Here is a 70297-nt window from a genome sequence, read left to right as displayed (position 1 = left end):
CAGGGTGGAAGAGTGGGTATGATACCATCTAGACCTGGGATGCCACAGTGAGGAAGCTTCGGGTGGAAATATGCAATTCTAATTTCTCTCTAGGCTCTTTTCTGTCCTGATTTCTTCAGAAAGGACAGTGGAAGAGAGACAAACCCAGGGGCCTACAGGCCTGGGTTCTAAACCCATCTTGGTGCCAACTGCCTGTGGAAAAGCAGGGCAAACGTGTTTTTCTCATAGCTTCGGGTCTTTACTTTAAAAAATATACTTACTGGAGTAGGTCTCTGATTTTCCAATCCATGTTCAGAGGAGACACCCTTTTCAATGAAATAGTGCTCTGAAAGCTTAGGATAAACTGGGTACTGCAGGGGTTGAGGGGGACTACGACTCTGCCTACTCCTTCTGCTGCCCCAGCTAAGATGCCTCATCTGAGATGCCTCATCTGAATCTTGGGTCTGAAAACCCGGGTCTGCCCTCTCTAAGGGTTCTTCAAGCCACAGTGGCTGCTGGTGCCTTCTGTGCTATCTTGAGCCTGTAGACAGAATGCCTATTGCCTTTCATTCTTCCCCAGAATCAGACATAAGGCCCCAGGGTTGAGGCAGCTGCAGGGCACAGAACACTGCCCTTGCCCTGGCCTGGGTCTGGCCCTTGGTGCTCATGATTGAGCCTCTGCCAGAACAGGTGCAGCCAGGTAGCTGCTGCTGGCAGTGAACTCACCCAGGTGTTTCTAGAGACTACCAGGATACCTGAGGAAGAGGTGAATTCAAAATTGAAAGAGGCTAGTGAGAAATAGGGGTCATCCACAACCCAGAATCACCAGCAGTCAGAGAAGAAAGCACACCTCTGGGCAGGAAGCCCCCCACTTGCTACCACCCCAGTTGGCCTGGTGACCCCTTTCTTTGCACAAGTCCCTCTGGCTTTGTTCCTTTGTTCTCTTTCTGTTCACCTCTCCAGGCCATGCTGCTCTTCCTCCTCTCTGCACTGGTCCTGCTCACACAGTCCCTGGGCTACCTGGAAGCAGACATGAAGACCTACTCCCAAAGAACAGCGCCCAGTGCTTGCACCCTGGTCATGTGTAGCTCAGTGGAGAGTGGCCTGCCTGGTCGTGATGGACGGGATGGGAGAGAGGGCCCTCGGGGCGAGAAGGGGGACCCAGGTAGTGTGGGGCCCTGGGCTTATCCTGCTGGGGAGGAATGGTCATTGGAATTGTAACCAGCCCAGCAACTCTGGGTACTTTCTTATGCAAGTTTGGAGATGTGTTTCTTCCTCCCAAGAAGGTGAGTTCCACACTGCTCCACCAGCTGGCAAACAAGTGGCTGTGCTGAGCCCCCATATGCCTCTTCCAGTACCCAACTGCCCTAGCTCCTCCTCTAGGATCCCCGGATCCTTCCCATCCCAAGAGCAAACAAACAGTGGTAAATTACTGATATTTGGGGCCTTCTAGAGCCCTGTACCAGCAGTTAGCAGTTGTTCATTCCAATTAAATGATGCCTGTGCAGGACATTAAATATTTTAAATATTTAATTAGACACCACTGCATGAAGGGTGGGAAAAAATGGGGCTCCATGGCTCCATTCTCAAGCCTAATCAAGAGGATTTGCTCTAATACATTACAGGGAGAGAAAAGGAACTCACATTTCTTTGTCCACCCCTGTGCCTGGGCATTCACTTGAGTAGTTCATTTAATCCTCCCAAGAGTCTTACAGGGGACATATTAATCTCCTTCGACAGGTAAGAAAATGATGATGCAGAGAGGCTAAGTAACAACCATTCTGGAGGTGGAAAGGACGAAGGCTCTGCATCAGGCCGGCCTGGGCTTTACTGCTGGCTCCATCTCTACACCTGGGCGAGCCCCTCAGTGTCACTGAGTCTGTTTTTTTATCTGGTAATGGGAATGATATCTAGCACCCAGTGATGAATAATTGAGCCAAAGGCTTTATTTTTTATTGAGTCTTTGGGATAAAGTTGCATTTCCTGCTGTATCAGATAGGTGAATTATCTTGAGCTTAGCAGAGGTACTGATAAGTAAGGGAATTGTCCCTGGAAATACTGCTCCCCGCTTGTAGGGAAGGATCTGGGTCTTACTGGCAAGAAAGGAGAATTCCATGAGCCGGCAGCATGAAGCAAGGGACCTCTGTGACACTGGGCAGGGCTTCAAAGGGATCACATACAGTCTTTAACTTTCCGGAAAGACGAAGCAACATCCCCAGGCTTTGTGGGGTAAGGGGCAAGTGAGCATCTGCCTGTCCCTTACAGACAGAAAGTGGCTTCCAATGTGAATGGGATGGGGCTTGGGGAGGGCTGCCCAGGGAGGAATCTCAGAATGGGGGTGGGTTTTGCCTTGGCAGCTCTTTCTCAGAGACTCCCAATTCAGTGTGGCTTCCAGTCGGACCCCGGATTTGAATCTCAGGGATCTTTCCCACAATGGCTCTGGGAGCTTGCCGCCTGAAGCATGGTCATGGTCTCCCTTCCCCACACATGTGCCTCAACCCATGCACATTCCAGGGCCTGGCTTTGGGTCAGTACTTGGACAGAGGACAGTGCACAGTGGGGCTGCAGGATGAGGCTCCACTCTGGTTCCTCAATTGCAGTCTCTCCAGTCACTCCGCTGTTATAGGTCTGAGGGCTGGGTTCCCTCAGAACCCTCAGGATTCCCAGAATCCACCCGGAATAAGTCTGTGTGGGGCCAAAGTCTGTGCTCGTGACCAACACCCCTGCAGAGTTGGAAGCATGTGGTCCCCAGAACCTACTACGAGGAAAATTGGGCCTTGAAAGAAGAGATCTTTGAGCAGGGGTGGAGGGTGGAGCTTGAGTCACTCTGGTAACACCCCCGGCATATCATGGAGGGTAAATATGACCCAGATCCTGCCTTCCGGGGGAGCAACTCCTTATTCCTCAGCACCTCCAGCATTCCTGCTCAGCAATATTCCATGGGGGAGTCCCTCCAGGGATGCTCATCTCCCCTGGACAAATCACACACCTTACAGCAGCCCATGAGTCCCGGCAGGACCACCCTGTACCCCTGCTGCTCCTCTGACTTTGGTGCCCCCACCCTTACTCAGCTCCAACTACTCAGCTCCTTTCTGGCCCTCGGCCATGCTCAGCCTCCTCCCTCCTTGGGGGCTTGCCATTTGCTCTTCTCATAGCTGTCCCTGCGGCTCACACTTCACCTCCTTCAGGGCTTTACTCCCCGATCACCCTCGCAGTGAGGTGCTCCCCGACCACCCTACCAAAAACAGACCCTACCCCCAACACACCCTATGCTTTACTGTTTCCCTGTGGCATTATATCTAACATGCCATATGTTGTACATTTTGAATGTTTTATTATCTGTTTCTTTGAGATAGAGTTGAAGCTCTCCAGATAAGGGCTGTTTATCCCCAGTATTTAGGACAGTGCCTGGCATGTATTAGAGGCTCCAGAGATATTTGTGGAATGAGTGAATGGAAGATGGAAGGGGAGGAGGAATTTTAGGAGTCAAAACAGCCAAAAGGCTGGGCCATAAATCTCCACTTCAGGTGGCACTCGGGTGCAGGGCTAGGTCTCTGGGGACACTAAGATACACAGTGAGTGTTTCGAAAGACACGGGAAAGCATTTGGGGAGGTGCCCCTCCTCCATCCCAGTGCTCTCATGGCCTCTATAGTTTGTGTACCAAGAACAAGTGGGCTCTAACGTTCCCTTCTGGAGAGTGGTGTTTTTCTCTTGGTCCATCTTCCTGCTGCCAGCTTGGCCAGGATGAGGCCCAAGCGAGGCTCCACCTGGGGTCAGGACATCCTGCCTTGAGCACAATGTGCTGTTGGGGGTCGGGGTTGGGGCCCATCCTATAACCCTCTGTGCTTCCATTTCATCCCTAATAAGGATTGTAACCAACGGACGGACCCAGGGGATGAAATTCCACTGGGCGTGGAATTCAGATGTTTCCAGGTGGTGATGCTGCTGGGATACGCCAGCACATACTCTTCCACCCATCCAGCAAATTCACCCACAAACATATGCTTGCTTGCCACGGAGCCCCGGCCTCCTCTGCCATGGGAGCATGGCTTCCAACTCTGAAATGTCACTTCTTCTCTGCAAATCTCCCTCAATTCTCCTTGCCCTTAAAATCCCACTTTCTCTTTGAGGAAGACAGCTCTGAGTGTGTGAGTGCTGGGGTGGGGACGCTCGGATGAGATAAGGGACACTTCATGCGTTGTCTTTCCTCTCCCTTGTCTCACAGTGTATTATGAACCCGCTGCTGAGCAGGACCTGAGGCTAAGCTCAGATTTACATCTGACTTAGTGCTAGGTATAAAGTAGGTGCTGCATAGATGGCTCTTAGTGAACAAATAAATGAGCAAATGGACCAATAACTGAATGAACAAGTTAGCACCACCTGTCTGGTGCCATTTTTGGTAGGTTTCCCTGGTGTGTATATATATATATATAAGGGGAATGCAGAAGTCCATGATCACAGGTAAGAGCTGACAGATTGCCTGCCATCAATACAATGGCCTTGGGGCAGGGGAAGGGGCACAGCATAGAAGGTCAGACAGGTCTTGGCTTTAATCCACCTCCAACTCTGGAAGGCTTCTTCCTCATCTATAAAATGGGGATGTTGATACCCATTTCCTGGATCACCACTAGACCCGGGTGTGTGACAGTGGAAGTCTCATGCTCTGCAGAATCCTGAAGGAATGCTGGGGGCTGATCCCGCAGGCAGCTGGCCCTTTCTGGGTCTAGGGCCAGGTCTTTGTCCATTTCTTCTGCTGCTACAGGTTTGCCAGGAGCTGCAGGGAAAGCAGGGACGCCTGGAGAAGCTGGCCCAGTTGGGCCCAAAGGGGACAATGGCTCCATTGGAGAACCTGGACCAAAGGGAGACACTGGGCCAAGTGGTGAGCAACTGGGTGTCGACTTCTGGTGTTTCCAGGTGGTGGTGCAGCTGCGAGGATATGCCAGTGGGCACGCACAGAGCCCATCCCAGGAAGAAGGCACTGGGTCATTTCAGGACAGATAGGACCTGCTGTTGGGAGGACAACAATGCTGCCTCCCTCACCTCTGTTATTACCCTCACCTTACTACACTCCTCCTGCCAAGAGGCTTCATTATTACTGACCAGGCTGGTGCTTTTCCTCAGGACCTCCAGGACCTCCCGGTGTGCCTGGTCCAGCTGGAAGAGAAGGTCCCCTGGGGAAGCAGGGGAACATAGGACCTCAGGGCAAGCCAGGCCCAAAAGGAGAAGCTGGGCCCAAAGGTAGGTGGCTGGTCTGTGGCCGATCTAAGACGGGAAAGGAGGAAGGACAAGGCTCCATGATGTGACCTTAGGTGTGCTCAGAGTGCCAGGGAGAGCCCAGACCTCGATGCTGCAAAGGCCTTGCTATGTACCCTCCCAATCCCCACAATTGCAATATTTTCCTCTCACCCTCCACAGAATAGCCCCAGAAAGCAAGGAGAGTCTCCCCACTTCTCTGTCTGACCCTAAAGTTGTGGGCAAAAAGCTCCATTGCTAAGAAAATCACACATGCTGAACGTACTCTTAGCTGTGTTTGTTCCTGTGTGTTCCTTCCTCAGGAGAAGTCGGTGCCCCCGGCATGCAGGGCTTGGCAGGGGCAAGAGGCCCCGCAGGCCCTAAGGGAGATCGTGGCATCCCTGGTGAGCGTGGAGCCCCTGGAAATGCAGGGGCAGCAGGTGAGCAGTGGAAAGAGCTGGGCTGAGCTGGGTCCAGTTTTCCTGTGCCTGCTTGGAGCTGTCAATGCCTACCCCCCAACCCCCAACCACCCGTAAAGGCAAAGGTGGCATTGCTGGACCACGGGGAGAATCTGTATCCAAGAAGGGTGCATGAGGGGGCTCTGGGGACGGTTCCTATCTAGGGAGATTGGGGTCCTCAGCAACGGAGAAGTGTGTTCAGGGAAGGTTAGTTGTTGGGTGGCGGGGCAGTTTTACACAGCGGGGTTGATTGCTGCGTGACAGGGACAGTCAGTGTACAGAGAGCTGCATGGCTGGGTATTGGGGACCGCCTATCTATTTCTGGGCAATAAAGATAGTTAATCCATGTATGGGAAGGTAAAAATGCTAAAAAAAAAAATGGGTACATAGCTCACCCAGTTCTTCTTTCACCCCAGGGTCTGCTGGAGTCATGGGTCCTCAGGGAAGTCCAGGTGCCAGGGGACCCCCAGGATTGAAAGGGGACAAAGGCGTTCCTGGAGACAAAGGAGCAAAGGGAGAAAGTGGGCTTCCAGGTAAGGTAGCAGCTCCTGGCTCAGGGAAGCCCCGCTGGGGCAAGGGTGGGCAGAGAGGAAACCCTCCCCATCCCAGAGGAGGGGTTCTGGGAGGTGTGCCCCATCAATGGCAGCTGGTGGGTGGAACTCAGGAAAGGTGGACAGGCTGGAAGGCAGGAGCACAGGGCTCTGGTCTTAGCCGCTTAGTACTCATGGGAAAGCAACCTGGACAGCTTCTCCATCCGACTATCAGGAAAACCACAACTGCCTTCCCAATTCATAGGACAGATTTGGGCATTAAAAATCCGGTGAATAGGAAACACATGAGTGTGTATTCCTGCCCAGCACCCACCCCCGGCCCCACCCAATGGAGATGCCATTATATTCCAAGACTTTAAAGTCACAGTGCCATCTGGTTCAGTGTTAGTGAAGTACAGGGAGCAATTTGTCCATAGCCGAACCATAAGACATCCTTGCACAGCAGGGGCCAGCTGTGTCAGCAGATGTGGGCTTGCTGTGGGTCAGTCCCACAATATGTGCCCACAACTAGACACCCTTCCCTTGGAGCCTAGACTCTGAGCTCTTCCTTCGCTCTCTGGACAAGTCTACTTGGCCATTTTCTCCCCTCCAGATGTCGCTTCTCTGAGGCAGCAGGTTGAGGCCTTACAGAAACAAGTACAGCACCTCCAGGCTGCTTTCTCTCAGTATAAGAAAGGTGAGTTCCTGGATCTGAACTTGAGCCCAACACTGGCATTGGGACCCACATTAGATCTCGACCTTGGTTTGGCCTTGGGCTGGGGCTAGACCTTTAGCTGGGCCTGAGGCAGTGCCTGCCCTGGGTCTAGGATGGGAATGAGCTGGGACCTGTGTAGGGCTGGACCTGGGACTGTGGCAGGGAGTAGGGCTCAGGCTGGGATGGGGCTAGAACAAGGCAGCCACCTGCTCCTGGAGCTGGAAGTAGACCCAAGGGGGCAGAGGAGGAGGATGTGGCCCCTATCACCAGCTCACCAGGCCGGCAGTAGCATAGTCAAGGCCATCAGGCTCCTGAACCACCCACCAACCTCAATGCCACCTGTGCCCTGAGACAAACTGTCCTGAGTCCAGTGCAATTCACTAGAGCCTCTCTCCTGCCTACCCTGTGCTGGTCCCTCTGATAGACAAGGGGCTACCCAACACGGGCTGCATTTCTTACCTCAGAGGGGCCAGGTATGGGAGTGCCCAGTGATGCTGCTGCACATCCCAAGGCAGCACAGAAACCAGATACTGTTCTGGGAGCTAGGACTGGGGTTCTGCTCTGGGGGTACAAGGCAGGTGAGGACCTGACCTTGGTATGTGGCCATCAGGTATCTCACCTTAGACATGCTCCTGGTTCAAACAGGGGGTAGGCTGCTTCTGGGCTCCAGCCACTGCTGGGCTCTGCCTGCAGCTCTGGAGGTGTTTTATAGCAGAGTGTTTGCCCTGACCCTGGAATCCTGAAGATTCAGAGGCCTCCAGGGGCACACACCTGAGGGCCTGGTGCCTTTTTGAATCTCCACATCAGTGCCCAACAGTCCTTCCTCTCCTCTGCCTTTCCTGACATCAGCTTTGAATTCAGGCGGATCTCATTGAGCCAAAAAATAAAAGATAAAAGTTTTCTGAAGTAGTAGAGCATAAAGGGCTGACTGGGTGCAACATAGGTTTGGCTTCAAAGTACCCAAGCTCTGAGATGAGAGTTTCAAGCATTTGGTATATCTCTCTTTCTACATATGCTCTAATTCACTCAGAGGCACAGTGACAGGAACACACAGAGGAACACGTCCATATGTATCCGCTGCATGTGTGTGCACTTAAACACCATCACTCACTCCACCTTCATCTACATGAGCTCATATGTTGTCTATAAAGCACATACAAATATGCACACACATCCAGATGAACCTTATATACTCCCATGTACCTTTGGATAGATGCACATGTATTCAAAGGCATGCCCACATATGTGCATGGCACATAAACCTAGTAATGGTACATGAACTCTTAGGCTGACTTTGTTCAGGGCTGCTCTGGGTGCCACCCTGAGCCCATGGAGAATCTTAAGGACAATGAGTCAGGGTGCAGCCTGCATTCTGAGCAGCCCAACAAAGCCAGGGGCATAGCCTTCCCTGGAGCTTCCAGTCCTTTGCAGAATATTTCCATGCATGGGCCCAGGAGCCACAAGGACAGACCAAAAAGAGATACTTGACATGTCACGCAGGCAATGCTTTTGTGAAGTGAGCCCTCATTTTAGAGACGAGGAAATGGAAACCCTGAAACGGAAAGTGACTTTCTCTTGCCCACACAACAGCCGTTGCCAGGGTGGATCTGAATGCCTGGTCTTCCAGTTACCACCCAGGGCTGACTCCAGCACTAACACCATTCCCCTGTGCCTCACTCACACATGCCCTTCAGATGCCCTCCTCCACTCCCTCAGCACCTCCCAGGCAGGCTGACTGGCTGGGGCATCACCCACGTGCATACTAAGAGGCCGACATGAGGCCAGACCCAGAGCAGAGGTTAGCATCTGGCAGCTCTCAGGTGTCCTCCCCTCTTCCCGTCTCTCCCCTTTCCTCACCCCGTCACACAGCAGAGACTCTCTCCGACAACCCCACATCCCCTACTGTTGTACAGGGTGACAGTGGGCTCGTCGCAGGAGTTTTCTGTACTCTCAGAAACTGGCCTGGTCTACACCGTGATCAACTTGGGAAAAGCTGTTCAATTCTACACAGTAATTGAGAAATTGATTCTGGTATATAGCATGTGCCGAAATAGAAAGAGCATGTCTGAGCTTTGGTGTCAGACTGAGTGAGGTTGAATCCCTAACTGCACGTTTGCTGCTTGTGTGACTTTGGGCCTCTTAGCTTCTCTCAACTCCAGTGCTCTCATCTGTAAGTGGCGAAGCATGGTGTCACCTCACAGGGTAGGTCATGGGGCGGGGGCTGTTCTGGAACATCTCTCTTGCATTCTCTCTGGCATCCTGATGTGGTGCCTGTTTGGGAGGTCTGAGAGGCTCAGGTTGGAGCACAGAGGTCTCAGAGCCCTTGAACTTTGGCCAGGTGATATCACAACCCCAACCTGACTCTCTTCTTCTCCTAGTTGAGCTCTTCCCAAATGGCCAAAGTGTCGGGGAGAAGATTTTCAAGACAGCAGGCTTTGTCAAACCGTTTACAGAGGCACAGCTGGTGTGCACACAGGCTGGTGGTCAGTTGGCCTCTCCACGCTCTGCCGCTGAGAATGCCGCCTTGCAACAGCTGGTCATAGCTCAGAACGAGGCTGCTTTCTTGAGCATGACTGACTCCAAGATGGAAGGCAAGTTCACCTACCCCACAGGAGAGTCCCTGGTCTATTCCAACTGGGCCCCAGGGGAGCCCAACGATGACGGTGGGTCAGAGGACTGTGTGGAGATCTTCACCAATGGCAAGTGGAATGACAGGGCTTGCGGAGAAAAGCGTCTCGTGGTCTGCGAGTTCTGATTCAACTGGGGTGGGTAGGGCAGTGCTTGGCCCAGGAGTTTGTCCAGGAAGTCAAAGCTTAGACCCTCATGCTGCCAATATCCTAATAAAAAGCTGACCATCTGTGCTGGGAAGGACTTCTCTATAGAACATGGCCAAAAGGCAGGGCTGCTGCAGGACACCGCAGAGTGAAATGCGAGGCTGCCTTCACACTAAAACTCCATTCAGGGGAAGAAGGGGCCAGCCTGCTTTCCCTATAAGTGATAAAAGTGGGTCTCCAATGACCTTCCTGTCCCCAAACCCAATGACTCCCTTTCAGCCCCTTTTCTCAAACCATCAGCTGCATTTGACCCTGCGGATCTCTCCCTCCTCTTTCAAGCACTCCCTCCTCCCAGCTTCATGGATACGCCTCTTGCCTGCTCTGACTTTTTTTTTTTTTTTTTTGAGACTGGGTCTTAGTCTGTCACCAAGATTGGAGTGCAGTAGTGTAATCTGGGTTCACTGCAAGCTCTGCCTCCCAAGTAGTTGAGATTACAGGCATGAGCCACCAAGTCCAGCTAAGTTTTTGTATTTTTGGTAGAGATGATGTTTCGCCACGTTGCTCAGGCTGGTCTTGAACTCCTGGGCTCAAGTAATCTGCCTGCCTTGGGCTCCCAAAGTGCTGGGACTACAGGCATAGGCCACCGCCCCTGGTCCCTTATTAGTCTTTTTAGCTTGTCCTTCTTTCTCTCCTTGACCACTTAATGGTGTAGTGCCGAAGTCTCAGCTCTCAGCTGTCTTCTTTTCTTACACTCACTCCAGAGATGAGATCATCCTGTCCCCTGCTTCAAATTCCTTCTACAGGCTGGTGGCTCCCCCAGGTATATCCCTATTCAGCACCTCTTCCTGAACCCCAGATTCCTCTAGCCAGCTCAGACTGGAACCCAGGGATAAAAGGAGGCTCCCAGCCTCCATGGCTGCCTCTTATTTCAAGGTCTGAGCCCAGGAAGATGCACAGCATAGCAAGGTGACCTGGCAGAGAATGTCTGCCTCCCCAGCAAGGCCACATGGCCCTGCACTCAGTAGGCCCTTCCTCACCCCTGCACTGCCCAGGATCTCTCTCCATCCCTGCCAACATGACTGCCTCTTGACTAATGGGAGGAGTACCAGCTGCATAATCCTAAAGCCGTCTGAAATCTTAGGGAACTTTGGAACAAAGAGTCTCTGGCCAAGCTTGGATTTACCTCCAATCCTCTTCTTGCCTGGTGATTCCAGGAATGTTCTTTCCCCGCTCAGCCTTAGAGATAATCTAGTTAAATCCTCCTCCTCGTTTTCCAAATATGAAAACCAAGGCACAGAGAGGGATGAAACTGCAGGGACAAAAGGGGGTGTCAGTGTTACAGCTGGGTCATTAGCAAGGTCATTTTGACCCTAAAGCCTATACATTTAGGCCATAAATATATAAGCCAAAGATCATGCATATTTAGTTGATTTGACATATTGTTGCACCTAATGATTTAAATGACACCTGTGTTCAAAAGATGGCAATGACACCTGGATGAACCATGGCCCCATAAAAGGGGCAAACAAATAACCTCTCTCCCGATAGAAAACCAGCCACTCTCTCCTTAGTTCACACAAACCAGGGGGACTTCTCTTTCTGGATGAGACCCCCGCTAGTCCCATCCCTCTTCCCAGCACTCCTACAAGTACATCTCATATATAGGACAGCATGTCTATAAAACAAAAGCCACACTTCAAGACAGCATGCAGCCCAGGTTCTCTGCTAAGATCTTTCTCCAGTTACTGAAGAAAAAAAAATCTCCAAATTTCTGGCAGCTTCTGAAATATAGGTCAATTACACAATAATGACCAAACTGCTCAGAGACGACACCTAAACACATTCATCGAGGGAGCTCATAATGGCTTTTTCATTACAAGTAAGAGAAAACACTTGGATCTAGCATAAGCCAAGAGAAGTGTTTTTTTTGAACCATATGGGCTCAAAAAGGACTAGGGGGACTCAGGTAACGGCATGCTGTCTCCCTGGCTTTTGCTTCTCTCTGTGCATCTTTGCATCTTTCCCTCTTTTGCACACCAGCTTCCTCTGCTTACTGGTCTCTTGACTACCCAAGCATTAAGAAGCATGTGTCCTAAAGACTGCTGCACAGAAATCAGAAACTCTCCAATAGGATCAATCGGAAACTCCTGTGGAAATGAGTCTTTCTGTCTCAGATGCCCACCTCTAGTCCAATCAACTAAACTTGGGGAGTGGGACCACATGGTACGATATGGCCACTGGGATAGATGCAAGATCATGATGGTCTGGGAAGACCCCCTGAAAGTTACCACTACCCACCCCAATACTTAAGCCAAACCTACTTCTTGCTAAGGGAAAAGTCAGCATAGTTGAAGTGTGTGGAGAGAAAAAAATCTCCTATGATATTGAAGGCCTGGAATGTGGATACTTCAAACCCCAAGAAGAATCTTCAGATCCATCAGTGCCATGGGCCACAGGGGTCTGGTTTGCTCTCCAGCACAGAGAACAAGTAGGGAGGGCCGCTTGAGATCTGTAGGCACAGGCTGATGAGAGTAGAGGACTGAAGCAGTTATTTCAGAAATTCAGGTCCTAACCCATTCCTGAGCACAGAGGTCTCCCCTGCACTAACACACATGGGCCAAGGTCAACACAGACCTCAGTGTCTGCCCTGCCTCAACTGTAGCAGTCAGGGTCCCTTGTTTAGTAGCCTGTGTGTCAAGTGATTTACGCTCTCAGGTGATGTTGTGACTCTCATCATGGACACCCTGAGAGCAGGCTGGGACCCATCCATGTCTGAAGCAGGAACTTTCACAGCAGTTTCATAGAGAAACCCCTGTTCAGTTGAAAAGTATATTCTCAAGTCTCATCCTGGTTTTCAACCTTCTGTCACCAACCCAGCCCACATTCGATAATGAGCAGCTGATGTGGAGTGCTTTGATGTTGGCTTTTCTAGGATCCTGTCAATGTTCTGAATGCCCTTGATACACATCACTGAAACTTGAGTTGCATAAGTTCTGGGCATTCTCAACCACTCTTTCTTTCCAGATATTCACTTAAAATTCAAGTTTAATGATGTGCTTGACCTTTTCAAGTTACCTACCTAGAGCAAAGAAACTAGTTATCTATTAGAGAAATACGGTCTTAATTTGTATGTCAAATATTTATCCAGGCATTGGATGCGACGATAGACATGGTTAGTCATGCCCTCATGATCCTGCACTTCCCTAACATAACAAGATGAGTAAGCTGCAGGATTGTTCTGGCAATGGACAATAGCAGCGCTCAGCAAGTGGATTTAGAATGAATGAATGGATGATAAGAGTTTTAACAGTGAGAATAGAGAAGATACCTCTCTTTGTGCAATTACCAAGCCACTCAGAGACCAAGGCAGTCGTCATTACTGTCCACTCTAATTGCCTGTGACTATTAGGCCTCTCTATGGCTAACAGCAGGCCTGGCATCTTATGGTAGGTTTTACCGCTTCTTGCCAATCTTTCACTGAGAAGACTTTTGAAGGCAGGCATTAACCTGTGATATGGGTCACTCCTGGGGAGAAGCAGAAAAGAGTGGGTATACGCTTCTGAAATGCCCTCTCGTCTGCTGCCATGTCTTCTGTGATTACAGACAGATTGGTAGATATAAAGTTCTTATACAAGGCCAGGTGCGGTGGCTCACATCTATAATCCCAGCACTTTGGGAGGCCGAGGTGGGCGGATCCCTTTGAGGTCCGGAGTTCAAGACCAGCCTGACCAACGTGGGCAAAACCCTGTCTCTACTGAAAATACAAAAATTAGTTGGGAGTGCTGGCATGTGCCTGTAATCCCAGCTACTTGGGAAGCTGAGACGGGAGAATCACTTGAACCCGGGAGGTGGAGATTGCAGTGGGCAGAGATTGCACCACTGCACTCCAGCCTGGGTGACACAGTGAGACCCTGTCTCAATAATAATAATAATAATAATAATAATAAAATTGTTGTACAATCAAACATTCTGGAACCTGAGCGAATGCATGGAAAGCAACTGCCCTTGGGGGTTGCCTGGATCTAGGCAATGGACTTGTACTCTGAGTGATATTTGGGGGTTGTTACTGCAGTGCCCATCCTTCCTGGATACATTTGAATATTAACACGTTTGCCCTCTATTTACTTAAAAGTCTGTAGGCAATCTCAGACTACTTGGCTGAAACACCTTTGAGCCACAGAGAGGGACTTATGAGCACCCTGCCTGAGCAGGATGGTCCTTATGTAAGTCCTGTTTGTAGGGCTGAATAAAGTGTTTTCAAGATGTCTCTAGGCCCTTTGATCTGAGGAAATTGCAGAGTGGCCTCATTGCCAGCCCTTCTACATAATTATTTTTAAATTCCCTTAATACTTCATTTGAGGGGTAAGTGCCTGGGGCCAGGCCAGGGCCGAAAGGTCAGATGACAACTTCTGTGACCAGAGGGAAGGATCAGGACAGGAAGGGGATGCTTGGCCCCCAGCTAGAGAGACAGCCCGAGAGAACAGAGAGGATGAGAGGGATGGGGATCCTGCAGAGAACCTAGACACTTAGTGCACCCCTATAAATGTTCACAGGAAAGAAAAGAGGGAGTGGGGGAGGTGTGAGGACTTCATGAAGTGATTCTGAAGCTCTCATGAAAGAATGACTCTCAAGGGTTAGGAAAATTGCTTAAAATAGGATAATTAGAATGGACTTGACCCATCATATGTTAGAGGGTTTTATAAAACTAGCATAATTGAAGTTGTATATTAATGACACAGAAGTAGACAGAATAATGAAAAAGAACAGAAAGGCTAAAAAATGGGTTCAAGTATGTATATATACACGTATGTATCCTATATGCATGATAAAGAGAGAATGCCAAAATTATAGAAATACAATGACTTACCAATGAATCATTCCATGTTAAATAGTTAAACATTTAGAGAAAGTGTAAAATCAGATTATTTTATTACATATACAAATTAAAATTAGGAGAAAATATAAGTAACGATTTATGTAGTCTTGGAAGGAAAAAGAACTAAGAATGCTATCGGACAGAGGAACCCAAAGTGATAATATTGATATATCTGACTACATGAGAAATACATAAAACTTTTCTACTGAAAAGTAAAACACAACGTAAAAGAAAAATGGTTATGTATTTGCAATGTACATAACAGATACATCAATAAGAAAATTATGAATATCCAAATAGGAAAATGGCATAAGAATGAGAAAAGGAAACCTAAGGAAGAAATACTAATGGCCAATAGTACTGATATGTGAGAAATGCATAATCTTAGTAGTAATTTTTAAACCTTAATGAAACAGTAATATGTATCCCAAAATCTATGAGATAGAGTTACAGCTATACTCAGAGGAAATAAGTAGCTTTGCTTTCATTATTAAAAATTAAAAAATAAAGAAAACGGACTGAAAATAGTTGAACTAAGTGTTCATTTTTTAAAACAAAATTTTAAAACAACAAAAAAATAAAGGAAGGACAAAACAAATAAATATAAAAGTGAAATTAATGAAATATAAAACAAACAACAATAATAGAAATAAGTTGGGCATGGTGGCTCAGACCTGTAATCCCAGCACTTTGGGAGGCTGACGGGGGAGGATCACTTGAGGTCAGGAGTTCAAGACCAGCCTGGGCAACACAGGGAGATCCCATTTCTACCAAAAAAAAAAAAAAATTAAAAATTAGCCCGGTGTGGTGGTGTGCACCTGTAGTCCCAGATACTTGTGAGGCTGAGGCAGGAGGATCACTTGAGCCCAGGAAATCGAGGCTGCAGTGAGCCATGATTGCGCCACTGCACTTCAGACTGGAAGACAGAGCAAGACCCTGTGTCAAAACAACAACAACAAAACAATAATAGATATGACAAATTATCTCAGAAACTAGACTTTTTAAGAGTTGAATTAGACAAATACATGTTGATAAATCTGTATAAGAAGAAAAAAGCCAACATATAGAGTAGTAGCGATAAGAAAGGAGTAGAGATATGAAAAAGATAAAAAGAATTTTGAGATAACGTATTCACTTCCTTTTAGGCATTGATCAGAATTGAAAGCAGCAAGAACTCAGGGAATTTGGCATCCCTCCCCATCCTTCCCTTGCTTTTGCTCTGTGGCCTGGGGTCAGATTCTACACTCCTTGCCCTGAAGCTCCAGGTGGTTTATAGCTCCTGGCTAAGGAGGAGGAAAGTGACACTGCTTTTTATCTGACGTGGAATTTAGCTCACAACCTTGGTGCATTAGGCAAGCATGACCATATAACAGTGAGTGTGATGTTAAACCATCTCTCATCACCTTCCCCTCCTTCTCAGGCATGGTTGGGAGCTTCTACCTCTGGACTCCCCAGACCCTTTTCACATAGGGAATCCAAAATGTTCATGACCTTTTCTGATTCCTGCCCTTGGGGTGCTTGGGAACCAGACCCCATCAGTGTAGGAGAGATGACCACCCAGGAACTGCTTGCAGACAGCACAGGAAAGGGTCAGCACTGCTGGGCAAGGTGAGGTCTCCAGAGGATGCTCTCACTGGGGAAAAGGGTCTCATATGCAACTCGGCATATGGCTTCTGGTAGTACTTCTGTGATTGTCACGGCCATAAATTCTCATGGGGATAGGAAGCCGGACACATCAGGAGCTCTGGGCAGGGCTGGAGGGCTGGACAATGAGTCCTTTTCCCCACACCATCTGACATCCCTTGGTAATGACTGTGGGGTTAAATGGCTTTCAGGGTCTTTTCCAGGCTGTGTAGGAGATAGTTGATTAGCTGTCTGGCACAGATAAGGGGGAGGAGAGGGTCAGTATGTGTGCTAATGTTTGTCATCCTTGGCTTAAGAGGGCACTGCCCTGCAGGTCCAGAGGGAACCCAACAAGGGGGTTGCCCTGAGCTTCATCATGCGCCCAGTGAAGGCACCTTCTGGGACTTCTGCAAGAATACTGTGCTTCCACCAGTTGGCTTCCCAGGAAGCCCGAGAACAAGAAACAAGGACAGTGTTGAAGCTGGTGGAACAACAATGTCATTTCCATTTGAGACCCCCTAGGAGATCCCCACCATCCCTCTGTGCACCGGACCCTCTGCTGGTGGCCTAATGGGTCCCAGGCAGAGTCCCTAAAGTGTCCTGAGTTACAGGTTCCCAGCCTGAACCCCTTTGTCCTTTTGAAATGATGTGGGGTCATCACAGGAAAATCACAAGCAAATACTTAGTAGTGTTCTCCAAAAGAACCTGATTCAGAGAAAAGTCCAGATTCTTTCCCTACTGATGCTGACGAAAGAAAAAAGTGACTGCATTTGAGAGAGATACCCAAAAAGTCCACAAAGGGAACCCAGAGAGGAACCCACAAATCCAGCCCAGACAGGGCTCAGGCAAGAGCAGCAGCAAAGTCCTGTCTTGAGGGGATTCTGAAATTGCTTTGGACACGGACCTGTGGAGGGGCAGGCAAGGAGAGTGTGGGGGTGGCCTGTGGGTCCTGCCCTAAAGAGATCACATTCTAGGCTTGGAAAGGAGACAGATGCATAGACAAGGAGCAGACCATCCCGCCAGTCTCTGGGGCTTGCTGTGCACTGAGGGCTGTCGGGATCCAGCATGCTGAAGACCTGCGGTCACGCAGTAGGAGCGTGCGTCTGGCCCGACCCTGCAGGGTGGGAACACAACCCAAGTGAGCAAAGCAACCAGGACAATCATGGAGAGGAGGAAAGCAGGAGCATCTGAAGTTGCAGACAAGGTGCTCATGTGATCCCACCAGTCACCTGGCTGGGCTTGAGTCTCTCTGGATTTGCTGGCCTTGTCTTGGAGGCAACCAGCAGGGGACAGCACGAGGCCACAGTACCGGCTGCACATGGCCACTGCTGCTGGGGCCAGGGATACTCAATTATCAGAGAATGGAGGCTGTGCCCATAACCATATTCCAAATGAGTTTTGCTGTTTCTCTCTTGGATCCAGCTTAGAGCTGAGTTAAGCTCCAGAGAAGGGAATTGGGTCACCCATCTTGGTGGAGGACTCAGATTCATTCATTTATTATTCATCACTTATTCACTCAACAGTTATTGATTAAGTGTGTATGTGGTTCCCAGCCCTTTTCAAGGCACTGGGACTGCAGAGGTGAGTGATACGGTCTTGTACTAATCACAACAGTAGGGACGAATGTTGGCACGGCCTTTATTGCAGGCCAGTGCTGTCTTAATCGCCTTACTTACATCAGTTCATCGATTCCTTCAACAACCCTCTGAGGTGGACACTGTCATGATCCCAATTTTACCAAGAAGGGAACTAACACACAGAGAGTGTATTATGTGACTTGCCCAGGGTCACACAGGTGCAAACTGGTAGAACCAGGATTTGAATCCAGGCAGTCTGACTCCAGAATCCTCACTCTTTTTTTTTTTTTTTTTTTTGAGACAGAGTCTCATTCCATTGCCCCAACTGGGGCACAGTGGCACGATCTCTGCTTACTGAAACCTGTGCTTCCTGGGCTCAAGTAATCCTCTTGCTTCAGCCTCCTGAGTAGGTGGGGTTACAGGCATGCGCCACCATGCCCGCCTAATTTTTTGTATTTTTAGTAGAGGTGGGGTTTGGCCATGTTGCCCAGGCTGGTCTCGAAATCCTGAGCTCAGATGATCTGCCCACCTCGGCCTCCCAAAGTGCTGGGGTTACAGGCGTGAGCCACTGACCCTGGCTAGATTCCTTATTCTTAACGACTTTGCAACACTGACATAACTTGAGCAGATGGCCAAGATGACGTCAGATAACCATAATTCTTAGAAGAAAATAAAAAGGAGTGCTGTAATGGTGACTGGGGTTGGAGCAACCTTAGCTTCAGTGGTCAGGCAGGGACTTGGGTGGCGGGGGGAATGGTGACATACAATCTAAGACCTGGCAGGGGAAGAGGATCATATTAGTGCTCAATCTCTGTGGACCCCCCCGGTGTGCTAGAACACAGCTTATGACCTCTTACGGAGGACCTTTTGTCTATGATCAAGCACCCCAACTCACCCAGAGTCTCTGGAGTCAGCCCGAGCCAATGTTCTTCAGTGGGGAGTATGCAGATATGGACCTGGAGACAGGCTCGGGGAGGTAGGGGCTGAGCCCCCCAGTGGCAGAATGCTGAGAACCTCAAGCACTGGGCCTGCTGGTTTCCATACAGGCACTCAACACACACTCACACATGCACAACAATACCCACAAACAGCCCCAAGCCCATGTGTACACAATTCCCCCCCTCAAGGTCTCATGCATCCAGTGCCTCATGTGCTCTGAAGCTCCTCAGAGCTGTCCAAACCCCAGACCCCCTCCCTAAAGTCACAGGAAGCAGTGAGACCCTGGAAATAGGAAGATTTGGGTCTGCAGTTGGTTTTCACTACTGGGGCGCTGGTCCGTTGAGGGAGATCGTTTGGGGTCTGACACTATAGAGTTAAACAGCACCCCCTTATAGGGGGTGCTATAAGGAATGGGAAATGGGAAAATGCTGGCTTCTAGGCTCCAGGGTCACCCTGTATGGTGAGAGGCAGGCAGAAAGCCACTGTGATATCTGTATTTCTTGGGGCAGTGGTTTCAAAACTGGCCAGACATCTGGAACACCTGAGAAACCCATGAAGATGACAGATTTCTAAGGTTTTCACTCACTGGGTCCAGAATGATGCCAAGAGCCTATGATTTTGTCAAGCATGCCAGTCAATTCTGCTGGTCACTACTACTTAGAAGAGATGTGCAAGGTGGCACAAGCACAAGTCAGGGTAGGGCAGGCTGGGCTGTGGGTTGGCAATGGCTAGCCTTGCCCAAGGCATTTGCTTGGTTAATGAATGGCTGCTTGCACCCCACTTCTTTGAAACATGCACTTGTGTTTCCTGGACAAACCACAGGTTCATAGTTGGGGACACTGTCTACTCCCCACACAGTGGCCACCAGGGTTGTGAGCACCCTTTCCCAGATGGCCCACTGCCCTGATCTCCTCCCCTCTTCCCAGCAGCACATCAGCCACTCAGGGTTACCAGGACAACATGGCTTTACAAAATCCACTTCCCGGCACCTCCAGCCCAGGCCCTCTGATAACATCCAATCCCTTTTCAGTTAATGGAAAAACCCTGAGCTTTGGCAGGCTCAAAAGCACAGATCAGTTACATAATGACAAGCAAACAGCCTTCTAGGTCAGAGGCTCTGCTGTGACACAGAGGGCAAGTCCAGGGACTGACTGTGACCCCTGGCACTGGTCCCTCTCTGACAGCCACAGAGAAGGGAGGCTGGCTGGCACCAGCAGGAAGAAGATTTGACAGATGTGAACACTGGGCCCTCAGCTGGTACCCCAAGCCCCTATCTTCTGGCTTGGACATGGCTAAAGTGAAGCAGCAGAGCTGTAGGACTCTGAGGAAACAGTGTCCTGCAGGCACAAGGCCCTACAATTCCAGGATTCAGACCCAGGCAGGAGCCTGGGCCTCGAGTGTCACAGGCTTTGGTAGCCTCCTTCATTCAAACACAGGAGGGAAATTGTGATTATACTTGCTGTGCCTCTACTTCTGTAGACATAATTTAAATCCGAAGTTCCCATCTTGAGGCCAAGGTATATTTGTCATTCTAATTTACCCAGACTCTTCTGTAGAATTCAGAAATAGCTGATAAATATTTATCCCACAATACTTTGGACAGAATTGCCAGGCAACAAAAACTGAAAACAGGGCCGGGCACAGTGGCTCATACCTGTAATCCTAACACTTTGGGAGGCCAAGGTGGGGGGATCTCCTGGGCTCAGGAGTTCGAGACCAGCCTGGACAACATGGTGAAACCTCATCTCTACAAAATACTAAAAACTAGCTGGGCATGATGGTGCATGCCTGTAATCCCAGCTCCTCAGGAGGCTGAGGTGGGAGGATCGTTTGAGTCCAGGAAGTCAAGGTTGCGGTGAGCTGTGATCATGCGACAGCACTTCAACCTGGGTGACGGAGTAAGATCCTGTCTTGAAACAAAACAAAACAAAAAACAACACACACACACACACACACACACACACACACACACACAATACAACTGAAAACAGTTCTCAGATCCTGCTGCTTTGCTCCTGAATTGGCTCCTACAGTCTGGGTTTGTGTGTGACAATTGATTCATTAAGTTTTAGAAGAAAGAAGTCTTTAGTACCTATTTATAGACAGGGAAATTGAGGCCCAGGAAACTGACATGCTGCTCAGTACATTAGTCACAGAGCTAACCTGAAATCCCTGTCTCCTGTTCCCAAAATCTGAACTTCCCACCCGCCAAGCCGTCTGTCCTTCAGTCCTAACATAGTGCACAGAGACCCGGGCCGTATTCTTCCCTGGGCATGGCCCAGAGCCCGAGCCCAGGCTGCACAGAGTTCTGAACACCAGCTTCCCTTCCAGGAGTGCTCTGAGCATGGCCTTCAGGTTTTTACTCCACGCAAGAGGCAGCAAAAGAAGACTGCAGCTAGGAGATGTCTTTCAACTCCGTGGTCCAAAAACCAACGTGAGAAATGAATGGCAGAGACATCTACTCCATTAGAACAAACGGCAGGGCTCAAGAGGTTGCTCACAGCCATCCCCACTCCTGCAATCTCAGGGGAATGAGCTGCCTGGGGCCCCTCAGGCCTGTCTGTGGAGTGCGTGGCTTCATTGGGTTCCCTGTGCAAGAGATATCAACCATTGTCTATTCCTTAGTAAAGGAAGCTGTCTGTCCTCAGTCCTTCAGACAGAGAAAGAGGGAGCGAGAAGGGAAGGAGAGAAGTAGGGAAGGGAGAAAGGGAGGAAGAAAGGAAGGGAGGAAGGGAGGGAGAAAGGAAGGGAGGAAGGAAGGGAAGGAGGGAGGGAGGAAGGAAGAAAGGGAAGGAGGAAGGAAGGATGGGTAGGAGGGAGGGAGACTGTTTGGAGGGTCATCTTAAATCCAAAATGTTCCTCTTGTCCCAGGTCCTGGAAGGCCTGGATGAACTGAAGTTTCTGTCTTTGGACTTTCATGAGAATCCTGTATCTTTTTTAAAAATTGTTTTTCTTGGCATCTTTCTTACAGAAAAAGAAACCTGTATCTTCAGATTAACTCCGCCTTCTCCCCAGCTAACACACATCAGGCTTCCATTGCTTGCAGATAAAAACTGAGAAATGAATACAGACAGGCAGTCTGTCTCAATTCCAGACTGAAGGAAGAATAACGTGGCTGCAGATACATTTAGAGAAAGGAGCTCGAAAGAGATGGTCAGGTGCTGGATCAGGGAGAGAACAAAGCCTGACCCATCCGGAAGCACTGACCATGGCAATCTTCCTTACTATCAAATAGAAATAGGAACCTTCATGCCCTGCCAGGTGAGCCGAGAGAAGAGAGAATCAGCAAGGAACCTCAAAGTGCCAGGGGGCAGGAGAGGAGGCTTATGAGCTGGGGAGGAGGACAGAGCATTGGTGGCATAAAAAGCTCTTAGAGCAGGAACATGAGGCTGTAGTGATAGAGAGAGAGAGAGGAGGAAAAGAGCCCCGTAGAAGGAACTAAGAGAAGTAGTCTGAAAGGAGGATGGAAGAATTGGAGCTTGCCCTGCAAGATTTTTTGCATTTCCCTGACTGAGGGGCAATCATTGCATGCTGGAAAACCACCCCTGTGGAGTACATAACTGCATGTTTTACAGTTTCATGGCTGAAGATATTGTCCTTTATGCCCAGTGTGGAAAAGGAGGTATTCATCTCAGCACTGACCATGACAACCCTCCTTAGCATAACATAGGAAGAACGATATAACCATCACCGGCCAGTTTTCTCATTTTCATCTTGGCTGTGAGAACATTCAGGTGTAACATTAATGCTTGGTTCTGGTCATTCTTTTGTTCTGGGTCACTGTATATGTGTGTCTTTTCTCCCTCTAAAAAGTTTCTGGTCCTTCTTTTCTCTATTTGCCATAAACTGTGGCTTCATAAGTGCTTCTAAAGCTTAATCAATTTCCTGTTCCCTCGGTAAGCAGTCTGGATTGCACTGGAAGCAAGTAATTATTTTGCTCGACATCACAAAAATACTCCTCTCATTGACCCCAATTGTGTCAATATACCCTATATATTTGGAATTGAAAATTTAGTGATATGGCTGTCTATGTAGGCCAGAGGCCAAGGACACAGGTGCTTCCACCCTCACCCTGATGGTCCCAATGCCCTTGGCATGTCCCAGCCCTGCCCAGATAGTCCCACAGAAGAAGGACTCCTGGGAGAAAGCGTGCTTGACATTCAGTCCCTGGGTTCCTACCCCTGCGTCCCTGTGTAATTTTTTGATGCACCCATTTGACAAATATTCATCAAGCGCTTACCAACCATGAGGTGATTTTCCTGGTAGTTCAGATACAAAGAGAAGTAAAATAGAAAACTAAGATTAACTAAAACTGTTCACAGAGTTAAAGTGGCCCTTAGCCTATTTATGAAATATTTTCCCATCTCATTGTGTGATAATGGGCCCATTGACCTATAATGGGAAGAGGATGTTACAGGGAAAGGAGGGACTGCTGGGCAGGTGGGGGACTTGAGTAGGAGTTGGGGCTAAGACTCATGAGACTCAGGAGGTCTGCGGAGAAGGGCACACCCTGCGTGACAATTTGCCTCCTCACACGCAGCTGACACACCTCAACATCGAGTCAGCCTCCTAAAATGATGCAGGAGGAAAAGCTGTTCTTTGGCTTTAAGGTCACCCTAGTGACTAAAGGGTGGCATGGCTACGTGGGCATGATGAAAGGATTCCTAGGACTAACAACTGTTGCCCACGCAGGAGATTGCCAGGTGTTACAGTCAGGCAGTGAGAGGTTGTCTGGCGCAGCTCATGAACAACTAGAAACAATACCTGTGTCCTAGAGAGGTCTGGGCTTGCCATGGAAGGAGTTTAGGCATCCAGTAGTGGCGACTCTTGGAGAAAAGGAACAAGATCTCTCAGTGGCTGGAATCTACAGCCTACTCTGACCCAGGTGTGGCCCCACTGGGTCTTTCTAGCGGGCTTCAGTGTCTTCACCATGAAATGAGAGGGTCAGACGTGGCCCTTTCCAGGGTGGACATCGACCCAGCGCTGTGCTCCTAGTGGGATGGGGGTGTCCTTTGCCATGTGCTGAACCAGAACCCTTGTGCCCCACAGCCAGCCTCTTCTTCTGTTCTCACCCCACAATCAAATATATCCCCTTCATTTTCCTCCCATCCACATGAAGGAAGGACTCAACACAGGGCAGAAGAAAACCAGCATTGAATTCTCTTCCAAAGCAGCAGAGAGAGCAATAGGGAGCCAAGAAGGGGGTTGAGGAACGTGCCTCTTCAGGCAGGAAACTCACAGATGGCGATGAAGGAGAACGTGCAGGAGATGTCATTCCAGAGCCCATTGCTCAGGAGAATCACACAGTCCTCCCCTGAACCGTGGTCATTTGGCTCATCCTTCTTCCAGTTGCTGTAGGTCAGCCTCCCGCCCGTCACGTACATGAACTGGCCTTCGGTTGCCTCATCTGTGATGCCCAGGAAGGCAGTGTCTTTGGCCACATCCTGGATGGCCTTATTCTCCTCGGCATTCTTGGGGGCAGCCACCGTGGCCTGGAGCCCAGCACACAGAGCCTTCACTTCGGAGAAAGGCATCCGCTCACCGTTGGTCACGAAGAGCTTCTTCCCAGACATTTTCCCCAAGGAGAAGGCTTGCACTGAAACCACAAATGGTGAGTGAGGCTGACTGGGTTTGGAACCCAGCCCAGGACAGTAGGCAAGTAGTCTGAGTCGCCTGGGAAGTCAGATCTCTGAAAAATTGCCCTGTGCCCAGCAGCTCAGTCCAGAGCCTGGTCAGGAAGCAGACCTCAGCTGCAAAGCCTGGGAAGGGGCGTCCAGACCCCTGCAGACAGCCCAGGCTCCCCTGGGATATCCCACCTTGAAAAAGCATCTGCTAAAACCTGCCTTGGCACAGGTGCACATAGGGAGACAGTCTTGGGCCCCACTGCAGGCTTGGGCACCAGGATAAGGAAGAGGCAGGGACAGACATCAGAGTACAGTAGATAACAAGGAAGGAGCACAGACTTTGGAGAGGACAGACCTCCATTCAAACCCTCCCCTGCCACTTCCCAGCTGTGTGACCTGAAATGAGTCACCAACAAACACTTCCTGCACCTCGGTTTCCTCACCTGTCAATAAAGCAAGTTCAACAACCACAGCTGAGGTTGCTGAGAGGATTGAATGGAACCATCTTATGGGAAAATGCCACCCAGCACAGGCCCTGGTGTAGAACAAGTGTTCATGAATTAGTTCCCCTCCCACCTCCTCCAAACCTAGAGTGCGCTGAAGAAAAGAGTGAGAGCCAAGAACACGTTATGGGCAGAGAGAAAGCTCACGCTTCTTCATGTGGTCCAGTTCTGCTCTCAGGCTCTGCAGCTGTCTCTCTAAGTTGGCCAGCTTAGCCTCAGCAACTGCAAAGCAACAGGGAGAAGGTATTTATGGAGAAGACCTTAAGTTGGAGAGTGGAGCATTTTGAAAAAAACAAAGTGGCTTACTAAGAAGAACGCTTATTTGAGGAAAATAAGAAAGCAAAAGAAATAAAAGGGGGAAAATGACTACATTCCTGCTTCCCAGCTATACCTCTGCATCCCTTCACAACCTGGAACTTCAGGCCTGGACCCCTGTCTCCACATACAGCTTGCATATTGTCATATTGTAAGAATTCATAAGCAAATACTCAACTCATTACTCCTCTTTCTGAAAACATTTCTTTGTCATTCATTTTCATTTCTCATTCCAGATACACTTTTTAATACCTTTATTATTTTGACAGACTGGTAGACAAATATGAATAAGTAGGTTGTCATTGTTCTTTTGTTCTTATTGAATTTGCTCCATTTTTCTCTGAACTAAGTTGCTGTGATGTTCCCCTTCACCCAGGGTTCGAAAAAGGCAGAACGTTTTCATGCCACTCTTGTGACAATGGACATAAACCCAATCCCCTAAAGGGCCTGTTTCCTCCCTGGCACCCTGGAGGTGCACACTGGACTGTTTCCACTGAAGAAAAGCCAGGGCCCATCTGCTAAGGGGCCTGACGAGGGAATGGCCCTACATGGCTTGAACGTCTGCATCTGGGCACCTATGGGAGTCCCCTCAGGCCCCAAGTAAAGCTGAGAGGACTGGGGGCGCTGGGCCAGGATGCAAAGTTGTGCATCTTCCCATGAGGCAGCAGGAGAAGGGGACCTCCCAGCTGGCCCTCCAGCTCCTCAGGCCCGGGACCCCCAGGCCACAATGCTAAGGTATGCCCCTTACCTGAATTGTCCCCATGATCTCCTTTTTGTCCCCTTGGTCCTGGAATTCCAGGAGCCCCGGTGTTTCCTGGGGGCCCCGACTTCCCAGGAGGGCCCTGCAAACCTCTGAGCCCTTGACCTGTTGCAAGACAAAGGGAAGATGACCTAGTGACTGTCATTCTTTTTTTTTTTTCCAGAAAGCTCAATACTCCATTCATATTTACCCCCGGAACAGCCAGTGAGCTAGCGATGTAACCCAAAAAAAGAAAGACCCTCCTGCATCCCAGTGGAAGGCCTGCACCAAGCCCAGCTCCCCAAGCAGGTGGGACACCCTTTTCTGTAGGGACAACCACAAACCCCCAGTTCTTGTGTGGAAATATGGGATCCCGGACAGTCAGCAAGCAGCTTTGTTTTGGAGACAATGGTATTTTACAGGGATTGTTCTGGTGTAGCTTGAGTCCTGATGAAAGGGGAACCTTAAGCCAGGTGCAGTGGCTCACGCCTATAATCCCAGCACTTTGGGAGGCTGAGGTGGGTGGATCACGAGGTCAGGAGATCAAGACCATCCTGGCTAACACGGTGAAACCCCGTCTCTACTAAACATATATAAAAAATTAGCCCAGCGTGGTGGCGGGTGCCTGTAGTCCCAGCTACTCGGGAGGCTGAGGCAGGAGAATGGCGTGAACCCGGGAGGTGGAGGTTGCAGTGAGCGGAGATTGCGCCACCGCACTCCAGCCTGGACGACAGAGCGAGACTCCATCTCAAAACAACAACAAGAACAACAACAACAACAAAAGGGGAGCCTCCCCAAGTCTGTGCTTTAACCCTTGTGTGGCAGGCTCAAGCACAGATTTGCTTGAACACCTGCTGGAGGTGGAGATTTAGGAAGCCACAGAAACCTGTCCCAGACCTGGCTCTCCCTTTTCCCCCTTGGGTCCATCTCGCCCATCTCTGCCTGGGGTGCCATTGGTGACGGGGATGCCACAGGTAATCACGGAGCAGGTCTTCTGGGCATCCTCACAGGCTTTTGTTTCGGAGCAGGAAGCTGTCACCACAGACAGGAGAAGGACAGGGAATGACGGAAACAGGAACATGGTCCTTACCTTGAAGTGAAGAAAGTGAAGGAAGGGAATTTCATTCCATCTGATTTAAATAGCATTTGCTACCCACTGTGGTGTGCTGGACCCCGTGCTGGGCACAGTGGACACAGAGGGGACCATCACAACCCCTGGCTCTGAATGACTTTCAGGCTACTAGGGAGATGGGTGGGTAAAAAATGTGAGAGTTAGATCAGTGCCAAAACAAAGGCAGGTGCAAGATGAACACGAGCCCATTCTCCCTGGGGTCCCAGAGCTCCTGCCAGCACAAATCTTAACAGGTAGGCACCTCCTACTTGACAGCCCACAGGGTTCGAGGATTATCCATGAGCCCTGTGTCCAGTGTCCTGACAAAGGTGAAGAGAGCTCATTGCCTGTGTGAGCTTTGGCCCCTGGATTGCTCGGATTTCTTTCTAAAGTGCTAAAGGAGCCATGGTTTCCTTCTTCCTTTCCTATGGAAGGAAAGAGCTGTACTCAGACTGGGGCAGGAGACCTGAGGTCCCACAAGGTCCATCTCTTGGCTGGACTTGGTTGATGATATCCACTCTCTCACTTCCTATAAAACTTCTGATTGACATGGTGGGGCTCCAGCTGTCCTCAGAGCAGCCCCTGTTTCCCCAGCTGCTTCTTGACCATCTTGCATAATGTCTATTTTGTGACAGGCACTTGCTGTGGGATTGGGACCTAGAGTGCCCTGAGGCAGGATTCTGACCTTCAAAATGGGAACTTTTTTGGTGATTGATCCTGTGCAGATGAGACTTCTCTTGGTTTGAGATCTTCCACTGAGAGGCCATTTCACCACCAGGCTCTGAAATTTCTGCTCAGCCTGAGTCTGGAGGGATTCAGCTCCTGCTCCCCATCATGGAGGTTGCCCAGATGCCCCCCAAGCTCTGTGCCCCTACCCAGCCATCAGAGTCTCTTCGAGCCTTTGTCCAGGTTGGCCTGTCCTCCAGGACGCTTGGCAGCCGTGGGACCCCATGGGACTCTTCCTCTGCTCTGCTCCAGCCTCAAATCCCAATGTTCTGACTCTTGCTGCCCAACACTGCATCTGCCTTTGCTATCCCAGCCACAGTCCCTTAACCCTTCCCTTCCTCCAGGACACAGTGAGAGATGCCCAGTTGGAAGGGAACTTTTGTGGTCATGTCCTTCTCCAACTTTCCTCTTTCTATCATCTTTGTCTTTTTTAAAAAATCTCTCCTGTTGGTGCTGAATTGGCACTGGATGCCACAGTCAAGGCTTGTACCTGTCACTGGCGTGCACATACCACTTCTATTCTTCACTTTGGCAAAGACCACCCTTTAGTTTGCTGATGGCCAAGTGGATACAGGAAGCTCCCAGTTGCTTGGGCCAGAGAGAAAGAGAGGCCCCAGGTGGATCTGATGACCACCCCAAACCCCTACCTCACCAGGATTCAGTCAAGAAGCCAGTCTCTTGGCCCAGGCCCCTACTTCTTTCCTCCAGAAATGACTTACTAGGGCTTCCTCGGAGCCTGGAGTTAGTGGCAGGGAAGCTGGTCCTCCAGCCCAGGCCTCTGACAGGTGCCTCAGCGACGTCCAATCCAATCAGTGTGGTGACCAGGGACAGCGCTGGATTGGCCTTCAACCCCAGATTAATAATCAACCATCCCTAGAACTACTGTGTCCTGGGCAGCTCTCCAGGGCTGCTGGCAGGGTCTCTAGCACAGCACTGGGCAGCTCTCTACATTAGTGCCCTAACCACCGCCCCCCCCCCCCCCACTACCTCCTCGCAGGCATCCATCTCTATGACTCAGCGCCTCTGAGCTTCCAGAGTCACAGGTTCCCAGGGTAGTTTTCTTCAGATATTTATTTTCAGAAGAAGAATGCATAGATTTTCCACCAGACAAATGCATGCACACACACATACACACACATGCACACAAACACCCACATGTGTACACACCTTTGTATCAGTTGATTGAACTACTTCCATTTGTATTTTGTTTATTGTAGGGCTAGAGTGGAGAGACTAAACACCCCTAGCACTGAGTCACCTCCTTCCTCTCTTCTCATTTAGAATGTTTGTCAAATGTCTTCTTTGGGCATCTAGGTACACAGGGCCAGGCACAAAGGGAAGGGGTATTTGCAGCTGACTTCAATCCAAAGCCGAATGTGGGTGTTGGCGCTCGCTGCTCCCTCTGTCCAGATATCTTCTTGTATCTTTGCTTACTGGTGGCATATTGATTGACCACCAACCACCCCCCATCCCTGTAGAATGAGAAGCTCATGAGAACAGGGGTCTTGTTCCCTAGCTGTTGTTTCTCCACCGAGAAGAGTGCCTGGAAACAGAATCAATGCTCAATAAACACTTGTGGAACAAATGAATCCTCCAGCAGCGTGTCCTCAAATCAGCCCTCTTCTCTCTGACTGGAGCTACCATCTGTGCCCCCTTTACCAGTGACCTCACTTTTCTAGGGCAGGAGCTGTACTCAGTTCACATCTCTGTCCCCAGGGTGCAATCCAGGGCTGGGCACAGAGGAGGATTTGGTACAAGGATGAAGAGAGAGGCAGAGACTTAGACCATCTGTGCTCATCCAGGCCTGAATTTCCAGAAGTGTCCAGTTCTTGTTACCAGAGGCTGGTCAAGCCGTTCAGGTCCCAGATGTGAGCTTTAATGCTTGCCTTCCTCCAAACTCACACCCAGTCTTTGAAACGCTTCATGTCACCAAATAACTTCAGAGGTTTGTTTTTCCCAGGTGGGGAGTGAGGTGGGTCACTTCCCTGTGACTCTGCCTGGTGATGGGGATTTTGGTTTCTCAAGGGTCCTCACCCTGTGTACTCATGTCATCAGGCCCCATCCAGTGGCCCTCTGGTTCCCATTCAGGGGGCCTGCCACGCACCAAGGGGGGCCCCCAAGGTAAAGAAGATCACTCTCAGAGCTGGATTTCCTGATGCCATTGACACAATGTTGAAGGGCCCATAGGCCCAGAAGACAAAGGACTTTCAATTCACACAGAAAATAGGCAGATCTCCCAGGAAGGTGGGAAAGTGGAACTGACAGATTTGCATTGAGCCGGGATCCTAACTGTGCTGCAGACTTAGAGAAAGGGTGGTTCTGAGTAGACAGAGGGTAGGCAGGAGGTAAATACACCTAGGAGCAAAGAAACCTGAGAAAACCTGGATTCTGGAGGGGACGAGTTTCTCCCCCAAGGATGTATACCCATAGGTCTGTCCTCTCATAGACTCAGAGGTGAATTTATGCTGCTCTTATGACTATTACTGAATTTTGTTATTTATGTCAAGATGAAAAATTGTGTTTCCAGTGTCTCAGCGCAGCATGATCTCCTGCATTGTGGAGACATAAACTCAGTGGAGAACCACACCCACAGCCCAGGCACCTCAGTGGTGTCTCAGATGGAGGCCAGGCAGATTTGAGTTCATCATGGGACAATTATCAAATACAGTAGGGGATAAGCAGAGTGAGAGCTGATAAAAATGACAAGCCTCAGAAATAGCCCTCCAAGGAGTGTGGACCCTACATGACAGATAAATTAATATGCACTTCAAAAGAGGGTATAATGAAGGAATAAATGAGAATTATGTAATTAAATTAACAGACTAGAATTAAAAATACTATAGAGCTAATAAAATTGAATACTGGTTCTTTGTCAGAGACATAAACTTAGCAAATATGGTTGTGGTCATTTGGGTTGTTTCCGCCTTGTTGTAAAATTGCATCTCAGGCTCTTTGCCATAGGACTTCGTAAAGGCTCCCACTAGAGTGTGAGAAGTAAATACTCTAGTCCCTTTGCTGTTTGGTGTGGCCATGTGACCATGAGCTACAACGAAGCTTTACGTGTGCTTACAGGTTTGACATGGCTTTTGTGTTTCTTTCCCAATCATGGGTAGTGTATATCCTGGAAAGTTACATGGAACAGACATGAACTCATCTGAAAGTCTGGAGTCCAGCTGACTGCTGCTGAGTCCAGGCTCGCTCAGCTGAAACCAGCCAAAGCTCAACAAACTGGAAGATACAGAGCAGGAAATAAAAACGTTTATTGTTGCAAGGCCTCAGAGGGAGATTTACTATTGTGTTAGCTGACTGATACAATATCAATGATTAATAGAAAAGGTATAAGAAATTAACAAATCAGGAAGGAAAAGGGATTATTATACTAATATAGATAGTACTAACATTATAAAATTATACCATCTACAGTAGATTTTATAGCAATATATTAGAAAACTAGTTAAAATACATAATATTATAAGAAAGTTTATAATTGCTTACTTTGGCCCTAGAAGTGTTAGAATAATGAATATATTATTGTATCACATAAAATATTAAAATGGAAGTCAAAAATTATCAACCATTTCTCCATCAACAAAATGGTTTTAAGGTGAGTTGTAGCAAATCTTCAGAGAAGAGATAATTTCTCTGTTATAGAAATGGTTTGCGTCTACAGCTACTTAACTAACACAATTAGCCGAATATGTAACACAGAATGCATAAGGACAGAAAAAGAGAAAGGAACTCTCAGCCAACCTAATCTGTAAGTACAGATGCAAAAATACAATGTAAAAAATAGCTATTAAGACCAGCAATGTATTTATGGTTAATAGAAGTCTCTGGAATCTGATTTCCTACATTCATTAGCCCATGAATTAACTGCATAATATTTGGTAAATCACTTTGACCTCTATATGCCTCAATATTCTTATTTGTAAATTTGAAAGAATGATAGCATCTATAAAATAGGGTTAATGAGGATTACATGAGTTAATACTAGTGCCCGGTCCATAGTCTGTGTAATGAGTGTATCAAGCATCAGACCAAGCAGGGTATATCAGAGGAATGCAAGGATGGTTCAACATCAAAAAATAATGTAAATCACTAATTTAATAAAGAACAGGTTTCATTAAGAACCTAAATTTATATCTCTCAGATCTTGGAACTTGGAGTTCTTTTGTTCTCAAAACTAATATGTAGTCTCAAAACTCTTTTGTCATTGACAGGCATTTAGGTTGATTCCATGTCCTTGCTATTGTGAGTAGTGCTGCAACGAACATTCACATGCATGTGTCTTTATGGTAGAATGATTTGTATTCCTCTGGGTATATACCCAGTAATGAGATTGCTGAGTCAAATAGTATTTTTCATTCTTTTTTTTTTTTACATTTTGTAAGTATAATTCATAAATAAATACTTCATAATTTCTGGTTTGATCTCCCAGAAAGATACAATAATTCTAAATATGTATGTACTTACAAATATGGTCTCAAAACATATAAAGAAACAATTGACAGAATTATAAGAAAAAGCAGACAAATCCACAATCATGTGGAAGATTTTCATACAACTTTCTTATTAACTGATACATCAAGCTGACACAAAAATCAGTAGATGATAAAATATTGAATGATACACTAAAAAACCTGAATTACTTGACATACATGGAACACTGCACCCCAAAATTCAAGGGTAGATACTATTTTTATGAAACATTAATAAAAATTGAGCATATGCTGGGATATTAAAGCAAGTTTCAACAAATTTCAAAAAACGTTCCCTTACCACAGAACAATCATTCTGTATATCAATGGTAAAAGAATACTTTGAAAATCTCTATATATTTAAGAGGAAAATTAAGAAGTATGCTTCCAAATAACCTGTAGGCCAAAAAAAGCCATTCTAATAGAAATTAGAAAATACTGTAACTGAATAATCATGAATAATTAAGTATCAAAACACATAAGATCAACTAGAGCTGCACTTGGAGGAAAATTTACAGCCTTTCTACATTTTAGAAAAGAAGAATGCTGAAAATCATTAATCTAATACCCATTTTAAAATGTTAGAAAAATAAGGCAAGTTAAGCCCAAAGAAAACAGAAGAAAATAATGAAGAGCATGCAGCCATAAAAAATAACCAAATCATGTCCTTAGCAGCAACATGGATGTAGCTGGAGGCCATTATCCTAAGCAAATTAAGGCAGAGATAGAAAACCAAATACTGCATGTTCTCACCCAGAAATGGGAACTAAACACTGGACTCACATGGACAAGAAGATAGGAGCAATAAACACTGTGGATTCCAAAAGCGGGGAAGGAGGGAGGAATGCAAGGGCTGAAGAACCACCTATTGAGTATTATGTTTATTTCCTGGGTGATGGGATCACTAGGAGCCCCAACCTCAGCATCATGCAATATACCTGTGTAACAAACCTGCACATGTACTTCCTGAATCTGAATTAATAATAATAAGCAGAAATTAATGAAATAAAATAAAATGCAACAGAAGGGACAAACCCACAAGTTTGTTCTTAGAAAAGACCAAAAGAATGGATACGTTTTGATGAGATTGATAAAAAGGAAAAAAGAGAAGTCACAAATAACCAATATCAGGAATGATGAGGAGTCTAACACTACATATCCTATAGACTTAAAGATCATAAAATGATAATACAGATAACTTTATGCCAGTAAATTTGAAAATGTATAGGAACTGGATAAACTAGAAAAATGTCAATTCCAAAACTTACACAAGAAGATGTACAAAAATCTAAATAGTTTTCTATATAGATTTATAAATTCAATCTATAATTATGTCTTCATCAGTGAATTTTACAAATAATTTAAGAAATTGTTTTAATCTCACAAAAAATCCTCCAGAAAATAGAAAAAAATTTAAAAATTTTTATTTTTTGAAACCAAAATGATCTCAATACAAAAATGTGACAAGGAAAATACAAAGAAGGAATATCACAGGTCAGTCTCACTCATAATGCAAAAATCCTATGATGCACATAGATAAAAATTTCCTGAGCAAATTATTTGTTTTTTTGCATATATTTCTCAATTATACTTTAAGTTCTGGGGTACATGTGCAGATCATGCAGATTTGTTACATAGGTATACACGGGCCATTGTGGTTTGCTGCACCCATCAACTCATCATCTACATTAGGTATTTTTCCTGATGCTATCCCTCCCATAGCCCCCAACCCCTGACAGGTCCCAGTGTGTGATGTTCCCCTCCCTTTGTCCATGTGTTCTCATTGTTCAGCTCCAACTTATGAGTGAGAACATGCATTGTTTGGTTTTCTGTTCTTGTGTTAGCTTGCTGAGAATGATGGTTTCCAGCTTCATCCATGTCCCTGCAAGGGACAGGAACTTATCCTTTTTTATGGCTGCATAGTATTCCATGGTGCATATGTGCCACATTTCTAAATCCAGTCTATTATTGATGGTCATTTGGGTTGGTTCCAAGTCTTTGCTATTGTGAACAGTGCTGCAATAAACATATGTATACATGTGTCTTTATAGTAGAATGATTTATGTACATTTGAGTATGTACCCAGTAACGGGATTGCTGGGTCAAATGGTATTTCTGGTTCTAGATCCTTGAGGAATCACCACACTGTCTTCCACAATGGTTGAACTGATTTACACTCCCACCAACAGTGTAAAAGTTTTCCTATTTCTCCACATCCTCTCCAGCATCTCTTGTTTTCTGACTTTTAATGATCACCATTCTAACTGGTGTAAGATGGTATATCATCGTGGTTTTGATATGCATTTCTCTAATGACCAGTGATGATGAGCTTTTTTTCGTATGTTTTTTGGCTGCAGGAACTGCCACACTGTTTTTCACAATAGTTGAACTAATTTACACTCTAACCAACAGTGTATAAACATTTTCTTTCCTCTGCAACCTCACCAGCAATTGTTATTTTTTGACCTTTTAATAATAGCTGTTCCGACTGGTGTGAGATGTTATCTCATTGTGGTTTTGATTTATATTTTTAATAATAAGTGATATCAAGATTTTTTTGTATGCTTATTGGTTGCGTGTATGTCTTATTTTGAAAAGTGTCTGTTCATGTTCTTTGTTCAGTTTTTAATGCTTTTTTCTTGCTTAAGTTTTTATAGATGCTGAATATTAGACCTTTGTCACATGCATAGCTTGCAAATATTTTCTCCCATTCTGTATGTTGTTTGTTTACTCTGTTGATAGTTTCTTTTGCTGTGCAGAAGCTGTTAAGTTTAATTTGATCCCGTTTGTCAATTTTTGCTTTCATTGCGTTGCTTTTGCTGTGTTTGCCATGAAATCTTTGCCTGTTCCTATGTCCAGAATGATATTGCCTAGGTTGTCTTCCAGGGTTTTCATAGTTTTGGGTTTTACATTTGAGTCTTTAATCCATCTTGAGCTGATTTTTGTATGTGGTATAAAAAAGGGGTCCAGTTTCAATCTTCTGCATATGCCAGCACCATTTACTGAATAGGAAGTCTTTTCCTCATTGCTGGTTTGTTTTTGTCTTAGTTTTGTTGAGAATCAGATGGTTGTAGTAGTGCAGCCTTATTTCTGGGCTCTCTATTCCATTGCCTTGGTCTATGGGTCTGTTTTTGTACTAGTACCATGCTGTTTTGGTTACTGAAGCCCTGTGGTATAGGCTGAGGTTTGGGTAACGTGATGCTTCCAGCTTTGTTTGGTTCCAATGAATTTTAAAATAGTGTTTTACAGTTGTGTGAAGAATGTCATTGGTAGTTTGATGTGAATAGCATTAGATCTGTAAAATGCTTTGGGCAGTATGGCTATTTTAATGGTACTGATTCTTTCTACCCAGAGCAGGGATGTTTTTTCATTTGTTGGTGTCATTTGTGATTTATTTGAGCAGTGTTTTGTAATTCTCATTGTAGAGATCTTTCACTTCCTCGGTTAGCTGTATTGCTAGGTATTTTATTCTTTTTGTGGCAATTGTGAACGGGATCACATTCCTGATTTGACTTTTGGCTTGTCTTTTGTTGGTGTATCTAGGAATGCTAGGGATTTTTTATGTTGATTTTGTATCTTGAAATTTTGCTGAAGTTGTTTTCAGCTGAAGAAGCTTTTGGGCCAGGATTATAGGGTTTTCTAGACATAAAATTATATTACAAAGACTCAATGAAAAATTTCAATGAGTCTCTTCAAAAATTTATAGGTTCTCCCGGCCCCTATAAAAAGGGAATATAAACATATAAATGGCATAAAGAGATATACAAAATTTCTACTGTTTGTAAATAGAAACATATACTTATAAAATGTAACAGAATCAGTTATACTAGAAGTACTGTGGGGAAATGAGGTTCCAAAAAGATGGTAGGGTGTAAGATCAACAAATAACATATCAAGAGTTTTTCTTACAAACCAGCAATAATTAATTTAGAATATAATAAAATAGTATAGTAACAATAGAAAATTAAACCATAAAGTAAGTAAAAATAAATCTAAAAAGAAACGAAAAGATGGCTAATTAGAAGGAGCTATGGTTCTCAGCACTCACAGAGAGGAATGAAAAGGGCGAGTGAATACGGCACCTGAAATTGAAATATCCAGATAGTCACATTGGGACTGTTCAGGGAAATAAGTTGACCCACAGACAAGGAAGGAAAGCAGTGTGGGACAATGGCCCACCCAGGAGTGACACAGAGCCAAGGGAACCTCCACCCCCAGCCAAGGGAAGTGGTATGTGATTGTATGACCCCAGGAAACCACTGTTCTCCCACAGATCTTTGTAACCCACTGATCAGGAGATCTCTTCGTGAGCCCATGCCAGGTCTGACACACAGAGCTGTGTGCAGTCTTGGTAGAGCAGCTACTCTTGCACATACAGAGACCCAGGAGTTTTATATGCCATAGCTCCAGGATCTCCAACAAATGTGTCTGCAACTCAGAGGTACAAAGGTGGGAAGTCCACACATACCCCTAGGAAGGGGGCAAAATCCAGGGAGCCTGAGCAGCCTCATTCCATGGGCTCCACTTCCATGGTACCTGCAAGACAATACCCACTGGCTTGGAATTCCAGACAACCACCAGTAACAGGGTGGAGTCTGCCTGAGACAGAATGGAGCCCCGGGGAGGAGGGTTGACTCAGCCCTTTCAGTCTATGGGCTTTGGAGAGTCCAAACAGTCCAGACAAGAAAGAATCCCCCCAGTAGCACAACGTAGTAGCTTTGACAGATGGTGGCCATACTGCTTATTTTAGTGGGAGACCCGATCCATTTCTCCTCACTTGGCGGGACCTCCCAACCAGGCCCTCCAGCCACTCCCGTTAGCACATATTATGGACAGAGCTCTGATCTCTCCCTGGGACCATCTTCACTGGTGATACCTCCAGGTATGGGAAGAACTGAGGCAACTAGGATCTGGAGCAGCCTCCTAGCAAACCACAGCAACCCTATGGAAGGGTGGGCAGACTGTTAAAAGAAATACAAACAGACAGAAAACAACAACCACAACAAAGAAAAACAACAAAAACCCCATCCAAAGGTCAGCAACCTCAAAGATCAAAGGTAGGTAAGCCAACAAAGTTTAGAAAGAATCAATGCAGAAATGCTGAAAACTCAAAAAGCTGAAAACTCAAAAAGCCAGAGTGCCCCTTTTTCTCCAAATGACTGCAACACCTCCCAGCAAGGGCTCAGAACTGGGCTGAGGCTGAGATGTCTGAAATGACAGAAGTAGGCCTCAAAAGGTGGGTAATAACAAACTTTGCAGAGCTAAAGGAGCATGTTGCGATCCAATGCAAAGAAGCTAAGAATCTTGATAAAACCATATGGGAACTGACAGCCAAAACAGTCAATTTTGAGAGGAACATAACCAACCTGTTAGAGTTGAAAAATACACTGCGAGAACTTCACAGTGCAATTACAAGTATTAATAGCAGAATAGACCAAACAGAGGAAAGAATCTCAGAACTGGAAAACTTGCTTTCTGAATTAAGACAGGCAGACAAAAATAGAGACAAAAGAATGAAAAGAAATGAACAAAGCCTACAAGAAATATGGAATTATGTAAAGAGACTGAATCTATCACTGATTGGGGTACCTGAAAGTGATGGGGAAAATGGAACCACGTTGGAAAATGTGCTTCAGGATATCATCCAGGAGAAATTCCCCAACCTAGCAAGACAGGCTAATATTCAAATTAAGGAAATACAGAGAACCCCAGTAAGATACTCCATGAGAAGATCATTTCCAAGATATAATAATCAGATTCTCCAAGGTCATAATGAAAGAAAAAATGTTAAGAGCAGCCTGAGAGAAAGGCCAGGTCACCTGCAAAGGGAAGTCCATCAGACTAACTGTGAACCTCTTAGTGGAAACACTACAGGTCAGAAAAGATTGGGGGCCAACAGTCAACTTTCTTAAAAAAAAGAATTTCCAACCCAGAATTTCATATCTGGCCAAACTAAGCTTCATAAGCAAAGGAGAAATAAAATACTTTTCAGAAAAAAAAATGCTGAGGAAATTCATCATGACCAGACCTGCTTTGCAAGAGCTCCTGAAGGAAGCACCAAATATGGAAAGGAAAACTGTTATCAGCCACTGCAAAAACACACTGAAGTACACAGAGCAGAGACACTATGAAGCAACCACATAAACAAGTCTGCAAAATAAGCAGCTAGCATCATCATGACAGAATCAGATCCACACATATCAATACTATTCTTAAATGTAAATGGAATAAATGACCCCAATTAAAAGACACAGAATGGCAAGCTGGATAAAGAATTAACAGCAATCAGTATGTTGTCTTCAAGAGACCCATCTCACATGCAAAGACACACATAGGCTCAAGATAAAGGGATGGAGGAAAATTAACCAAGCAAATGAAAAACAGAAAAAAGCAGGGGCTGCAATCATAGTTTCTGACAAAACAGACTTTAAACCTGCAAAGATAAAAAAAGACAAAGAAGGGCCTTACATAGTGGTAAAGAGTTCAATTCAACAAGAAGAGATAACTATTCTAAATATATATGTGCCCAATACAGGAGCACTCAGATTCATAAAGCAAGCTCTTAGAGACATTCAAAGAAACTTAGACTCCCACACATAATAGTGGGAGACTTTAACACCCCATTGACAATATTACATAGATCATTGAGACAGAAAATTAACAAAGATATTCAGGATCTGAACTCAGCTCTGGATGAAGTGGACCTGTAAGATGTCTACAGAACTCTCCACCCCCAACCAACAGAATATACATTCTTCTCATTGACACATCATACTCACTCTAAAATTGATCACATAATTGGAAGTAAAACACTCCTCAACAAATGAAAAAGAACTGACATAATAACAAACAATCTCTCAGACAATAATACAATCAAATTAGAACTCGAGATGAAGAAATTCACTCAAAACCACACAACTACATAGAAATTGAAAAACTTGCTCTTGTATGACTCTTGGATAAATAATGAGATTAAGGCAGACATCAAGAACTTCTTTGAAACTAATGAAAACAAAGATACAATGTACCAGAATCCCTGGGACACAGCTAAAGCAGTGTTAAGAGGGAAATTTATAGCATTAAATGCCCACATTAAAAAACTAGAAAGTTAACAACTTAACATCACAACTAAAAGAACTAGAGAACTAAGAGCAAATAAACCCCAAAGCTAGCAGAAGACAAGAAATGACCAAGATCAGAGCAGAACCGAAGGACATAGAGACACGAAAAACCTTAAAAATATAAACAAATCCAGGAGGTGGATTTTTGAAAAAATTTATAAAATAGATCACTAGCTAGACTGATAAAGAAGAAAAGAGAAGATTCAAATAGACAAAATCAGAAATGATAAGGGGGATATCACCACTGACCCCACAGAAATACAAACAACCATCAGAGATCTATGCACCTCTATGCATATAAACTAGAAAATCTAGAAGAAATGGATAAATACGTCCTGAACATATATGCCCTCCCAAGAGTGAACTAGGAAGAAAGGGAGTCCCTGAATAGACCAATAATGAGTTCTGAAGTTGAGGCAGTAATAAATAGCCTGCCAACCAAAAAAAATCCCAGGACCAGAAGGAGTCACAGCTTAATTCTACCAGAAGTACAAAGAAGAGCTGGTACCATTCCTACTGAAACTATTCCAAAATATTGAAAGAAAGAACTCTTCTCTAACTCATTCTGTGAGGCCAGCATCATTTTGATACCAAAACCTGGCAGAGATACAACAAAAAAGAAAACTTCAGATCAATATTCTTGATGAACACTGATGCAAAAGTCCTTAACAAAATGCTGGCAAACTGAATCAAGCAACACATCAAAAAGCTTATCCACCACAATCAAGTAAACTTCATCCCTAGGATGCAAGGTTGGTTCCACATATGCAAATCAATAAAAGTGATTCATCACATAAACAAAACTGAAGACAAAAACCACATGATTATCTCAATAGATGCAAAAAAAAGCCTTTGATAAAATTCAACATCCCTTCATGTTAAAAACTCTCAGGAAACTAGGTATTGAAGGAACATACCTCAATATAATAAGAGCCATATATGATAAGCCCACAGCCAATATTATACTGAATGGGCAAAAGCTGGAAGCATTCCCCTTGAAAACCAGCAAAGACGAAGATGCCCTTTCTCACCACCCCTATTTGTGTATTGGAAGTTCTGGCAGGGCAATCAGGAAAGATAAATAAATAAAGAATATTCAAATAGGAAGAAAGGAAGTCAAACTATCTTTGTTTGCAGATGACATGATCCTGTATCTAGAAAACCCCATGGTCTCAGCCCAAAAACTTCTTGAGCTGATAAGCAACTTCAGCAAAGACTCAGGATACAAAATCAATGTGCAAAAATCACTAGCATTCCTATACACCAATGACAGGCAAGCTAAGAGCCAAATCATGAATGAACTGCCATTCACAATTGCCACAAAAAGAATAAAATACTTAGAATACAGCTGACAAGGGAAGTGAAGAATCTCTTCAAGGAGAACAACAAACCACTGCTCAAAGAAATAAGAGATGACACAAACAAATGGAAAAACATTCCATGCTGATGGATAGAAAGAATCAATATCATGAAAATGGTCATACTGCCCAAAGCAATTTATAGGTTCAATGCTATTCCCATTAAACTACCATTGACAAGCTTCACAAAATTAGAGAAAACTATTTTAAAACTCATATGGAACCAAGAAAGAGCATGAATAGCTAAGACAATCCTAAACAAAAAGAACAAAGCTGGAGGCATCATGCTACCTGACTTCAAACTATACTACAAGGCTATAGTAACCAAAACAGCATGGTATCAGTTCAAGACCAGACACATAGACCAATGGAACAAAATAGAGAACCCAGAAGTAAGACCACACACCTACAACTATCAGATCTTTGACAAACCTGATAAAAACAAGCAATGGGGAAAGGATTTCCTATTAATAAATGGTGCTGGGATAACTGGCCAGCCATATGCAGAAAATTGAAACTGGACCCCTTCCTTATGCCACATACAAAAATCAACTCAAGGTGGGTTAAAGACTTAAATGTAAAACCCAAAACTATAAAAACTCTAGAAGAAAACCTAGGTAAAACCATTCAAGACATAGGCACGGGGAAATATTTCATGATGAACACGCCAAAAGCAATTGTGATAAAAGCAAAAACTGACAAATAGGATCTAATTCAGCTAAAGAGCACAGCAAAAGAAACTATCGACAGAGTAAACAGGCAACTACAGAATGAGAGAAAATTTTTGCAAGCTATACATCTGGCAAAGGTCTAGTATCCAGCATCTACAAGGAACTAAAACAAATTTACAAGGAAAGAAACACATTAGAAAGTGGGCAAATGACATGAACAGACACTCCTCAAAAGAAGACATACATGTGTCCAACAATCATATAAAAAAAGCTCAATATCACTGATCATTGGAGAAATGCAAATCAAAACCACAATGAGCTACCATCTCACAACAGTCAGAATAGCTATTATTAAAAAGTAAAAAAATAACAGGTGTTGGTGAGATTGAAGAGAAAAGGGAATGCTTATACACTGTTGGGTAAAGTGTAAATTAGTTGAACCATTGTGAAAAATAGTGTGGCAATTCCTTAAAGAGCTAAAAATAGAACTACCATCTGACCCTGCAATCTCATAACTGGGTATATACCCAAAGGAATATAAATCATTCTACCATAAAGACACATGCATGCAAATGTTCATTGCAGCACTGCTCACAATAGCAAAGCCATGGAATCAACCTAAATGCCCATCAATGATAGATGTGGTACATATGCATTCTGGAATACCATGCAGCCATAAAAAGGAACAAGATGATGTCCTTTTGCAGGGACATAGATGGAGTTGGAAGCCATTATCCTCAGCAAACTAACACAGGAACAGAAAACTAAATACTTCATGTTCTCACTTAAAAGTGGGAGCTGAATGATGAGAACACATGAACACATGGGGGAGAACAACACACACTGGGGCCTGTTGGAGGTGGGGAGTGGGAGGAGGGAGAGTCTCAGGAAGAACAGCTAGCGGATGCTGAGCTAGGTGATGAGATGATTTGTGCAGGTAATCACGATGGCACACGTTTAACTGTGTAACAAACCTGCACATCCTGCATATGTACCCCTGAACTTAAAATAAAAGTTGGAAATTAAAAAAAAAGAAATGAGAAGATACCAATTTTCAGAGGCCTAAAGTATTTATCTATAAAATTGGGAATACAGACTGTCCTGGATTTGCAATTGCTCGACTTAAAATTTCTCCACTTTACAATGACTTCAAAGCAATGCAAATCCAGTAGAAGCCATACATCAAGTACACATATAACTGAATTATTCATTCAGTTTCAGCCCAGCATTCCATAAATTTCATGAGACAGTCAACACCTCATTATAAAATAGGCCTTGTGTTAGATGATTTTGCCCAACAGCATGCTAACATAAGTTTTCTGGGCATGTTTTAGTTACTCCAGGCTCAGCTATGATGTTTGGTAGGTAAGGTGTATTAAATGCATTTTCCACTTAATATATTTTCATCCTGCAAAGTGTTTATTGGGATGTCACCCGTCGTAAGTCGAGATACATCTGTACATGCTTCTACTTGTTTTTTTTCTTAATTTTGAAGAAGCCTCAACAATTTGTGTGCTGGGTCTTAGGCACATGTGGAATGGTGACCAGAATAAAAATTATCACTCATGAAAGACTGACAAATTGTTCCCCTCATTTTCATTGGTTTTCTGAGTGTTGATCCAGAGCTTCCTTCCACCAAAGAACAGTAATACATGCACTGAGGAAGAGTGTTCACAGGTGTTACGGGGGGAGAAGAGGGAGGTGGCACACATATGTAGCTGCCTCCTCAAGCAATTGGAGACATTGTCACATTCCTGTGTAGCCCTGGGTCATGGGACAGTGGTCCCATTCCGTGCAGACCTGAGACTAGGGTGGCTCAGTGAGGCCTGGGACTGAGCCCTGAGTGCCACCATCACTGCTGGGCTGCAGAAATCATTCAGGTGGCTGAGAAGGGGACAGAAGAAATGGTATCCTCACCCACAAATTGACCATGTGGATTCATGATGCCCATGTATTCTGAATGGTGTCTGTAGCTCCCCATCCCCCTGCACCATCTCAGGGAGGAGAGCAGGTCGCCCCTCCCATCAAACAAAGCACATCTTGAGATTGAATTTTCCAATCTTGAGGAAAGTGGGAGCTCAGAGCCAGAGTTCATTTGACTCACAAAAACACAGAAATGTGATGTTTCTTGGAACCAAAGCTATGGAAACTCATGTGAACACATTCATGATTTATTATGCTTAAATCATCTTTATTCAGCTCAGGAGTGGGGTGGCTGGAAGCATAAGCTTCAGGTACAGGAAGATGGGTTTGGATCCAGCCTCTGCCACTTGCTCTCTGGAACGATACTCAAAACATTTAACTCCTCCAAGCTTCAGTGTCCTTATAGAAAATGGAGTAAACAATACTGGTCCCGTGACATTGTGTGAAGATTGAATAGGACATAATAAGCTGTATTAGAAGTGCTTGTCAAGGCGATTGGAAAATGATAGCTGCTCAGTCAATAGCCTCTGTGTGTAGTAACAGTTCTGGTAGTAATTTTGGTAGCCAGGGGGATGGTAATAACTGTGATGGCAACAAGATTCTTATTCCCATTTCACAGATGAAGACATAGGCTCAGGGAAAAAAAAATCTTCAACTGTCACTGGGTACCTAGCCCACCCCACGACACATCCTAAGACCTGGCACACGATAATTTTAATGAAATATCTGGGTGAATGGATTAACGAAAGGAGAAAGCAGAGCCTGGGGTGTGGGGGGTGGTGTGAATGCCCACTGAAGGCTGAAGTTGGGTGCAGATTTGTTCATCAGTTGAAAGCTAATCTGGTCACATCTGGAGGTGGCTCTAGGTCACCCTAGAGGTCTAGACAGGCTGTCTTCAGGTCAGGGGGCTGAGTTGCCATCCAAAGACTCAAAGGAGTGAATCGTACACATCAGTCATGGGGTTGGCCTGGCCACCACCCTTCTGGAACACCACCTGGCCTTCTGACCTCATGGAGAGCCTGACCAGGCCTGCCCTGGAGACCTCAGAGTGCCAGAGAATCTCCACTGCGGCCTTGGCTCTGCACAGTCACGGCTTCCCTGAAGTCTGCTCTCTCTGTCATTATGCTTGGCCAGGACTGCTCATCCTGATGGCACTGGGCAGGAAGTGGGCTGCAGAGGGAGAGCAGAGGGGACCAGGAGGCAGGCACTCTGTGTGACGTCGGAGGGTCCTTCTACCCCAAAACCTCACTGCTGCCATCTGTAAGTGAAGGAACTGGACCAGATGGGGAATAAGGAGGGCTCCATCTCATGCCGAAGGCCAGGGCTAGGAGTGGCTGCCTGGGGTGCAGTGCTGGGAGGGTTTGCAAGGGAAGTGTCAAGGCTGGCCAGGGAAGAGTCAGGGCCCATTAGGGGAATGAAGTGGCTAAGGATGCCTTCAGCTCTAATAACCACAAGTGAATTCTATTGAAAGCGAGTTCCAGCATCTCACAGACCAAGTGGAGCCTCGGGATGGAGGCTGAAGGCCAGACAGGATCCTCCCTGTCCCGTGGCATAAATGCCTCTCAGAACTCACAGATGGTCAGTCGGTTGTACAGGCAATTCCTGTCATTCCACCGCCCGTCTGTGTACATCTCCACACACTGCTCGGTTCCCCGACCCGCGGGCTCCCCTGGGTACCAGTTGGTGTAGTTTACAGGGGTCCCATCTGAGTAGCGGAAGTCTCCAGGGCTTGGACCTTCAATCAGGCCCACATAGGCATACGTGTTGTACTTCTTCACGAAGCTTGCAATGGCTTCGTTTTCCTCTGGACTCCTTGGGATAGCAATGTGGCCGCCTGCTCTGGCACATGCCTCCTGAATGGCATCAAAAGTGGCAGACTGCCCATTGGTGGAGAAGACCTTCTCTCCTACTGCCAGTATGGACTCCTGTAGACTGAGGGCTGGGAGCAGAGGAGACTGGGTCAGGCCATTGACTGCTTTGTCTCTAAGCCACCTCCCTCACCTGGGCTTTCTGCTACTGGACTCTCCCCAGTCTCTCCATCTCTGCCTCTCTCTGTGTCTTCTCTTCCTCTTCCAATTGCAGTTTTCTAAATTCTCTTCTAGGCTTTCATCCATTTATTCATTCATCTATTTAACAATTACTTATTGCCAGAAACGGTGCCATTTCCTGGGATTCAGTGGAAAGCAAGACGGGCGGAGAACTTGCTTTCCTATGAAATGGGGAATGAAGTGTGTCGGGTTCTGCCTCCTCTGGGCCATTCAAAGACATCAGAAAAGCGAGCATCATTCCTTTCCCCAAGACCTGACATGTGCGAGCCTGTTTGTGATCTCTATGTTCTAGAAGCTGCTGCTGAGAATGAGGGGAATTTGTGGGAAACTCCTACCCTGTGAGGCCCAGGGGGTCCTCTTACCTCCCCTTGTCTGCAGGATTTGATGTCTGAAGTCGTGGAGTGTGGCTTGGAGCTCCTCATCTAGATGAGCTGGAAGCCCTGCGGAGAGCGCCCCACACAGAAGGAGGGGCAGGCCAGTGAAGACCCCCACTTGCTGCCACGGAGGCATTTTGCCATCTGCAATCCTGGAACTCTGCCCTTTCATTGCTGCTAGGCATCACCCAGGCCCCAGGCTCAGAGGGTCCACAAGACTCCAGTGTGTCTCCACACCCCCGGTCCCCTATTCTTTAGCAAAGCCTTGCCCCTGCTGAGACCCCTACCCCTTGTCCTCTTTCCTGCTCTGTCCCTCGAGTGGCTCTGTCTGCCCGCCTCTGTGGGGCAAGTCCCTCTCCCGCACCCTCCACCAAGGGCAAGCATGATGCTCTCTGCGCTGCCCTGATGGCCTTGCTTACCGCTCTGAGCTTCAAATTCCCGTCTGCCTGTGGGCTCCTGATCACACCATCTGCCTGGATGTCTGGTCCGCATTCACCCTTCAGACTGCCCCCAGCACTGCATCCCAGGACGCGCCTCCCTCACCTCCCAGCGCTGTCCCTCATCCCACACCTGACTCCGTGCCTCCCCATCGGCGGTCACGAGGCATGGAGGACTTCCCACACTTGCCCTTCCCTGAATTGTGACCACACTCCCCAGACACTTTGGCTTTCTCCCTCAAGTTCATATTCTCTTACTTAGGTTGAGCCAAATGCCCTTGGGGAAGCTGCAGGGTTTGTCTGATCCCCATCAGCCCTGTGTAACGGACTTCAGGGTTGCTGTGCCCGTGTTCCCACTGCCCACCTGCCCCACCCTGCTCACCTGGAGGGCCCCTCTCGCCAGGCTCCCCCTTCTCTCCACACTCTCCAGGGATACCAGGGGCTCCAGGCAGCCCATCATTCCCAGGAAGACATGGCATATCTCCAGGCGGACCCATGGGGCCTGCAGAGAAAAGAGACATGGATGTGTGGGATCCGTCACCCACAACTGATTGGAGCTAGTGAGACTCGACCCTCATTGTCACTGGGGCTGTCCCAGTTGTCACTCCATGGGCACTATGAGGACAGACTCTCCAGGATGCGCCATCCTAAGGGCCCCAGGAGCCCACCAGGTCCCACCCAGCTCACTATGGCCCACAGCCTAGGGGCCTAGACAGACGGGCCTTCTGAAAAGGGGTCTGTGTCCCTCAGCAGAGGGTGGGGTCTCCAGCACAGTACCTGGAGGGCCAGGGTCTCCTTTGACACCATCTCTCCCATCCCTGCCTGGCAGGCCATGGGATCCAGGAGTGCCGGGGATACCAGGGCTTCCAACACAAACGTCCTTCACTTCGCACGCAGCGCCAGAGGCTGCCATCAAGGTGAGAGTGAGGGCCAGAGGGCACAGCCACATGGCTCCGGCTCCAGCTGCTGCTCCTGCAGGAGGGATGGCTGTGAGCCCATCTGCCGCCTCTGCCAACATCTCCCCCACTGTGCTCTGTCAGGACTCAGGAAGCTGGGCAGAGCCCGAGAGGCAGGGCAGGCGAGACCAGAGTGCTGGGAAGACCCGAAGCACCCAGGAAAATTCCCAGCATCATCTGGCACCTGGCATGGTCTCCCGCTTCAGGCCTCCAGCTGGAGGTTGTGGGGTTTCCAGGCTGCTGAGGAGGAGGAAGAGTAAGGAACTCTGGGGAGCCCGGGGACCTGGACTCCACTGTAGTCTCCTTTCTGTCAGTGCCTCACTGTTACCCTGGGAAACTGGCTTCACTTCTCTGACTTCAGCCGAATCTTCCATGCTCTGCAGAAAAGCTGCCCTGTCCCTCCCAGTCTATTAGGAGCAAGGATGAGGTCACTCACTCACTGACTCACTCCATCTGTCCCTCATACGCTCAGTTACCTTCTTTTCAGGCTCTAAGAAATCAGCAACCTGAGAAAGAAAAGAGATGAATGGGGCCTGCAGCCTGGCCCCCTTCAAGGTGGTCATGATGGAGTCCCCTTTCTTTTTGGGGTCTGTTCTCTCACTGCCCCTCCTGTAGACCCTGCTGAACCCTGTAGAGATGGATCTGGCCAAAGAAGATAACAAACATGAGGATCTTTGCAGGTCATCTATGCTGACTGTGCTGTGAAACACCTCCCAGTAGGGGATGGGGAGTCACCCTTCTTCCCAGCCTGGGCCTTGGTCAGGCCTGTGGCTGCTGGCTGGTCCTGTCTGCCTGTGATCCTCAAGCTGGAGAACACCCAGGGGATGGGGCTAAACTCACCCACACACAGAGCCTCCAGTTGCCTGGGTCTCTGCCTCCAAGTCAGAAGGCAAGGTAGATAGCAGCGTTTATAGGTGTGGGGGCTGCCAGGCTTCCTCCCACCCCTGAGAGCCCTACCACAAAACCTGTGCTCCAGGCAGGAAATGGGCATGGTGTTTACACAGCACATTTCCCCAAGAGCACTCAGGCTAGAGGATCTCCAAGGACCCTTGAGGGGAGCACAGAACCTGCCGAAGAGGAACTCCAGGTCTGTAAGAAGAGAAATCCTCCCATGGCTGAGGTCACCCACCCTGTCCCTAGCAAGCTCCTTAGCAGTGAAAGCCGAAAGCCCTTACACAGGCACTAAGGAAGCCCCATTGGGTTCCTGGTTTAGATTCAGACAATGAAGAAGTCACTGTTCCAGCTGAGCGTGGTCAGGTTGATCCAGGCCAACCTGTCTGCCCTGTGACTTGGCTCAGCCCTGAGCCCCAAGCTCCCCTAGCCCATGTCCCTGGAGCTTGTAGCTGAATTGGTGGGCACATGGGCAGAATGACAGGCAAACATGCTTCAAGTTCTGCTTCCCTCTGCTCTGGCGGGTTCAGCTAGAGGAATCAGGGCAGCACCTGGAAAGTCATGGGAGATCTGCAGTTTCTGTCTTTCCGTCTTTGGCAGAACTATCTTTGGGTGATGTCTGGCAACCTGCAATGGTGATTATGCTAAGTGTCCCAGTGATATATGAAGTCCTAGTCCTGGTTCAAGCATCTGGATTAGGAGGGAATCTCCAACGGTGGAAGTGGTGACAATGGGAACCAAGACTGGAAAACCTCCCCTGGTTTATTTGGAATTGGTTTGATGAATCTCAAACCCTTGAGGAGTCTGGAGCTCTTCCGGGCAGCAGGAGATCAGCCAATGGATCCCACTCCTGGGAGCGGGAAGCTGGCCAGTGCAATTTGCAGCATGGACTCTTTCTGCTGCCCCAGTGCTGCCTGCTACAAGGTGAGATGAGTGCTGGGCCAGGTGTGGGATGGGGGAGCCAGGACAGAGCAGGGCAGGGGCAGATGGGGAGCAGCTCTAGCAACTCGGCTGTGGGGGGGGGCAGGGCTGTTTTGCAGGTGATGAGCAGGAACAGAGGCCAACTCGGATGTGCAGGGCCTTGTGGTTGGCAGGGCAGGGCGTGGCTTTAGGGAAAAGGCACACCTGAGTTTTGACCCAGAGCTGTCACTTTTTACCCATGTGGACTCGGTCAGGTTATGTAACATTTTGAGGCTCAGTTTCCTTTTTGTTTTTATTATCTTGAAACATCAAATTTACAGAATTGCAGGCATGGTACAAATATTTTTTCCTGAACCTATGAGAGGAGATTGTCAACATGAAACCCCAACACCCCAATACTTTAATGTGTTTCTCACGCAAAGACATTTTCGCATTATAACCATAATCAAGAAATTAACACTGATACAATAACTCCACATAGTCTTCAGGCCCTATGCAAAATGTACCCAATGCCCCAATAGTGTCCTTTATAGCAAAGGATCCATTTGTGAGCCATGTGCCGTATTCCTTTGTCACGCTTCTCCAGTGTCCTGAAACCCACAAAGTCCCTCTGTCTTCCCTTCATCTTCATGACCTGAACACAGTGTGAAGATCACAGGAGACTGACTGTGTAGAATGTCCCTCACTTTGTTTATTTTTTGGTTTGTTGCTGTTGTTCTTTTTTTTTTTTTTTTGATGTATTGGCTCACAATTAGATTCAGGTTCTGTAACTTTGGCAGAAATACCATAGACACCCGCTGTGCTCCTCCCATTCTACCGGGCAGCATGGGACTTTAGTTTGCCCCAAGACTGATGATGTTCGTGTTGATCATTGAATTAAGGTGGTGGGTGTCACGCTTCGCCACCATAAATACGTTCTTTTTCTGGTTTCAATCAGTGACTATGTTGTGAGGACACACTTTGGGACTATTGTAAAGATCCCATTCCTCATCACACTGTCTCTGTTGCCCATCAATTGCTTTGTAGCAATGTGGACTCGTGCATGAGGCCTACCACCCGCCGTCAGGGAGTGCCAAGCACTCACCTGCAGGCTGCAGGGGGCACTATGCGTGTTTGATGTTGAAACAGCTACAGTTTACCAGCACATGGCACCAGTGAATCTAAAAAATGTCGTTAAGAAGATGGTTCTCCTCCCAACACAAATTTGTCACTCTTAGCTCTAAGAATTGCTGTAGTTCCTGCTGAGTTCCGAGTGCCCATGCCAGGCCACTCAGCTGTGTCCATAGCCTCCTCCCCCTGCTTAGGCTTCACTGCCCCCGCTAGTCCGCTCTCCTTCAGTATCTTTCTCACTCTCCTCGGGGCCTCACCCTCCACGTTGGGCTTCCTCCCTCTGCAGGGACATCCTCTTCACATAGCCAGTCCTTGGGCGCCCATGCCAAGCCACCTCAGAGTCCACAGACTCATTGCACTTGGAATCCCGCTCCCTGTGGCAGGACTCCCGCCTCATCCAGTATGACTGAAACCAGGAAGATGATGCTTTCCCCATGTGGGCAAGGTAAGACTGAAGGTGATATGGACAGGAGACAGGGAAACACTGGGTAGAAGTGTGGTTCCCAGCAAAGGCCCCACCCACAAGCCTGAAGACCCATGGTCCTAAATGGGAACAGACATTTCTGTTTTTGTGAGCAAAAAGTTGCCTTTTGGCCCCCCACACTCCCTGTCCTGCACTCATATAAACCCTGAACCCCAGGCACCAGAGGCAGACCAGCAGCCAGCAGACAAGCAGACGTACAGCGAAATGATGTGGCAGAGAGAGAGAAAAAAAAGGAGGGACAGCTGAACACTGAGGAGAGTTCGACTGGGGCGATTGGAGAAGAGTCCAGCTACTGGGAGGCCCAACTCCAGGGGAAGCTCACCTTCCACTCCATTCCTCCTTCCAGTTCCCTATCCATCTCCCTGAGAGCCGCCTTCACCACTCAATAAAACCTTGCACTCATCTTCTGAGCCCATGTGTGATCTGATTCTTCTGGGATGCTGGGGGTGAGAACTCAGGTTACAGAAAGCTGTCACACTGGCCCCCTGCCTTTGTGATACAGCAGAGGGTCCACTAAGCTGATTAACACTCAAGATGTCTGTGGACGGGAAAGCTGAAAGAGCTTGTAACAGGGGGATTGCAGGCACCCACCCCTAGACACTACCACAGGGCCAAAGCCCAAAGCACTCACCCTGGCCTCTGTAACCTGCCCATCTGCATGCTCCCCTGGGGGTTTGAGCAGTGGGGTGACTGAACAGGCAAGCCATACCCCTATTGTGTGTCCTGCAAGAGGGATAAGGGAGCTCTTCCATTTCAGCTGGAGCCCTGTCTGGGATATTCATCGCGAGGGGGAGTACAGATGTGAAACTGTCAGATCTGTATCTTTTCCAGGGCCCTGCCACCTCTCTCTTTCCTGCTCTGTTTCCCTTCACAGGGGTCTGGTTGCCACATTGGACTGGAGTAAAACCCTCAGACAACCAAAGGCATTTTTGCTGGAAGGCCCCAAGACTGAACTCCATTGGCCAAGACCCACAGACTTCACTTGGTGTCTTTATTTCTTTCACAGTTTGAAATGGCTCTTATTTCTTCCTTTATAAAGTTAAGAGTTTTGCTACAGGCTGTGGCTATACTATTAAACAGAATGAGTGTTTGGCTTAGCCATCAAAGGTGCAAATCAGAACAATGTGGTTTTTGTTTTTTCTCGAATGCGCCAATGCCCACATCCCCTCTGACAGCCGCAGTTGCTCATGGTACACTGCCCCCCTTCTCATACTAGCTCCCCTCCTGGCTCGGGCACATAGGAATGTCCACAGCATGCAAAAGCCATGCCCAGTGGCCACAAGGGGTGGGAGAAACAGTGGCTCCTGCCAGGAGCCCTGCTGGAAAGGCCAGCCAGCACTTCTTGGCTGCCACGCTGATGGAACTTTCCCTCCTCTGGCCAAGGAGTTCAGCCCGGTTCGATCCTGGGGAAAGATACAATGATTAAAGCAAAAAATTTGCACTGAGCAAGGGGTTCTTCCCTGTTAAATACAGTAGGAAATTCTTCTTCAAAGGTTTAGCTTGCTTAAATTTTCTTGTCCTTTGCTCCTTGCTTTCAAGGCCAGACTTCCTTACTCTCTGTGTTCCCCTGGCCCTGGTAAACAACCTTCCCACCAGTCCTTATCTATAGAGTACACATTTAACATCTGCTACCCACTCTGTGAATTACTCCTCCCATCACAAAGGCTTCTCCTGCTGAAACTGATCTTCCTGCCTACCCACCAGGGTAACCACATTCCTGCACTTTTCAAGTTAACCAACCGGGTTCAGCTTAGATTGTGCAGTCCAACTCCAGCCAATGGAGGCACGGTACAGTTACAGGGACAAGCTGCGTTAAGAGACAATAAAAACCCCTTCTTTCCTTTGTTCTGGGTGCTCTCACCATTGCTCCACATGCGAGACACACCCTCCTGCAGAAGCAAATTTGCCTTGCTGAGAAAATTTGTGTTCGAGTGCTATTTCTTTAGCGGCATTGAAAATTTGTTTCTAACATTCCCCCAGTACCTTCCCCTCTCTCCCCTTACACTGTTTTTGGTTTTTGGTTTTTTTCTTTTCCTTTTCTAAGCAAGAGGGTTCCCCCTCCCAGCACTCTGCTGCTGAAAGGGAAAATAACAGAGGAGCAGGCCCCGCCGGATGATACCAGCACACTTGGCAGAGCTCATTTGAAACAATCTAAACAGATATGTGCAGCCTCTTGAAATACTTTCTAGTCCCACACTTGATTCCAAACTTCAGACTGAGGCCCTAGAAAGGAAAACCAGATCTGAGGGATCCAAAGCCAGGCATCAGGCACAATGTAAATGGGCAGGACCAATTCCTGCACACTAAATCCCCACCCATGGAAGGAGGCCATGCTTCATGGCATAAATGAGGCCCAGGGAACCCAAAGGTTGTTGACAGCAGGGGAAGATGGAGGCATAGGTGAAGGTAAATAATTCCTGTTATCTAGGCCTTTTCTGCTTCATGGGTGCATGCCACATTGGTAATCATGAGTGGCACCTGCCAAGGTCACCAGGGCTCAGGAACAAAAAGATGGAAGAGAAAGGAAGGACACTCACTTTATCCATCACACCCTGAGTTTTCACTGAAAGAAAGAAGGGAATGAGGGATGCCTCTACTCTCTGTCTTTCAGAATAGGTATCCATCTCTCTTCACCATCCCCAGCTTATACCCCTCTGGAGTGTATCCAGAACCAATGGGACTGCTTTGACCCTCTTAATCTGGAAGAAAAATGCCTCATAGCCCTCTACACAAAGGTTTGGCCAAATTATGAAGGACTGGGTGGGCCTCAGGAAGGAACCATACATTTCAATACTATCCAGCAGTCGGACTTTTTCTGTACACATGAGGATAGATGGTCTGAGGTCCCACATGTGTAGGCTTTCTATACCTTGCAAGGCAATCTAGACCTTTGCTGACAGTGTAGGATTGATCCAGTCCTCCTGTTTGCCATCTCAGGGAAGACTGCAAGGGGCAAGCCTAGGAAACTAAAGATAGGAATCCCAGAGGCACCCCAAGCAGAGAAGCCAGCCCCCCCAGCTATTCCCCTCTGGGTTCACCCCGACCTTCCTATTCAGCTTCAGCCTCTCACTTGCCCCTTCCTAAAATTCCTTACCCTACACAAGCCCCAACCTCACTCTTGCCCATTAAACCAATGTCTGATGAATTTGGGCCCAGTAAGGTCCAGGTCCCCTCCTCTCTACAGGACTTAAAGTGAATTAAGGGGGATTTTGGGAAGTTTTAAGATGACTCCAACAGATATATAGAGGCTTTCCAGAATTTCACCCAAATATTTGATCTCTCCTGGAGAGATGTTATGGTGCTTTTGAACCAGACCTTGACAGACATTGAGAAGCAGCCTGCTCTGCAAGCAGCAGAGAGATTTGGGGATGAGCTTAGTATCCCATATAGTGTCAGGGAAGGGGGCAAACATTATCCAACTGGAAGAGAAGCAGTGTCAATAGATTACCCTAAATGGGATCCCAATGACAAAAATGGAAGACTGGAAGAGGAGACACTTTCAGAGGTGCATAATGGTGGGCTTACATAAGACCAGGACCAAGTCTCTCAATTATATTAAATTATCCATGATTGACAAGGGATTCGATGAAAATCCCACTGCCTTTCTGAAAAGGCCAAGGGAGGCCTTATAGTAAAGCAGACCTCTCTATCCCCTGATTCAGTTGAGGGACAACTAATCCTAAAGGATAAATTTATTACTCAGGCAGCCCCTGATATCAGAAGGAAGCTACAAAGACAGGCCCTGGGACCTGTCAGTACTTTAGAGAACCTTCTGAAAGTACCCACTTGGTCTTTTATAATAGAGATAGGTAGGCACAAGAGAGAGAGGAAATACAGGAAAGAAACAGAGACTTTAATGGCCAACAGACAAGCCCACAAACCCCAGAATTCTCAGGGTGCACTTGTTGATTGCTACAGATGTGGCAAACCAGGGCATTTTAAGAAGAATTGCTCAGGCAGCATGAGGAAGCCACCTCAACCCTGTCCAATCTGCAATGGGGACCGTTGGAGGGTGGACTGTTCCTGGCATGCTGGTCACCAGGTCCAGAGCTAGTCTTCCAAATGGTCCAGCAGCAGGACTGACAGGTCCCAGGGCTCCTCTCCTGACTCCCGTGGTCCAGACCACCATTACCATCCAGGTGCCCTGGGTAATCATGGAAATTGAAGGGAGGAAAGTGGACCTCCTTTTGGACACTGGGGCTGGTCTCTCAGTTCTCTTGAATCCAGGCCCCCTCTCCTCTCTTAGAATGACTGTGAGGGACATCTCAGGAAGGTCTTTAACCCAATATTTTTTCCAACCCCTTAGCTGTAGCGGGGTTGTTCACCAAAGCTTTTCTAATTATGCCTGAAAGCCCAACTCCTCTGTTGGGTAGGGATATTCTGGCCCATATGGGGGCAATCATTCTGATGGCCCCTAGGGAAACTCTTTGTCTAATCCTACTAGAGGCCAATATTAACCCAGAAGTTTGGGCAACTCAAGAGAAGATTGGCAGAGCCACAACTACCATACCAGTCTGGTTCCATCTTAACGATCCCACCTCCTTTCCTAACCAGAAACAATATCCCCTGAAACTAGAGATTAGGAAAGGACTAGAAGTCATCATTGATAACTTGAAGATGGAGGGCCCACTCAAACCCTGCAATAGCTCTTGTAATACCCCAATATTGGGAGTACTAAAACCCAACTAGAAGTAGAGACTAGTTCAGGACCACCTCCTTATTAATGAGGCTGTGGTTCCAATACACCCAATGGTTCCCAATCTGTATACCCTGCTAGCTCAAATACCTGAGGGAACTAAATGGTTCCTGGACCTAAAGAATGCCTTCTTCTGCATACAATTATACCCCAACTCCCAGTATTTGTTTGCATTGAGGATCCAATGCAAACAAATTTGTTTGAGGATCCCTCTAACCAAACCACCCTGTTAACCTGGACAGTGTTACCTCAGGGATTCCAAGACAGCCCCCACTTGTTTGGGCAGGCATTATGGAGAGATCTCTCCAAGTTCCTTTATCCTCAAGTCAAAGTTTTGCAATACATGAATGACCTTCTTTTCTGCACTCCAAGTGAGGAAATCTCTCAGGAGGGAAGTAAGGCTCCTCTTAATTTTCTGGCTAACAGAGGATATAATGTTTCAAAATGTGAAGTTCAGCTCTGTCAGACTTCAGTGAAGTACCTAAGCCTGGTCTTGTCAGAGGGGACCAGGGCATTGGGCAAAGAAAGTATTAAATCTATCTCCTCCTTTCTCCTCCCCAAACACTCAATCAACTGAGGGGATTCTTACACATTACAGGATTCTGCAGACTATGGATATCTGGGTACAGTGAAATAGCACATCCCTTCTATCACCTAATAAAGGAGACTCAAGCAGCTGATACTCACTGCCTAATTTGGGAACTGGAGGTTAAAAGGCCTTTGACCAACTAAAACAAGCCTTGCTTAAGGCACCAGCCCTTAGTCCCCCCTATGGGAAAAACGTTTAATCTTTATATATCAGAAAGAAAGGGAATGGCACTGGGAGTCCTAACACAGGCCCAGGGTCCAGCCCAGTAGCCTGTGGGCTAACTGAGTAAAGAGCTAGATTTGGTAGCCAAAGGATGACTGGCCTGTCTCTGGTCAATTGCAGCAGTAGCCTTGCTGGTACCAGAGGCTACTAAGTTAACCATGGGTAATAACTTAACCATTTATACCCCACATAATGTGGCAGAAATACTTTCAAGGGGAGTCCCTAGCTAACAGGCAACCACCTCCTCAGGTATCAAGCTCTGTTATTAGAAGGATCTTCAGTCCAATTAAGAACCTGTCCCTCCCTAAATCCAGCTACCTTCCTCCCAGAGGAAGCTGGGGAACTTAACATGACTGTGAATAAATAGTAGTACAAACTTATGCGGCCAGAGGAGACCTCAAGAAAACCCCTTTAAAAATCCAGACTGGATTATTTTTATGGACAGATGTTCTTTTGTTGAAAAAGGAAATCATAAAGCAGGGTATGCAATAGTTACTCTGAACTATATTGTTGAGAGCACACCTCTCTCCTCTAGCACAAGTGCTCAACCGGTCAAACTAATCACCCTCATGAGAGGACTTGAATTAAGCAAAGGAAAAACAGTTAACATTTATACTGATTCTAAGTATCCTTTCCTAGTTCTCCTTACCCATGCCACTATCTGGAAAGAGAGGAACTTCCTCACAGCTAATGGGTATCATTAAATGCCATGAGGAAATTAATAGACTATTTTGCTCAGTTTTCCTCCCACGGGAAGTGGCAGTAATACATTGTAAAGGCCACCAAAGAGGGATAGATGAAATAGCTGAGAGAAACAGGCTGGCAGACTGAGCAGCTAAATCAGCAGCAAGCGAGCCCCAGGTCTCTGACCCACTTGAAGCCCCACTGATCTGGGAGGGCCCCATCAGAGAAATAAAACCTCAATACTCTCCTGTGGAAATAGAATGGGCCACCTCTTGGGATGGTATGCTTTATCTACCAGCTGGCAACCAATGAAAAGTTCTTAAAAGCCTTCTCCAGGCCTTCCACCTAGGTAAAGATAAAACCTATCAACTGGCTTAGATTGTTCTCAGATAAAAACCTGATATAAACAGTTAAACAGGTTGTTAATGTTTGCAAGGCCTGCCTTAAAAACAATCCCCTTAATTAACAGCATCTTCTCCAAGGCTACCTGGGGGAAGACTGGCAAATGGATTTCACCCATATGCCAAAGGCAAGGGGCATCCAGTACCTCCTAGTATGGATAGATACCTTCACTAACTGAGTAGAAGCATTTCCACGTCAGACAGAGAAAGCCTCTGAGGCTAGTACTAATCAATGAGATAATTCCTCACTTTGGACTCCCTAAGTACCTCCAGAGCAATAATGGCCCCTCATTCAAGGCAGCTGTCACCCAGGGGGTCTCAAAGGCACTAGGCATACAGTACCGTCTTCATTGTGTTTGGAGACCACAATCCTCAGGAAAGGTGGAAAAGACAAATGATATTATCAAAAGGCAACTGAAGAAACTGTCTCAGGAGACTCATCTCCCCTGGACTGCTCTTCTTTCCATAGTCCTGCTGTGTATCAGAAACACTTCTTCAAGGCTGGGTTTGAGTCCCTTTGAGACTATGTATGGATGGTCTTTTCTCACGAATGATTTCTTGCTAGACCAAGAAACCTCTGATTTAATTAAGCACAAACCTGTTTGGTCCATTTCCAACAGAAACTGAAACAACTGTTGAAGGCCCAGTCCCGTGAACCAGGCCCACCTCTATTCAACCCAGGGGACCTAGTACTGGTAGAGGTACTTCTTTACCTTTCTCCCTCAATATGCCCTGGTTGGGAGGGACCTTGCACTGTACTTCTTTCCACTCCTACAGCGGTGAAGGTCAAGGTCACCAGGATAGACTCTTGGATTCAGTATACAAGCTAAGGCCTGGGAAGCCAACAGAGTCACCTCTTTCAACCTAGAAGAGCACCCAAAATACCATTGTGAAGAGATCAGGAAATTCAAGCTAAAAATCACAAAAGATAAGTGTTAATTAACATTCCATGTATATTCTCTTTATAGTCTTGCCTATGCTTGCTGTTCCTACCTTTGTTCTGTTCTATACCATGGGGTACAATAGTGTTTTCAGGGTAATTAGTACATTTTGCTTCTTATTTCTGTGTCTTTGGCACTAGATTCTTTCCTTGTATAATACACACTTTTAACCCATGCCTATTTAACCTTATAAAACTTTTTTTTCCTCTCTCACTTAGAGGTCATCAAACTCAAGATGTTTAGGCAATCAGAGCCTCAGATGATGGCTCCCCTTAGCCAGGGACCCTTAGATAGACCTCTGGGAGGAATCTGACTGACATTTTCCCCAAAAGAACTCCCCCTGTCAGCAGGAAGTGGCTAAGACTGGTCATCGTCCATATTCTAATGGCAGTCAGATATGCCTCTTCAGAGGGGGAAATGATAGTGATGGGAGACAGTGAAACACTGGGTAGAAAAAGGGTGGTTCCCCAACAAAGGCCCCACCCTCAAGCCTGAAGACCCGTGGCCCTAAATGGGAAAAGACATTTCTGTTTTCATGACCAAAAAGTTGCCTTTTGGCCTGCCACAACCCCTATCCTGCAACCATATAAACCCTGAACCCCAGGGTCCAGAAGCAGACCAGCAGACAAGCAAATGGACAGTGGAACGATGTGGCAGAGAGAGACAGAGAGGAGAGAAGGAACATCTGAACACTGAGGGGAGTTTGCACAGAGGTGATCAGAGAAGATACCAGCTACTGGGTGGCCCGCCTCCAAGGGAAGATCACCTTCCCACTCCATTCCCCTTTCTGGCCCCCAGTCCATCTCACTGAGAGCCACCTCCACCACTCAATAAAATCTTGCACTCATCCTTCAAGCCCATATGTGATCTGATTCTTCCAGGATGCTGGGTGAAAGCTTGGGATGCAGAAAGCTGTCACACTGGCCCTCTGCCCTTATGATAAGGCAGAGGGTTCATAGGGCTGATTAACACTTAAGCCACCTGTGTATGCAAAGCTGAAAGAGCTTTGTAACACAAGTTACAGGCACCCATCCCTAGACACTACCGTGGGGCCGGACCACAGAGCACTCACCCCAGCCTCTGCACCTGACCATCTGCATGCTCCCACTAGGGGTTTGAGCAGTGGGGCAACCAAACAGGTGATCCACACCCCTGCCATGCATCCTGTGAGGGGGATCAGGGGACTCTCCTGTTTCAAAGGGGTGCAGAGTGGAGGCCATGCACATGCCCTAAGGACAGTGCATGGGCTTCTCTGCATATTTGAGGCCTCTCTCTTAGTGCTCACGGGACCCTTCCCCTGACCCCTTTTCCAGCTGCCCTGGGTGCTAGCAGTAGGAGGAGTCTGTTTGTGACTGCTGGTTCTTTCTGTCACTTTGGATCATCACAGCACTCTATGAGCTGTACAGAGAGTAAATCCCCATTCCATACTTCAGTCAACTGAGGCTGACAGGGATTAGATGGATTGCCAAAATTGTCTAGAAATCCTTTTTCCAGCTCAGTCCTCTGCTAGAACCTTCCCAGAGTCAGAGGAACATGCTTGTTCTACCTGTACCTGAAGACAAGGGAATGCACAAATTAATTTACTAATCATGGATATATTTCAAGATCACTTATAATGTCAGAATCTAAGGGACAGCTCAGTCACATGAAGGGGATGAAAGTTGAGGCTTTTCTTTCCTGAGGCTGCCAGTAAACTAAGCAAATATGTGTGTATGCATTATATACATATGTACACACACATATGTTGTGTGCTGTATATTTACACACATGTATATTACATTGATGCCTCTCTAATAATGCCATTTTATTCTTAAAAAGAATAACACAATAAATATCTTTCTGTTGCCTAGAAATAGCATCCAATTTGCCTTAAAAATCACATTACTTGTTTTTATTTCCATTTTTGCCAATGCAGCCCTGTCACCCTTCTTTCTCCCCTGAACATTTTGAACTTTCCAAACCCCAGAGAAACACATCACGCTTTACTGAGGTTTTGAGGGGAGGAAGAGAGGTTTTCCCATTCTGTACCTTGGAGGAACTGAAACTGGCAGGTAGTAGCAACTGTCTTCAAAGAAATAGGCTAAGGAACACACACGTGCAGACACACAAACACACATTCTCTTACTTTGCACCAATAAGATCATACTGCATATACTCTTCTACAATTAGTGTTTTCTTTTATATATCCCAGCCATCTTTTCAGATTGACACTTAGGGATATAATAGTAATTATAGTCTTTTCTTGGAGTTTGTTTGTTTTTACTTCTTTTTAATTTAAAAAATGTTATTTTTGACACAATTATTTTACATATGTATGGGCACAGTGGACTATTTTGACACATGTATGTAATGCGCAATGATGAAATCAAGGTAAGCAGCATATCCATCACCTCAAAAACTTATCATTGTTTTGTGTTGATAACATTCAAAATCCTCTCAAGTATACAATAATTTTTTGGTTGGCTATGGTCACCCTACAGTGCTAAAGAAGGCTACAACTCATTTCTCCTATCTAGCTGTAATGTTGTACCCATTGCCCCACCTTTCCCATTTCTCATTCCCCTTAATCTTCCCAGCCTCTAATATATTCTGTTCTACTGTTTGCTTACTGTTCTATGTTTACTTCTATGATATTAGCAAAGTTTTCTTAGCATCCACAAATGAGTGAGAACATGTTGTGTTTAATTTTCTTTTCCTGGCTGTATTTCACTTAACATAATGGTTCATCTATGTTGCCATGAATGGCAGAATTTTATTCTTTCCTATGGATGAACTGTATTCCATTGTGTTTAGTTACTACATTTTTTAAAAATCCATTCATTCACTGATGGACACTTAGGTTGATTCTATATCTTGGCTATTATGAATAGCTCTGCAATAAACACAGGAGAACAGATACCTCTTTAACATACTGGATTCCTTTTCTTTGAATACCCAGTAGTGGGGTTGCTAGGTCATATGATAGTTCTAGTTTTAGGTTTTCGAGAAGGCTTCATTTTGTTCTCCACAATGGCTGTAGTACTTTCCATTTCCACCAAAAGTGTATAAGAGTTCCCTTTTCTCTGCACCCGCACCGGTATTTATTCTTTTTTGTCTTATTGATAAAAGCCAGTCTACCTGGGGTGAGATAATTTATTTTTGTTTATAAACAGTTGTTTATAAAGGTCTTTAATGATGCTTTGTCTTTCTGTGATATCAGTTATATAATGTCTCCTTTCTTGTTTCTGATTTTTATATAGGTCTTCTCTTTTTTTCTTACTTTTCTAGCTAATGGTTTGTCAATTATGTTTATTTGTTCAAAAACCCAACTTTTCAGCAGGGCATGGTGGCTCATACATGTAATTTCAGCACTGAGGCTGAAGCAGAAGGATCACTTGAGGCCAGGAGTTTGAAACGAGCCTGGGAAATACAGCAAAAACTTGTCTTTGAAAAGCTAAAAAAAAAAAAATCTTAGCCTGGTGTGATGACACATGCCTGTAGTTCCAGCTACTCAGAAGACTGAGGCAAGAGGATCACTTGAGCACAGGAGTTGAAGGCTGCAGTTAGCCATGATCATGCTGAGAGGTGATAATGTGTTAGCAGCCCTCGCTGGCTCTCGCCACCTCCTCAGCCTCGGCGTCTGCTCTAACCGCGCTCCAGGAGCCTTTCAACCCACCGCTGCGCTGTGGGGGCCCCTCCCTGGGGCTGGCCAAGGGCAGAGCTGGCTCCCTCTGTTCTTGTGGAGGTGTGGAGGGAGAGGCACAGGCGGGAGCTGGGGCTGCGCGCCGCGCGTGCGGGCAGGCGCGGGGTCCGGGTGGGCATGGGCTGGGCTTGATGGAGGGACGAGCTCCCTCTGGGCTGCCAGTGTGCCCGGGCTAGGTGCCACAAAGTCCTGGGAAGAGTGCCAGTGAGAGGTGAAGCTGGCTGGGCTTCTGGGATGGGTAGGGGCTCCCAGAACTTCTCTGTCTAGCTAAAGGTTTGTAAACGCACTAGTCAGCACTCTGTGTCTAGCTAAAAGTTTGTAAATGCACCAATCAGCACTCTGTGTCTAGCTAAAGGTTTGTAAATGCACCAGTCAGCACTCTGTGTCTAGCTAAAGGTTTGTAAATGCACCAATCAGCGCTCTGTGTCTAGCTAATCTGGGGACTTGGAGAACTTTTGTGTCTAACTAAAGGATTATAAACTCACCAGTCAGCACTCTGCCAAAAGGGACCAATCAGCCGCTCTGTAAAACGGACGGATCAGCTCTCTGTAAAATGGACCAATCAGCAGGATGTGGGTGGGGCCAGATAAGGCAATACAAGCAGGCTGCCTGAGCCAGTAAGGGCAATTCAGGTCCCCTTCCACACTGTGGAAGCTTTGTTCTTTAGCTCTTCACAATAAATCTTGCTGCTGCTCACTCTTTGGGTCCGTGCGGCCTTTATGAGCTGTAACACTCACTGCAAAGGTCTGCAGCCTCACTCCTGAGGCCAGCGAGACTGCGAACCCACCTGAAGGAACCAACAACTCCAGACACTGCCTTTAAGAGCTGTACCACTCACCTCGGAGGTCTGCAGCTTCACTCCTGAAGTCAGTGAGACCACGAACCCACCAGAAGGAAGAAACTCTGGGCACATCTGAACATCTGAAGGAACAAACTCCGGACACACCATCTTTAAAAGCTGTAACACTCACCGTGAGGGTTCATGGCTTCATTCTTGAAGTCAGAGAGATCAAGAACCCACCAATTCCGGACACAATGCCACTGCACTCCATCCTGGGTGACAGAGCAAGATCTTGTCTCAAACAAACAAACAAAAAATTCCCCAACTTTTCATTTTGTTGGTATTTTGTGCTGCTTTTTTAGTCTACTTTTTGCTTATTTCTGCTTTTTTTTTTTTTTTTGAGACGGTCTCACTATGTTGCCCAGACTAGAGTACAATGGTGCGATCTTGGCTCACAGTAACCTCTGCTTACCGGATTCAAGCAATTCTCCTGCTTCAGCCTCCCGAGTAGCTGGGATTACAGGCGTCCACCACCACGTCCAGCTAATTTTTTTGTATTTTTAGTAGCTATGGGGTTTCAAAATGGTCAGACTGGTCTCAAACTCCTGACATCAGGTGATCCACTCACCTCTGCCTCCCAAAGTGCTGGGATTACAGGTGTGAGCAACTGCACCCAGCCTCTGCTCCAAATTTAAAAATTTCTCTCTTTCCACTAATTTGGGGTTTGGCTTTTTTCTTGCTTTTCTAGTTTCTTAAGATGAATTTTAGGTTTTTATCTGAAATCTTTCTACTTTTCTGATGTAGGCATGTAATGTTATAAATTTCCCTCTTACTACTGCTTTTTTTGTCTACCATAGGTTTTGGTATGTTGTGTTTCTATTTTCATTTGTTTCGAGAATTTTTAAAATTTCCTTCCTACGCCATTGTGGTCAGAAAAGGTTCTTGATATCATTTTAATATTTTTATTCATTGATACTTACTTTGTAGCCTAAAATGGTGTATCCTGGAGAATGTTCCATGTGCTAATAAGAAGAATGGGTATTCTGTAGCTGTCAGATGAAATGTTCTGCAAATGTCTATTAGGTCCATTTGGTCTGCAACACAGTTTAAGCCAACTTTTTTTTGTTGATGTTCTGTCTAAATGATCTAAACAATGCAGACAGTAAACTGTTGAAGTCCCCAATTATTATTGTATTGGAGTCTGTCTCTTCTTTTACATCTAAGAATATTTGCTTTTATCTTGGTGTTCTGGCGTTGGGTACATATATATTTACAATTTTCATATCCTTTTGATGCAGAGAAGTGTGTGGACATTCAGGTCTTCAGAAAGGAATGATGATTCCTGATATTTCGGAATGGCCCAGAGGCGACAGAAGTGTACACAATCCACTCCTAATGGCTTAGGAAAGCAAGGTCTTTGCCTATTCTTGCTTTCTATTGAATCCCAGAAAATTGCACCATTTCTGGCAATAAGTAATTGTTAAATAGATGAATGAGTACATGGATGAGAGCCTAGAAGAGAATTTAGAAAATTGCAATTGGAAGAGGAAGAGAAGACACAGAGAAGCAGAGATGGAGAGGCTGGGGAAAGTCCGGTGGCAGAGAGCGCAGGTGAGAGAGGTGGCTTAGAGACAAAACAGTCAATGGCCTGACCCGGACTCCTCTGCTCCCAGCCCTTAGTCTACAGGGGTCCATACTGGCAGTAGGAGAGAAGGTCTTCTCCACCAATGGCAGTCTGCCACTTTTGATGCCTTTCGGGAGGCACGCCCCAAAGCAGGCAGCCACATTGTTGTCGTGAGGAGTCCAGAGGAAAACGAGGCCGTTGCAAGCTTCGTGAAGAAGTACAACACGTATGCCTATGTGGGCCTGACTGAGGGTCCAAGCCTTGGAGACTTCCGCTACTCAGATGGGACCCCTGTAAACTACACCAGCTGGTACCCAGGGGAGCCCGCGGGTCAGGGAACAGAGCAGTGTGTGGAGATGTACACAGATGGGCGGTGGAATGACAGGAACTGCCTGTACAACCAACTGACCATCTGTGAGTTCTGAGAGGCATTTATGCCACGGGACAGGGAGGATCCTGTCTGGCCTTCGGTTTCCATCCCCAGTATCCGCTTGGTCTGTGAGATGCTGGAACTCCCTTTCAACAGAATTCACTTGTGGCTATTAGGGCTGATGGCATCCTTAACCACTTCATTCCCCTGATGGGCCCTGACTCTTCCCCCAAATCACTGGCCAGCCTTGACACTCCCCTTGCAAACCCTCCCAGCACTGCACCCCAGGCAGCCACTCCTAGCCCTGGCCTTCGGCATGAGATGGAGCCCTCCTTATTCCCCATCTGGTCCAGTTCCTTCACTTACAGATGGCAGCAGAGGTCGTGGGGTAGAAGGACCCTCCGAAGTCACACAGAGTGCCTGCCTCCAGGTGCCCTAGCTCTCCCTCTGCGCCCACTGCGTGCCCAGTGCCATCAGGATGAGCAGTCCTGGCCAAGCATAATGACAGAGAGAGGCAGACTTCAAAGAAGCCCTGACTGTGCAGAGGTAAGGCTGCAGTGGAGATTCTCTGGCACTCTGAGATCTCTGTGGCAGGCCTGGTCAGGTTCTCCAGGTGGTCAGAGGGCCCAGTGGTGCCCTAGCACGGTGGTGTCCAAGCCAACCCTGTGACTGACATGTACAATTCATTCCTTTGAGTCTTTGGATGCCAACTCAGGCCCCTGACCTGAAGACAGCCGGCCTAGGCCTCTAGGGAAGAGCCCCCCACTGCAGACGTAACCCAAGTAACTTTCTGCTGATGAACGACTCTGCACCCCACTTCAGACTTAAGTAGGCATTTTCACCACCCCGTCCCCCCATACCACCGGCTCCACTTTCCCCTTTCATTAATCCATTCACCCAGATAATCATTAAAATTAACGTGGGTCAGGTCTTAGGATGTGTCATGGGGTAGGCAAGGTAACTGGTGACTCTTGGGGATTTTTTTCCTTGAGCTTATGTCTTCATCTATAAAATGGGGATGAAATACTTGTTGCCGTCACAATTATTACCATCCCCCCAGCTAGCAAAATTACTACCAGAGCTGTTACTACACACAGAGGCTATTGACCGAGCACATATCATGCGCCACACACCTTGACAAGCAATTCTAATATGGCTTATTATGTCCTATTCAATCTTCACACAATGACATGGGACCAGTATTGTTTTCTCCATTTTTTTATAAGGACACTGAAGCTTGGAGGAGTGAAATGTTTTGAGTATTATTCTAGAGAGCAAGTGGCAGAGGCTGGATCCAAACCCATCTTCCTGGATCTGAAGTTCATGCTCCCAGCCACCCCACCCCTGAGCTGAACAAAGATGATTTAAGTGTATGTAATAAATCGTGAATGTGTTTATATGTATTTCCTCTGCTCTGGTTCCAAGAAATATCACATTTCTGTATTTTTGTAAATCAAATGAACTCTGGCTCTGAGCCCCCACTTGCCTGAATATTGGAAAATTCAATCTCAAGATGTGCTTTCTTTGTTTGATGGGAGGGGCCACCTGCTCTCCTCCCTGAGATGGTGCAGGGGGATGGGGAGTTACAGACACCATTTGGAAGAACACATGGGCATCATGAATCCACATGGCCCATTTGTGGGTGGGGATACCATGCCTTCTGTCCTCCATGCAGCCACCTGAATGATTTCTGCAGCCCAGCAGTGATGGTGGCACTCAGGGCTCAGTCTCAGGCCTCAGTGATTCATCCTAATCTCAGGTCTGCATGGAATGGGACCACACTCCCATACCCCAGGGCTGCGCAGGAATGAGACCATGTCCATACTTGCTTGAGGAGGCAGCCACATGTGTGTCCCACCTCCCACTTCTCCCCCGTAACACGCTCCCAGAAAGGCTCTCACTTCTCCACCCCAATACCTGTGAACACTCTTTGGCATTTATTGCTTTTCTTGGGTGCAAGGAAGTTCTGAATCTACACTCAGAAAACCAATGAGTATGAGGGGAACAATTTCTCAGTCTTTTATGAATGAAGCATTTTAATCTGATCACCATTCCGCATGCACTTAGGATGCAGCACACAAATTATTGAGTCCTCCTCCAAATTATTTTAAAAAGAAGGAGAAGGATATACAGATATTCCTTGACTTATGATGGGGTTATATCATGATAAATACATTGCAAGATGAAAATGTCATAAGTTGGGAATGCATTTAATACACGTAACCTACCAAAAATCATAGCTTGACTTAAACTACCTTAAACATGCCCAGAACACTACATTAGCCTGTAGTTGGGCAAAATCATCTAATACATGGCCTATTTTATAATAAGGTATTAACTATCTCGTGGACTTTTTTGAATACTGTACTGGAAGTGAATGAAGGATTTTATGTGTACTCAAAGTATGGCTTCTACTGAATTCACATCACTTTTGAACCATTGTAAAGTTGATAAATTGTAAGTTAAACCATCAAAAATCCAGGACCATGTGTATTCCCAATTTTATAGATAAATACTTCAAGCCTCTGAAAATTGATATCTTTTTGTTTCTTATTGGGATTATTTTTACTTTCTTTATGCTTTTATTTGCTATTGTTACTATTTTTATAAGATTTTTAAATTAATTATTGCTGATTTGTTTAAAAAAAAACTCTTAATTTCTGTTGATCTTATACCCAACCATCTTTTGGATTCTCATTTTCCCACTAATACTTCTAATATAACTGATTCTGTTATATATATATATTTTTATTATACTTTAAGTTCTAGGGTACATGTGCACAACATGCAGGTTTGTTACATGGTTATACATGTGCCATGTTGGTTTGCTGCATCCCTCAACTTTTCATTTACATTAGATATTTCTCCTAATGCTATCCCTCCACCTGGTCCCCACCCCCAAACCGGACCCAGCGTGTGATGTTCCCTACCCTGTGTCCATGTGTTCTCATTGTTCAACCCCCACCTATGAGTAAGAATATGCGGTGTTTGGTTTTCTGTCCTTGTGATAGTTTGCTTAGAATGATGGTTTCCAGCTTTATCCATGTCTCTGCAAAGGAAATGAACTCATTCTTTTTTATGGCCGCATAGTATTCCATGGTGCATATGTGCCACATTTTCTTAATCCATTCTATCATTGATTGACATTTGGGTTGGTTCCAAGTCTTTGCTATTGTGAATAGTGCCGCAATAAACATATGTGTGTACATGTCTTTGTAGTAGCATGATTTATAATCCTTTGGGTATACACCCAGTAATGGGATTGCTAGGTCAAATGGTATTTCTAGTTCTAGGTCCTTGAGGAATCGCCACACTGTCTTCCACAATGTTTGAACTAATTTACACTTCCACCAACAGTGTAAAAGCGTTCCTGTTTCTCCACATCCTCTCCAGCATCTGTTGTTTCCTGACTTTTTAATGATCGCCATTCTAACTGGTGTGAGATGGTATCTCATTGTGGTTTGACTTGCATTTCTCTGATGACCAGTGATGATGAGCATTTTTTCATATGTCTGTTGGCTGCATAAATGTCTTCTTTTGAAAAGTGTCTGTTCATATCCTTTGCCCACTTTTTGATGGGGTTGTTTGATTTTTTTTTTTCTTGTAAACTTGTTTAAGTTCTTTGTTGATTCTGGATACCAGCCCTTTGTCAGATGGGTAGATTGCAAAAATTTTATCCCATTCTGTAGGTTGCCTGCTTGTTCTGATGATAGTTTCTCTTGCCATGCAGAAGCTTTTTAGTTTAATTAGATTCCATTTGTCTATTTTGGTTTTTGTTGCCATTGCTTTTGGTGTTTTAGTCATGAAGTCTTTGTCCATGCCTATGTCCTGAATGGTATTGCCTAGGATTTCTTCTAGGGTTGTTATAGTGTAAAGTCTTACATTAAGCCTTTAATCCATCTTGAGTTAATTTTTGTATATGGTGTAAGGAAGGGATCCAGTTTCAGCTTTCTACATATGGCTAGCCAGTTTTCCCAGCACCATGTATTAAATAGGGAATCCTTTCTCCATTGCTTGTTTTTGTCAGGTTTGTCAAAGATCAGATGGTTGTAGATGTGTGGTGTTATTTCTGAGGTCGTTGTTCTGTTCTATTGGTCGATATCTCGGTTTTGTACCAATACCATGCTCTTTTGGTTACTGTAGCCTTGTAGTATAGTTTGAAGTCAGGTAGCCTGATGCCTCCAGCTTTGTTCTTTTTGCTTAGGATTGTCTTGGCAATGCAGGCTCTTTTTTGATTCCATATGAACTTAAAGTAGTTTTTTCCAATTCTGTGAAGAAAGTCAGTGGTAGCTTGATGGGGATAGCATTGAATCTATAAATTACTTGGGACAGTGTGGCCATTTTCATGATATTAATTCTTCCTATCCATGAGCATGGAATGTTCTTCCATTTGTTTGTGTCCTTTTTTATTTCATTGAGCCGTGGTTTGTAGTTCTCCTTGAAGAGGTCCTTCACATCCCTTGTAAATTGGATTCCTAGGTATTTTATTCTCTTTGTAGTAATTGTGAATGGGAATTCACTCATGATTTGGCTCTCTGTTTGTCTATTATTGATGTATAGGAATGCTTGTGATTTCTGCACATTGATTTTGTATCCTGAGATTTTGCTGAAGTTGCTTATCAACTTAGGGAGATTTTGGGCTGAGATGATGGGGTTTTCTAAATATGCAACCATGTCATCTGCAAACAGAGACAATTTGACTTCCTCTTTTCCTAATTGAATATCTTTTATTTCTTCCTCTTGCCTGATTGCCCTAGCCAGAACTTCCAACACTATGTTGAATGGGAGTGGTGAGAGAAGGCATGCTTGTCTTGTGCCAGTTTTCAAAGGGAAAGCTTCCAGTTTTTGCCCATTCAGTATGATATTGCCTGTGAGTTTGTTATAAATAGCTCTTATTATTTTGAGATACATTCCATCTATACCTAGTTTAATGAGAGTTTTTAGCATGAAGGGCTGTTGAATTTTCTTGAAGGCTTTTTCTGAATCTATTGCGATAATCATATAATTTTTGTCATTGGTTTTGTTTATGTGATGGATTATGTTGATTGATTTGTGTATGTTGCACCAGCCTTGCATCCCAGGGATGAAGTCCACTTAATCATGATGGGTAAGCTCTTTTATGTGCTGCTGGATTCGGTTTGCCAGCATTTTATGGATGATTTCACATCAATGTTCATCGAGGATTTTCACATCAATGTTCATCAGGATATTGGCCCAAAATTCTCTTTTTTTGTGTGTGTCTCTACCAGGCTTTGGTATCAGGATGATGCTAACCTCATAAAATGAGTTAGGGAGAATTCCCTTTTTCTATTGATAGAAATAGTTTCAGAAGCAGTGGTACCGGCTCCTCTTTGTACCTCTGGTAGAATTCGGCTGTGACTCTGCCTGGCCCTGGACTTTTTTTGGTTGGTAGGCTATTAATTATTGCCTCAATTTCAGAGCCTGTTATTGGTCTATTCAGAGATTCAACTTCTTCCTGGTTTAGTCTTGGGAGTGTGTATGTGTCCAGGAATTTATCCATTTCTTCTAGATTTTCTAGTTTATTTGCATAGAGGTGTTTACAGTATTCTCTAATAGTAGTTTGTATTTCTGTGGGACCGGTGGTGATATCCCTTTTATCATTTTTTATTGCATCTATTTGATTCTTCTCTCTTTTCTTCTTTAATAGTCTTGCTAGTGGTCTACCTATTTTGTTGATCTTTTCAAAAACCAGCTCCTGGATTCATTGATTTTTTTGAAGGGTTTATTTTGTGTCTCTATCACCTTCAGTTCTGCTCTGATCTTAGTTATTTCTTGCCTTCTGCTAGCTTTTA

The 70297-nt window shown here is 46.2% G+C and overlaps 3 protein-coding genes, 1 long non-coding RNA gene and 1 pseudogene across 13 annotated transcripts in view; 3 read left to right on the top strand and 2 right to left on the bottom strand.

Annotated features, from left to right (window-relative positions):
• Positions 1–9783, top strand: part of SFTPD (surfactant protein D) — a 10302-nt gene extending 519 nt beyond the window's left edge. Inside the window, exons 2-8 of the mRNA XM_003903708.4 lie at positions 943–1144; positions 4743–4859; positions 5102–5218; positions 5536–5652; positions 6087–6203; positions 6814–6897; positions 9294–9783. Coding sequence (XP_003903757.1) covers positions 946–1144; positions 4743–4859; positions 5102–5218; positions 5536–5652; positions 6087–6203; positions 6814–6897; positions 9294–9670 — 1128 coding nt within the window. The 5' untranslated portion in view covers positions 943–945 and the 3' untranslated portion in view covers positions 9671–9783. The remainder of the gene's footprint in view (positions 1–942; positions 1145–4742; positions 4860–5101; positions 5219–5535; positions 5653–6086; positions 6204–6813; positions 6898–9293) is intronic.
• Positions 9784–23841: 14058 nt separating this feature from the next.
• LOC101023055 (mannose-binding protein A-like) lies at positions 23842–28552 on the bottom strand. Of its 2 annotated transcripts, none has more exons than XM_003903709.4 (5): positions 28442–28552; positions 26783–26975; positions 25895–26011; positions 24979–25053; positions 23842–24300 (listed from the first exon to the last, which is right to left on the bottom strand). In XM_003903709.4, exons 2-5 carry the CDS (start codon positions 26964–26966, stop codon positions 23927–23929), a joined length of 750 nt encoding a protein of 249 aa, XP_003903758.2. In that variant the 5' UTR covers positions 26967–26975; positions 28442–28552; the 3' UTR covers positions 23842–23926. The 2 variants fall into 2 exon arrangements, with proteins under 2 accessions (XP_003903758.2, XP_017818339.2); XM_017962850.2 differs by having other exon boundaries at positions 28370–28454.
• Positions 28553–43520: 14968 nt separating this feature from the next.
• On the bottom strand, positions 43521–48014 carry SFTPA1 (surfactant protein A1). Of its 8 annotated transcripts, none has more exons than XM_017962851.3 (7): positions 47929–47987; positions 47565–47594; positions 47273–47328; positions 46910–47104; positions 46515–46634; positions 45684–45761; positions 43521–45212 (listed from the first exon to the last, which is right to left on the bottom strand). In XM_017962851.3, exons 3-7 carry the CDS (start codon positions 47277–47279, stop codon positions 44836–44838), a joined length of 777 nt encoding a protein of 258 aa, XP_017818340.3. In that variant the 5' UTR covers positions 47280–47328; positions 47565–47594; positions 47929–47987; the 3' UTR covers positions 43521–44835. The 8 variants fall into 8 exon arrangements, with proteins under 8 accessions (XP_017818340.3, XP_009212773.3, XP_003903762.3 ...); XM_009214509.4 differs by having other exon boundaries at positions 47273–47325; positions 47929–47962; XM_003903713.5 differs by lacking the exon at positions 47273–47328 and having other exon boundaries at positions 47525–47594; positions 47929–48009.
• Positions 48015–48148: 134 nt separating this feature from the next.
• On the top strand, positions 48149–61290 carry LOC103887501. The gene is made up of 3 exons (XR_651623.4): positions 48149–48903; positions 50297–50455; positions 50651–61290. It is a non-coding gene; the product is annotated as an uncharacterized LOC103887501 (long non-coding RNA).
• Positions 61291–64105: 2815 nt separating this feature from the next.
• Positions 64106–65858, top strand: LOC110744049 (annotated as a pseudogene). The gene has a single exon (XR_004176844.1). The product of XR_004176844.1 is annotated as a pulmonary surfactant-associated protein A pseudogene (transcript).
• The last annotated feature ends 4439 nt before the right edge of the window (positions 65859–70297 follow it).

This window comes from Papio anubis, chromosome 11 (genome assembly GCF_008728515.1).
Source record: "Papio anubis isolate 15944 chromosome 11, Panubis1.0, whole genome shotgun sequence".
NCBI lineage: Eukaryota > Metazoa > Chordata > Mammalia > Primates > Cercopithecidae > Papio > Papio anubis.
This window is presented reverse-complemented; position numbering and strand designations above follow the sequence as displayed.

Bases quoted from the DNA above. Each gene is read 5' to 3' on its own strand.
- LOC101023055 (XM_003903709.4), bottom strand. From the start codon at position 26,966: ATGTTCCTGTTTCCGTCATTCCCTGTCCTTCTCCTGTCTGTGGTGACA. The intron at 26,012-26,782 runs GTCTGGGACAGG...GTCTTGCAACAG, and splicing joins GGGGGAAAAGGGAGAGCCAG to GTCAAGGGCTCAGAGGTTTG. The intron at 25,054-25,894 runs GTAAGGGGCATA...GTTGCTTTGCAG, and splicing joins AGATCATGGGGACAATTCAG to TTGCTGAGGCTAAGCTGGCC.
- SFTPA1 (XM_003903713.5), bottom strand. From the start codon at position 47,552: ATGAGGGACAGATGGAGTGAGTCAGTGA. The intron at 47,105-47,524 runs GTGAGTGACCTC...TCCCTCCTGCAG, and splicing joins CAGATGGAGTGAGTCAGTGA to GAGCAGCAGCTGGAGCCGGA. The intron at 45,762-46,514 runs GTGAGCAGGGTG...CGCTCTCCGCAG, and splicing joins TGGCGAGAGGGGCCCTCCAG to GGCTTCCAGCTCATCTAGAT.